General features: G+C 39.7%; 1 protein-coding gene across 1 annotated transcript; it reads left to right on the plus strand.

Annotated features, from left to right (window-relative positions):
* Window positions 1-12415: 12415 nt before the first annotated feature.
* On the plus strand, window positions 12416-49833 carry SHCBP1 (SHC binding and spindle associated 1). Its single transcript, XM_068527700.1, has 13 exons — window positions 12416-12546; window positions 16206-16373; window positions 16549-16664; window positions 18087-18295; window positions 22692-22784; window positions 26419-26652; window positions 26744-26912; window positions 27225-27345; window positions 31713-31844; window positions 32518-32636; window positions 47281-47367; window positions 47733-47874; window positions 49436-49833. The coding sequence occupies exons 1-13, from the start codon at window positions 12438-12440 to the stop codon at window positions 49759-49761; spliced, it is 2025 nt and encodes a 674-aa protein (XP_068383801.1). The 5' UTR covers window positions 12416-12437; the 3' UTR covers window positions 49762-49833.
* The last annotated feature ends 22256 nt before the right edge of the window (window positions 49834-72089 follow it).

The raw sequence follows: 72089 nt of genomic DNA on the forward strand, positions 1-72089 counted from the left end.
ACTTCATGGCAGGGAGGGATCCCGGAGGCTGGAGTAGCTAGAGTGGGCTTCTTGGAGGGGGTGGTGCTGGGCCTGGAAGGATGGGTAAGGCAGGGATAGCCAGGAAATGTAGAGTGGTCAGCAGATCAGTCTGGTCAGACTCATCTCCGTCTTTCTCCAGCTTGGTTGTGTCACAAGTCCAACTATGTTCCCTGAACCCAGACTCATCACTTTTGGCAATGGCTACTCCAGGATACCTGCACTAGAGTGTTGAGCCAAAGGCCCTGTGACTGGAATCTTCTTTCAAATTAGGGCTTGACTAATTCTTCTAAAATCAGTCCTGTGCCTGGAGCTGAAAATCATGGTCAAAATGACGACAGCGGGCCATTATTGAATGCTCACTCTGTGTCAGGCCCCCATGAGGTAGGTGCAATGTGCTTCATGTCACTCAATGAGTGTGGGGTTAAGTGAAGAGCAGCAACAACAAAATTGGCACGTACACACTGCTTACTACATGCCAGGCTCTTTTCTAAAGGACCTGGTATGTTAATTCACTTCTCCCTCCTGACAGTCCCATGATGCAGGTACTCTTGTTATCCCTACAGGTGATAATACAGGTGAGGAAACAGGGCACAGACTGGTTAACACCTGCCCAAGTCCACATGACTAGGAAGTAGCAGACATGGGATTTGAATCCAGGTATGTTTTGAATGCAGTGGAGGATTGAAGAAAGCTCTGCCTCTGTCTTAGACTGTTTGGGCTGATATCCCAGAATGCCACAGACTGGGCGGCTTATAGACAACAGAAATGTTGTCACTCACAGTCACTGTCACTCACAGTCTGCAGGCTGGAAGCCCAAGATCAGGGCACTGGCAGATTCAGTGTCTGGTGAGGACCCACCTCCCGGTTCATGGATGGCTGTCTTCTGGCTGTGGCCCCACCTGGCAGGAGGAGTGAGGATGCTCTCTGGTGTCTTTTTAAAAAGGGCACTAATCCTAGAACATGAGGTTTCTATTCTCATGACCTAATCACCTCTCAAAGGCCCCACCTCCTAACATCATCACATTGGTTGTTAAGTTTCAGCATGTGAATTCTGGGGGAACATTCAGATTCAGTCTATAGCAGCCTCTCTCAGTCCACCTTGCAGTCCAACATATAGCAGCAATGGTCCTGGTGGCCCTAGTATCATTGCTTTGGGCCTGGCTGGGGGCCCAAGCTGGCTGGGCCCCAAGCTTTCTTTTCATCTGACAACTCCTACTCCCAGTAATGCTGTCTGGTGGGCAGCTGGAGTCTCCCATCCACTATAAAGAGGGCTCTTTGCTGGTCTGATTAACCACAGGCCCTACTTGTAAATGCTTTCCAGTTGGTAGGCAGAAGGGTGCGGCAACCACCTGATGGCCACTCCTCCAGCCACTCCAGGCCCCCCAGTTCAGCTGACAGGAGAGTCAAAAGTAGGAGAGTGTAAGCAGAGATTCTTAACCTCTTCTGTGCCATGGTCCCACTGGGTGGAGCTTCCAGACTCCTTTACAGAATAATATTTTTAGGAACACAAGTAAAATACATAGGATTACAAATGAAGCCAATTATAATGAAATGCAGTTATCAAATTGTTTAAAGATTGTGATATAGTAATATATGTGCTATTTTCTTAACTCATCAAATAAGATCTAGAGGTAGTTTTAATGACTACAAAAAGTTCAGAGGAGAGCAGGCAAAGGAGGATCCCTGGAGGATATGGGCTTGCCCTGTACCTTAAAGGATGGGTACGATTTGTAAAGACAAAGAGAATGGCTCATAAATACTGAGTGGAAGAGATGGGGTCAGTGTCAGAGAGGAGGTGACTCTGAGCTCAGGAGGACAGGACAGGACACAGAAACCTGGGGTATGTGAGTCACTTCAATCGGGGCCATTAAATTAATATTTTAACTGCTTTATTTTACTATCAATGCCCCTCAGTTACAAGTACCTGAAATAATGAAAAGACATTCAATTAAAAATACTTCTGTCTCCAAATCAGATGCTTCATGAGAGTCTGCCCTGCTTTGGGATCATCAGATTGCATATGACACATGGTGCTGCTCTGTATATGTTAGGCTTGGGCCAGTGCAGTGGGATTTCTTGGGGCTGAGCTAAAGGAAGGTGAAATAATGCCATATATATCTGAGAACCAGAGAGCTGATAGTATAGATTCTGAGAATCAGGAGTGCCGAGAGCGGGAGAAGATCAGTATTCCAGCCCAGCACTCAGACAGAGGTTACTGCCACATTCTCTTCCCTTCCTCCACCTTCCTTCCTCCAAATCCTCCTTTCCTACTCCTTTTTGTTCTATTCAGGCCCTCAGTGGGTTGGATGATGGTACCCACTTTGGGGAAGGCAATCCTCTTTACTCTTGTGATTCAAATGTTAATTCTGGAAACATCCTCACAGACACATCCTGAAATAATGTTTAACCAGATATCTGAGCATATAAAACTGACACATAAAATTAACTATATCACAACTCCACCATTTTTCAATTAGGCACCCATACACAACTTCTGAAACCATACTTAATCTCCAAATAAAGGTAATAACAAGGTCATAATTTCATCTAACATGATACAACTATCTTGTGTACAACTGATAACACACTAATCCCTTCCCCAGAAGAGGAGGTAAAGTCATTGAGTGATGTTTACTCTTCTTGCTATCCCATAACTTAAATACTATGATGTGAAAATAACAATATTTAAATACTATGATGTAAAGTCGATATATCTTATGTTACATGCTAGGGAATAGAAGAGGAAAGAAAACCATTTCTATATCTATATATCTATCTCTATATATGCACACACACGTGTATTTATAACAAAATAAGGAGGAAGTACTCATGATAATTACAGTCCTTGTTTCTGTAACTGGTCACATGGTCATTGCTGTTATTTATAATTACCTTCTTTCACTCTTCATGCCATATTCCTTTTGCCCTAAACAAACACTTCAGCTGGTTGTACTTCTTTACCTGGTGGGGTGACCCAAACGTTCATTCCTGAAGGATCTGGGTCAGTAGTAGTCCTGCCTAGATTGAGTTGTAGTTTTCCATTGACCCTAATCACAGGGCATGGTAAAAACTAAGAGACACCCAAGGGATCTCCTATATTCCAGACATACTCTTTTTTTTAAAATTGAAATATAGTTGATTTACAATATGAACTTTCGGTGTTCAGGAAAGTGATTCAGATAAATAGATGATAGATAGATAGATAGATAGATACAGATAGAGATATACTCTTTCTTACTTCCATGGAGTAATAATGGAAGTAATCTCCATGGTGATCAGGATCAATCACCCCAGCCAGCACCGTAACTCCTTCTTTGCCTGTTGATTCAGAAGAATGAGGAGCCAGAAGTGCGTAGGTGGCAGCCTCAACTTCCAGTTCAATGGAATCATTGTTGTGTCTCCTGGTGGAAATATTCCTCCCTTTGGAACTAAGACCTCTAGGCCAGCAGAGAATAACATCATGGGAACAGGAAGCAGCAGAAGTTTTGCTAAGGGGTTGCTAGGTGTAATAGTGAGTGGTGCCACTGTCATGTCTACTCTTTCATTCCTGGACCCATGAATGCTGGCTATGGGAGAAATAGGACCATATATCAGATGCTGATTCAGAGCATATACAGCCTTCTGGAAACTTTGCCCCAGCCCTGCAAGGTATTGTGCTAGCACCTATCTTGTGCTGTAGTTGAGTCTTCATAAGGCCATTTTCTGTCAAACCAGCTGCTTCCAGATCATGCGGAACATGGTAAGAATTCCATGAGCATGGGCCTATTGCTGCATTTCTTTTGATGTGGAATGAATTCCTCGATTAGAAGCAATGCCATGTGGACTACCATGATGGTGGATAAGGCATTCTGTAAGTCCATGGATAGTGGTTTTGGCAGAAGCATTGCATGCTGGGAAGGCAAATCTGTATCCAGGATAAGTGTCTATTCCTGTAAGAACGAAATGCTGCCCCTTTCATGACATAAGCGGGCCAGTGTAATCAACCTGCCACTAGGTAGCTGGCTGATCACTGTGGGAAATGGTGCCATATCAGGGGCTCAGTGTTAGTCTCTGCTGCTGACAGATTGGACACCAAGCAGTGGCTGTAGCCAGGTCAGCCTTGGTGAGCAGAAGCCTATGTTGCTGAGCCCATGGGTAACCCCCATCCCTGCCACCACAGCCACTTTGTTCATGAGTGCATTGGGTGTTCACATGAGTGGCTGGATGAAAAGGCTGACTGGTATCACAGAATGGGTCACCCTATTCGCTTGATTATAAAAATCCTCCTCTGCTGAGATCACCCTTTGGTGAACATTCACATGAGACACAAATATCTTCACATGTTTTGCCCATTCAGAGTGGTCTATTCATAGACCTCTTCCCCAAATTTCCTTGTCACCAATTTTCCAATCACATTTCTTCCAAGCCCCTGACTATCCAGCCAAACTGTTGGCCATAGCCCATGAATCCGTACACAATCACAAAGTGAACCACAATGTGCACTGCTTGAAGTCCTGCCTGCTGAGAGGGTTTCCCTTTACCACTGTCCTTCAGGGATGTCTGAGAGAGGGGCTGTTGTGTGGTGCCTGCATATCATGCAGAGCCATCTGTGAACCAGCCTCATGTCTTCTCTTCCATTGATAGTAGGGAGCTCCTCATGAAGCCATAGGTACAGGCTGGGAGAGAGAAGGCAGCTTAGCAGAAGTGGGGACCATGGGTATTTGGGCCACTTCTTCATGTAAATTATTTGTGCTTTCAGGGCCTGTGCAGGGCCAATCTGGTATATCCTATTTCCTACTGATGATGTAGTGCTGCTGTGCACATCCAACTTTGTAGCTTGGTAGGTCAGATAAAAGTCAGTTCATGACGGGCAGCTCAGGTTGCATAGTAACTTGGGGGCCAATGGATAAGCATTCAGTCGCTACTAAGGCCTAGAAGTAGGCCAAGAGTTGTTTCTCAATAGGAGAGCAGTTATCTGCAGAGAATGGCAGGGCTCTGCTCAAAAATCCTGAGGGCCTGTGCTGCGATTCACTTATAGGGGCTGTGAAAGGCTCCAAACAGCATCTCTATCAGTCGCTGACACTTCAAGCACCATTGGATCTGCTGGATCCTGAGGCCCAAGTGGCACAGCAGCCTGCATAAACAGCCTTACCTATTGCATAGTCATCTCCTGTTCTGGGCTCCATATAAAACTAACAGCTTTTCTGGTCACTTGGTAAATGGGCCCAGGTAACACACTCAGGGATATGTTGCCTCCAAAATCCAAAGAGGTCCACTATGCATTGCGCCTCCTTTTTGGTTGTGGGGAGGAGCCAGATGCAACAACTTATCCTTCACCTTAGACGGAATATCTTGATATGCCCTACACTATTGGACCCCTAGAGATTTCACTAAAGTAGAAGTTCCTTGAATTTTTTTATTGAAATAAAGTTTATGTACAATATTATATAAGCTACAGGTGTACAACATAAGTACTATATAGTGATTCACAATTTTTAAGGGTTACACTCCAATTATAGTTATTATAAAAATTGGCTGTATTCTCTGCTTTGTACAATATATCCTTGTAGCTTATTTTATATGTAATAGTTTATATCTCTTAATTCCCTATCCCTATATTGCCCCTCCCCCTTCTCTCTCCCCACTGCTGGTAACCACTAGTTTGTCCTCTATATCTGTGAATCTGCTTCTTTTTTGTTATATTCACTAGTTTGTTGTATTTTTTTAGATTGTACATATAAGTGATATACAGTATTTGTCTTTGTCTGACTTATTTCACTTAGCATAATATCCTCCCAGTCCATCCATGTTGCTGCAAATGGCAAAATTTCATTCTATTTTTATGGCTGAGTAGTATTCCATTGCATATATATATATATATACACACACACACCACATTTTATTTATCCATTCATCTGCTGATGAACACTTAAGTTGCTTTCATATCTTGGCAATTGTAAATAATGCTGCTATGAACATTGTAGTGTATGTATCTTTTTGAATTAGTATTTTTGGTGGGTTTTTTTTTTTTTTTTTGGCTGCACTGGGTCTTCTTGCTGCGTGCCAGCTTTCTTTAGTTGTGGTGAGCGGGGGCTAGTCTTTGTTGCGGTGCTCGGGCTTCTCACTATGGTGGCTTCTCTTGTTGCGGAGCACAGGCTCTAGGTGCACAGGCTTCAGTAGTTGTGGCACGTGGGCTCAGTAGTTGTGGCTCACGGGCTTAGTTGCTCCTTGGCATGTGGGATCTTCCCGGACCAGGGATCGAACCCATGTCCCCTGAATCGGCAGGCAGATTCTTAACCACTGTGCCACCAGGCAAGTCCTGGAATGTTATCTAAATTTTAAGGAGTTGTCTTGTTGATTATAGGAGAATGTTGCTCTTTATGGTTGAGCAGGTATTTCTGCCAAGGGGGGAGGTTTGGTCAATGCATAATGCAGATAACACAATGCGCAGTAGGAGGGAGTGAGGAGGCCAAAGGGCAGGGAAAAATTTTTATGTGTATATTTTTTCTTGTCTCGCTATAAGATATGAATTTTATTTCACAATACTCATGTCCTGATTTACTTATTGATGAATGCTACAAACATTTATTGTGCACTGATTATGTGCCAGATACTGAGCAAGGCACTAGGAGTTAGTGATAAGAAAGCAAACATGTTTCTTGCCCTCATGGAGCTACTGTTTAAAAGGGAGAAAGGAATACAGAGGAGTGTAAATTGTGATAAATCTTATATAGGAAAAATGCAGGAGACTATAAAGTCAGTATTACTTTGATATCAAAACCAGACAAAGGCATCACAAGAAAAGAAAACTACAGAAAATGTCTTATAAATATGGATGCAAAGATCCTCAACAAAATACTAGCAAATTGAATCCAGCAATACATAACACGGATAACACCTTGGCCGAGTGAGATTTATCCTAGGGATACAAGATTGGTTTAATATTTAAAAATCATTAACGTAATACACCACTTCAATAGAATAAAGGACAAAGGCCACATGATCATCTCAAGAGACATAGGAAAAGCATTTGATAAAGTTCAACACCCCTTCATGATAAACACTCAGTAAAATAGGAATAGAAGGCAACTTCCTCAGCCTGATAAAGTCAGGAAAAATCCACAGGTAAGATTATACTTAACGGTAGAAGAATGGATGCTTTCTCCCTAAGATCAGGAACAAGACATAGATGTTAGCTCTTGCCATTTCTATTCAACATTGTACTGGAGGTTCTTCTAGCCAGGGCAATTAGGCAAGAAAAAGAAATAAAAGACATTCAGAATGAAAAGGAAGAAGTAAAACGACTTCTATTTGCAGATGACATGATCTTATCAAGGAAATGCAAATTTAAGGCATAATGAGATAGCACTATATACCTACTAAAGTGACCAATTTAAAAAGCAAAAAACAAAAAACACATGCTGGTGAGGGTGTGAAACAACTGGAACCCTCATTTATTGCTGGTAGTAATGGAAAATGGTATAGCCACTTGTAATAGAGTTCTCTATTAATTGAAATATATATATACACATATATATGTATGTATCTTTGTGTATATATACATATATATGTATTTGTATATATGAATATATATACATACATATATATATGTATGTATGTATATGTGTATATATATATATATATATATATACACACACACACACACAGGTCCTAAGATCTGCAGAGTGAGTCAGCAAGCTGGAGACCTAGGAGAGCACATGGTAGCTCCACAGTCCAATTCCAGAGGCCTGAGAACCAGGAGAGCTGATGGTATAGTTTCAGCCCAAAGGCCAGCAGGCTTGAGATCAAGGAAGAGCCAATGTTTCAGTTCTGTCTTATCGTGAAGGTTTTAACCCAATACCTCTGCAAAGAGGGCCCTGCCTAGGATTCCCTCTAATTGGTGGCATTTATCCCAAGTCTGACTACACTCACTGGGTATTCTCTTGTTTAATATGCCTCTCCCCTGCTGGACCATGAGCTCCGTGAGGTAAGAGTTAGGTTTATTTGTTCCCTTCTAATCCCTGGAGCCTCGCAACAAGGCCCAGAGGCTCTAGAGGAAACTGGCTGGAAGGACTTCTCAATGCTTTACCAAGTGCTAAAGATTTATTTTGAAAGTTTAAGCTGCCCTCTAGTGGAAAATACAAGCCAAAATTCGGGCCTAGCTTTTATTCTTTGTTTTTGTCAATGGGAGCCCCAGACTCTCAGACCAGAGAAGCAGAGACCTAGCATCTCTTCTCTCCCTGCAGTGGAGTAGACATCGTGGGCTACCTGCCCACCCTGGGCCCACGTGGAGCTCCCCACAACTGCAGATGGAGGGACAGGCCTCCCCCAGTGGGACCCCTCCCAGGATCTGGGGGCTCTCCCCACCCTTCTCTGATGTGCAGAATTTGCACTGTCTGTCTTTGTCCTTGTCTGTGCTCAGAAACCCATTCATATGGATGTGGGAACACATTCTAAAGTGGGGCAATGGGGGCCATGCTGGGCTTCTGTCCCCCAGCGGTCAAAGTCCTGAGCTGCACACTTTAGAGAGTGCTTCTGTCCTTGGGGAGCTGGTGGGCTGGTTTGAGGGCAGAGGACCCCCAATACAGGCAGCATTTCCTGACCCTGACTTAGGTAATGGTAGTAATGTTGAATCTCTGGTTCTGGGTAGGGGGTCTCTGGGCAGCAGCAGCAGAAATGGCCCAGATCTGGCCATTTGACTCTGAACCTGAGCCTTTGGCTAATGGCATCATAATATTACACTATAAATAAAAGGAGCGGTATTAATTTAGATTGTCCCTTTACTAAGTGAAGTTTAGTAGTAGTTACCAGCAGTACAAAGACGAATATGACATGGTACTTGTCTTCAAAGAACCACAGCCTCTGACGCAATGTCACAAAGTAGACTAGTCTTCAGAAGTTGCAAACTGGTGGTCTACAGATATGTTTTATTTGGCTGGCACAGTGTTTAAGTTGTTAAAAATTGGTTGCCAATCTTTTTTTTTCTTAATTAACTTTTTTAAAAAAATTTATTTATTTATTTTTGGCTGCACTAGGTCTTCGTTGCTGCATGTGGGTTTCTCATTGCCGTGGCTTCTCTTGTTGTGGAGCACGGGCTCTAGGCGCGTGGGCTTCAGTAGTTGTGGCACGTGGGCTCAGTAGTTGTGGCTCGGGCTTTAGAGCGCAGGCTCATTAGTTGTGGCGCACGGGCTTAGTTGCTCCGTGGCATGTGAGATGCCCCTGGACCAGGGCTCGAACCTGTGTCCCCTACATTGGCAAGCGGATTCTTAACCACTGCGCCACCAGAGAAGACCCGGTTGCCAATCTTTATTTATTTATTTATTTATTTATTTATTTATTTATTTATTTATTTATGGCTGTGTTGGGTCTTCGTTTCTGTGCGAGGGCTTTCTCTAGTTGCGGCAAGCGGGGGCCACTCTTCATCGCGGTGCGCGGGCCTCTCATTATCGCGGCCTCTCTTTTTGCGGAGCACGGGCTCCAGACGCGCAGGCTCAGTAGCTGTGGCTCACGGGACTAGTTGCTCCGCGGCATGTGGGATCTTCCCAGACCAGGGCTCGAACCCGTGTCCCCTGCATTGGCAGGCAGACTCTCAACCACTGCGCCACCAGGGAAGCCCTCCTTGCCAATCTTTTAATATGGGAAATTTCTTATAGAAATCTAGACTTCTGGCTTCAATTGGAAAACCAACATGGCAACACGGGGTCCATACCCATCACTTCTCATGGAACTGGCACCACTGCCCACTTCTCTCCTTCTGTCACCCGCCTGGCCATTCCGGGCACTGCGTTGAGACCCCTGTGCTAGGAGTAGTGAGAGGGGAGCAATTAATTCTGGAAGCGGGTGAGAGAGTGGGTGAGTCCTCTCAGGTGCGGTGACTTCCCAGGTGCCATCTCGACAGCCTGCATGGCAGATGGTGGTGGACACAGGGGCTGTGGCAGGGAGGGTGGGATGAGATGAGAGCCTTATGAGCTGGAGGATGGGCTGCACTTGGCTTTGCAGCATTAATGAACGTGAATCATGAATGAGAGTTCCAGGTCAAGTGTTCCAGCAGGAGATGAAACTGAAATAGCTGCAGGAGAGAACTCAGGTCTGAAGACCTTTGTATCAAACATGAATTATGTTACTTGAGGACTGGGGATCTTGTTGAAATGCAGATTCCAGTCCAGCAGATCTGGGGGTAGGGGAGGGACTCTGCATTTCTAACAAGCTCCTGGTCCCTGGACTGTACTTTGAGCGGCTGGGGCTTAGAACAGAGGTTCCAATCTAGTGGGCTGTGGGCCAAATTTGGCCTAGGAAATAAGGTTTTTTTTCTGGGTTGCATAGTGTTTACATTAAAAAAAAAATAGTTGCTAACAGCTTAAAATCAGGCATTTTCACATAAAAGTCTGAATCTGTCTTCCCCACTCATCATTCTCTATCACATCACTGAATTTTATTTTATTTTATTATTTTTCATAATTGAATCTTGCTTGCTAATTGATTTTTTACTTGTTCATTGTGCATCTCCATTGGGCTGTGAATTCTGTGAGGGCAGGACCTTGTCTGCTTGTTTGCCCCTGCTTCCCTTGAGCCTAGAACAATGTCTGGCACACAGTCTATACTCTCTGTATTTATTATTTGTCAAGTGAATTAGCACATCTGCTTTCCTGTGTGCTCACAGTGAGTGCCACTGTCCACACTTGGCCTTCTTCACTCACTTCTGTTACCTCCTGAGGAAGGCGGACTCAGGATAATGCCCTCAGGAGTCCCCTAGGTTTAGGGGATCTGAGAAGGAGGAAGAGGAATGAAGGCAGGAAGGAGAACCAGAAGAGTGAAGGCCCGGAGGCCAGGGGAGGAAGGACTACGGAAGGGGATGCTGGGCTGTCAGTGCTGCAGCGGGCAGAGGGTGATGGGAGAGAGGGAGGCCAGGCCTCTGGAAGAAGCTACTGGCCGTTGAGAAAGCAGGAGAGGAAAGGCACTACCCCAGAGCAATTTGGTGCTATCCAGAAAGAAAGTGTGGAGGCAGTATCTCAAGATTGCAGTTGGGCTTTGGGAAGTTTTTAGGGGAGGGCAGTAAATTTCGAGCCCCTGTGTAGACAGAGTATAAGGACCTAGTGGTGAGAAAGAGAGTGAAGATATAAAAAAGACTGGGAATAATGGGTGCCACCCCACCTAAGGCAGGTGGAAGGCTGCGATGGGCTGCAGATGGAGGGATTGGAAAGGAAGAATTAAAAAACCCTTTCCTTAGGATAAGGGGGAGGGGGCAGGAAAAGCAAACTCCCAAGAAATGTGTGCTCCTAAAAGGTCTCCACTTAGGGGAAAACTCTAAAAACTTTCCATATAATCCATGCAAGCATAGGTTTGGAAAGGTATCCAGTTTAATAAGTGATTTGTCCTTAATTTCATTTCAGCTGTGAGGGATCTGAGAGACTTTAGCCCAAGGTTTTCCTTTAAGGCAGTAAGTGGAAATGTCTTCCCTGTGATAACACTGTCATGACCAGGCTCTTGTCCTTCTGTGGGACTCATCTTCCTGGTGTTCTGGTAACCTCTGCTGTTGCCGGCCATCTCGGGTCTGACTAGTCATGGCCTGGCAGAGCCATTAAAGCGTGGATTCAGGAATTTGGCTGGTTTTTAATACTGGCACTGCTGGGTTAAATTGGGCATTTCTTAATTTCTTGGTGACTCCACGTCGTCATCTGTAAAATGGGAATAATAATAATATTTCCTGTCTCATAGGATGGTTTTTGAAGATTGAATAAGATACTGCAGATAAAATATGCAGGGGCGTCTTGCACACAGTACTCAACAAATGTTAGCTATATCCCTGGAGGTTATAGTTGTTGACTAATAAATGTAGGTAAAACGTACTTTTACATTCTAAATATTATTTGACATTCTTTGAAAATATCCTCTGTGTGTAGGTAGTGAATGAAAGAGGGGGAGAGAGAGAAAAAGCGAGAGAGCAACTGATGTTTTGGTGGTGAAAAGTTTGGAGCCATCTAGGCCAATATACTATTAGAACTGAAGATGCTCTTCTGAGAGGTGAAGTGACTTGCCCAAGGTAATACCAGTGGTAATGGAAGAAACAAGTCTACATACTATGTTTTTTGACTCTCAAGCCAGTGTCTTTTCCGCTCTACCTCACTGCCAGGTATGGCTTGTTAGTTTTTCGGAACTCATCCCAAATTATGTCCCAATTCAACTTTGTCCAAGTTCGTCCCAGTAAACAAAAAGAGCAAGAGCTGGGACGAGAAGAGCAGTCCTTCCGGCCAGTAGATGGCGCCCAGGCACTGCCACCGGGGTGGGTGGAGGCTGAAGGGGCGGGGCTCGTACGGAACCGGGGGGGGGGGCCACGCAAACTTTCCTTTAATTGGTCGAAGAGCCTCGGCCCACTATCCAATCAGAAGCGGCTGCTTCATCGCGTTACGCGGCCGGGCGGCCGCCCGCGGAAATTTGAAATGGCTGACGGGTTGCTGGCCGGTGTTGGGTTGGGGTCGGAGGCGATGGCGCGGGACCACGAGCGCACCGGCTGGGCTGTGGAAGAGGAGCTGGCGCCCTTCGGGAAAGGTGAGCACCCGTTGTGACGGGCCGGAGGAGCCGCCGCCTGCGACAGACCGTGTCGGCAGCGCGGGGGGCGTCGGGACTCTCCGAGGCCGCCTCAGGCGCAGGCCTTCCGGACCTTGCTGGCCTGGGTGGCGGCGGTGGCTGGGCGATGCCCCGACGTCGAAGTCGGGAGGTACCCAGGGCAACTCCCCCCGCCCAGTCTGGCCTCAGCTTGCTCGAGACTGGAGGGGACTGGGCCGGCCCGGGAATTCCTACTTTTGCTGTCTGGATGGGGCCCCCGGGCTGTGTGCACGCGTTTGTGAGTCGAGAGTGGGCGCATTTTTAAAATGTGCATCTCAAAGGAGATCACGTACCACACTTCCCTTTCCCGAAAGAGAAGAAACTTGAACGCTTGGCCTAGTTGGCTGCATCTAGGCCAGCACTGAGCGTTGAGGGCAGGTGACATGCCCAAAGGTAGGGGAGCCAGTTTGGGACAGAGTCTAAAAGTAGAACCCAGGTCTAATTCTCAGTCCTTTCTACCTCTTCATGGAGACTCCGTTTCTTCCCCCTGATATTTTAAGGTGGTTTCACTTTAACATTTTCAGTTGTATTGTGTAGTGGAAAGAGTCCTGGAGAAGTGAGAGAACATAGGTGTGACTTAACTCCTCTACCAACCACTCTTGTGAACTGGCAACAGTCGCTTGGCTTCAGTTTGCCCATCTGGAAAACAGGTAGTGGTGTTACGGAGTGGTGAAGGTGAAGTGAAATAAGGTGTGAAAAGAAATACTTCCAAATTGGATCTAAAGAATTGTGCTGAAGTAAGGTATTCTTTTCAATTGTAAGACACACGTAACAAAATTTACCATCTTGACCGTTTTTAAGTGTACAGTTCAGTGGTGTTAAACACATTCACATTGTTGTGAGGCCATCACCACCCTCTGTTACCATGATTCTTTTCATCTTGTAAACTGAAACTCTATACCTGTTGAATAATAAACCCCCAGTCACCCCTCCCCCCAGCTCCTGGCAACCACCATTATACTTTGTCTTTATGATATAATTTTGACTACTCTAAGTACCTCATATCAGTGGAATTGCACAGTATTTGTCTTTCTGTGACTGGCTTATTTCACTCAGTATAATGTTCATCCAGCACTTGTCGTAATTTCCTTCCTTTTTAAAGCTAAATAATTTTAGCTATTGTGAATAATGCTGCTATGAACATGAGTGTACAAATATCTCTTGGAGACCCTGCTTTCAATTCTCTTGGAAATTGCTGGGTCATATGGTAACTCTATTTAAAAAATTTTGAGGAATCACCATACTGTTTTCCGCAGTGGCTGTACTGTTTTACATGCCTACCAACAGTGCACAAGGGTTCCTGTTTCCCCATATCCTCGCCAACACTTGTTTTCTTGATAGTTTTTCTTGTTGTTTTTTGGATAATAGTCACCTAATATGTGTGAGATATCTATGTTATGTGGTGGGTACTGTTGTAAGTGATTAACATATAGTTTATTCTCTTAATTTAATTGAAGTTGGCATACTGTTTTCATCTTCCTTTAGGTACAGAGAGATTGTTACACAGCAGGTGAGGTATTGTGTTCTCTGAGGCTCAGGTGCATTGATGTTCTGTAAGCAGGAAGCCCTTCAGTACACCTTGGTCATCTTGTTGCCATGTCCAAACTTGTACTGCTCGCTGCACGACAGGCCAATAAATTGAGAGACGAGTTGTTGGGGCAAGGAATAGACTTTATTTGGAAAGCCAGCTGACTGAGAAGATGGTGGAATAGAGTCCCAAAGAACCATCTTGCCAAAGTTAGAATTCAGGCTTCCTTTATACTAAAAGGGGAGAGGTTGTGGCTGGTTGTTGCAAACTTCTTGGTGTCAGAATCCTTTGTTCTTGCATCTATCCAGGTAGGTCAGGTCAGGATGTTCCTGTAAACCTCCAACAAGACAAACGTTATTCACTGTTTAGCAACTTTTTATCTCTGTACGAGTGGAAAAGTGTTATACCTTTAAAGGTCAGAGCTTTGAGAAGGGGCTATCCTGTGTATTTCAGGCTATAGGCAACATTCTTGTATCAAAAGCAATAGGATACAAAGGGTAAAGTACAAGAAACAGATCCAATATGGAGTCAGATTTGTTCTTCCCTATTACAGTCTGTGGGGGTCACATAATTCTGGTGGCCTGAACAGGGGCAGAGAAGTGGAAGGAGGGAGAAAAGGAAGGAGAAATATAAGAGGTGAGGGAAGAGAAAGACTGCTGCTAGTAATTGTCTCAGATACCCTTCCTGAAACCACAGGAAAGAACTTTGCCAGTCTAAATGCTACCCTCAGCATTTATTTAGTAGTCGTTTTGTCTATTAAAAACATCGTATTGCACAGAATTAGATATGTCACTGGCCCAATCACGCCTTGTGAAACATAATTACATACAGCCCAAACCTAATGCGATTGGCATTTTCTAATCCTTTCCTTAGACACAGGCGTTGAAATTAGTCAGGAGGAACCTAGAAGCTTTGGTGAAGTAAACCTTATGCATTATTAAGAATCTCTCATCCCTGTTTATTGAGGGGCATTGACAAGCTGATATTGTAGAAATTAGAGGGAGGTTTCAATTTGTTTGAGATGGAGTATAGGAAATCAGCTCAGTATTTAATGCAGCTTTATGGAATTGTTTTGGAAAAAAATGACTGTAAGCTATGTGACCATTATAACTTGCTAGCTCTAGTAATAATCATAGCTGTGTCCTCTGAAGGAGAACTTGGGTGATTCCCACTTAATTAAAAACAACCCTCTTCCTCACAGAAGAGCAACAAAAACCTAACCCGTGGGCTTCCCTGGTGGCGCAGTGGTTGAGAATCCGCCTGCCAATGCAGGGGACACGGGTTCGAGCCCTGGTCTGGGAAGATCCCACATGCCGCGGAGCGACTGGGCCCGTGAGCCACAACTACTGAGCCTGCGCGTCTGGAGCCTGTGCGCGTATGTAGCCTGTGCTCCACAACAAGAGAGGCCGCGATAGTGAGAGGCCCGCGCACCGCGATGAAGAGGGGCCCCCACTTGCCGCAATTAGAGAAAGCCCTCGCACAGAAACGAAGACCCAACACAGCCATAAATAAATAAACAAATAAACCCCCCCCCCCAAAAAAAGAATCTGCCTGCCAATTCAGGGGACACGGGTTCGATCCCTGGTCTGGGAAGATCCCACATGCCGCGGAGCAACTAGGCCGGTGAGCCACAATTACTGAGCCTGCGCGTCTGGAGCCTGTGCTCCGCAACAAGAGGGGCCGCGACGGTGAGAGGCCCGCGCACCGCGATGAAGAGTGGCCCCCGCTCGCCGCAACTGGAGAAAGCCCTTGCATAGAAACGAAGACCCAACACAGCCAAAAAAATAAATAAATAAATAAATAAATAAGTCAGGAGCGCTTTAAAAAAAAAACAAAACCTAACCCATGAAGGATTTTAAGTCCTTATTGTTTTGAAGTAGAACTTGGATTTTGAGATATTTTTAAATTTAGAAAACTGTTTTTTTCTGACAATGATAGAGGTAAGTAAAGCATTATAGCCAAATCCTTGTTTTTATTTGTTTGGAATTTCTAAGCAAGTATATGATAATAGAAGCAGTTTATAAGCACTGGAAGTGTCTGGGATAGTTGAGCCTGCCTATTTTTGTTCTCTTAGGTTTGTTTGAAGATGAAGATTCATACAGTGATTGTAGCAATTATGACAAACCAGGTACTAGTTTACAAAGTTTTGTGCCAGAAGGAAAAACTAATTTCCCAGAAATGTTCCAGACAAGTCACCTTTTGTTCTATGAGCGATTCAGAGCGTATCAAGATTACATTTTAGGTGAGTAGGTCCGTTTTTTTGCTTCTTTTGTCTTTTAATTTATATGTGTTCAATAGATGGTCTCCGTTCCTCAGACTGCCGTCTGTTGGTTCTGAGAAAGTAGATTTAAGTGGATTTATTAACTTCTCTCTCCTTTATGCAGCCCCAATTCTTATTGCCTTTAATTTGTTTGTAGCTGACTGTAAGGCCTCTGAGGTAAAAGAATTCACAGCTGAGTTCTTAGAGAAGGTCCTGGAACCATCTGGATGGCGGGCAGCCTGGCACACTAATGTGTTCAAGGTGCTGGTCGAGGTAAATTTAATTCTGTTGTTAAGACATTTATCTCTAGCTAAAAACACTTTCCCTCAGACTGTTGTAGCCACAGTGCTTATTTTTAATTAAGGTTTATGAGCTGATTGAAAATAGCGTGTTTTTCACATCTAACTGCCACGGTGTATGAAGTGTTCCACAAATTTTAAAGGCAACGGAGGAGGGGCTACCAGGGAATTGAGGTGGTTTAAGTTTCAGTGTCCTTTAAAAAGGGGAAATGGATTAGAAACCTATGAAGTGAGGGAGGTATTTGAGACGGTTTAAAAAACAAAGAGGCCTAATTATAAAGTCAGTGGGGTTTGAATTGATTTTTTACCTTCTTAAGTTGTAGCCCATTAAAGTAGCTCAAACCAAGCAGGCATTTTAAAACTAGCCTATTTTTTGCCTAACAAATCTGTAGGTATGTGGTTAACCTCTTGATGTTCCATTGCAGAAAGTAAAAACAATCTTATTTTTCAACGGACTGGGCCTTTTACATTAAATTTGCACTCTAATTACAGCTGTGAATTTTTCTCAGTGTTTGTTAACCGGACCACAAAACCCCCGTTAAACTAAAATGGTAAACCAGGGAGTGTGAATGAATACAAGTTGTGTCTGCAGCCCCTTCAGAAAATGACATCACATGCTGCAGTGACTATATATGAGGCAATGGTTTGCAAGCAGCTGTTCCTCGTGGATTTTTAAATTTTGGGTTATGCTAATGTCTTTGGTTGCAGTTCAGGCCTATTAATTTGATTATGATAGTAGCTCCCTTCCCCCAACACACCTCAATTCTCTAAAAGCAGTCAAAGTCATTGTTTTAAAAGAGAAATGTGCCATTCCTCTGCTTAAAAACCTCTAATGCATTGCATTTACCAAAGGCCTGTGTTGGCTCTGTGGCTTCTCATTGTGCTAGATAACATGTAAGAGCCAAGCTCCTTCCAATGCCCTTCCTGTCCTGATCTTCTTGCCTCTCTCTCACCTCACCTCCTGCTGCCCGTACCTCATTTCCTTCCTGTGGTTCCAGCAAGAAACACTGCTTCTCTGCTTTTCCAGCTGCCAAGCTTGTCTCTGCCCCAGGGCCTTTTGCATCTTTCCTGCTCTTCACACGGCTGCTTCCTTTTCATCCTTTTCATCGCAGTTCAGAAGTGACTTCCCCTACCCTCCCAGTAAAACCAGACCACCACCCCTGCTACTTATTCTCTGTCACATACTTGTTGCCATCTTGTTTGTTTATTTGTCCTCTCAATTACAGTGTCAGCTCCATGTGGGTACAAGCCAGGCCCATCTTGTTTATCCTTTATGTTATGGAAGAAGGCTCCCCACTCCCATTCCATGCTTGAAAAAAATCAGGTTGTAAGTAGTGTTTTAGATGTATCTTAATTTTGATTTGCATATGTTAAGTCATGTTATTTTAAATTTCAGGTCACAGATGTGGACTTTGCAGCCTTGAAGGCAGTGGTGAGGCTTGCTGACCCATACCTCTGTGAATCTCAAGTCAGCACTTTTACTTTGGAGTGTATGAAAGAGCTCCTTGATCTGAAGGAACACCAGTTGCCCCTGCAGGAGCTGTGGGTGGTATTTGATGATTCTGGAGTGTTTGACCAGACAGCACTTGCAATTGAGCACATCAGGTAGGAAAAAAGGTTGATAAAAGTAATCTTGTGGCCAAAAACTTTGGATGAAATGCAGTAATTCTGGTCTGTATTATACCTAGATTTAAAACTCAAACTGTAAACTTGGTCACTGCAATCTTTTAAAATATTCAAAGACAGGGGAAACTTTTTAAAATTAAAAAAATGTTTTCAATGTTTAAAATTTTCATTTTGAGGTAATTTCAGACTTACAGAAAAGTTGAGAAAAGTAGTACTAGGGATTCCTGTATAGCCTTCTCTCAGTGTCCCCAAATGTTAACAAAAGATAGGGGATTTTTAAATTTTGTTTGTATATATTTAGAAACTGTCTTAAAAGTTCTGGATGCTAAGGCTATAGTTGATGCACTTGAGTATAAGAGGAAAGGAAAGAAGGTAAATAAGGTGGTATACCATCACTTGTGCACTGATAAGACTGACGTACAGTGTGTTCAAGGATATGTCTGGCCAAAGAAGGTGTTTTGTCAGGCCACTTCCAGGATCCTTAGCGGGTATGTGCATGCCTTTCAGCCTTTTTTGGCTTAGTCGGTTTCCCCTTGCACAGGTGCATGCCTTGTCCCTTAAGTGAGAAGGAAAGCCCATACCTGCATTAATAGGTATGCATTTTTAAATTTTTCAGATAACTTTTTTGTCGGATAGTTCCTGTTACAGATAGTTCTTTTGAATGTTCTTTTTATAAGTATATTTATTAAGGAAGGCTTATTTTTGGCTATTTAAAAATGGACTTATATTCCTCCATGAACTGGAAGACTGGATAGTATAAAGGTCATGTTAATAATGTTGCTTGGTGTTTTGTAGTTCAAAAAGTACTTTCCGGTTTCTATACCGTTAGTGAGTTAGCCTGGTTTTGCTGAGCTTAATTTGATACTCTACAAAGAAGTAGAGCGTCTTGGGTCCTGCTTCTGACATTTCATAGAAAATTTCTAATTGTATGCAAGGACATTGGACTTGCATACAGTGCAAGGACTGTAGGTATTCAATATTAGGCCAAACAATATAAATCTAAAGAACTGGCTTATATCTAGAACCAAAATAACTCTCTTATGTTTCTCTCACTTAAAAAAATCTGTCAGTTGAGGCATATGAAGGTAAAGGGATAATTGATGAGTTTAGGAAATTAGGAATCAGGGAGCTAATCTCTTATGGGTATAGAAGTTGATAGAAAGACAAGTATCTGGAATTAGTAATAGTATTATTTGAAGGTGAGCCTGGCTAAATTATTCTTTATTTTGAGGTGAGGGCTCAGATTCTGGTCAGTGTCCAGAAAAGGTCAAATTATGAGGGTTTTCATTTGTTCATTTTATTCAGTAAGTATTTCAGTGCCAGGTCCTGAGTTGAGGGTGAGATTTGACTGGTGCACAAAACAGACACAATCACCATCACCAGGGAGACGTCAGTCTAAAGGTGGGAGATGAACCTTGATGAAATAATCACATAAAGATATGTGTACGATTGGAAACTGCAGTGAGTGCTGTGAGGGATTACAGAGTGTTCTAAGACTAGGTCAGGTTGCTGTAATATGGTTATTTCCTGAGGAAATGGTATTTGAACTTGGGTCTGAAGGGTTGGCTAGGTGAAAGTGGTTGTGGCAGTTTAAGGGAGGGAACAGGTTCAGGAAGTCAGTGAGTTTAAGGAGCCGGAGGGCCAACGTGGTTAGAACATAGACAGTAATGGAAGAGACTTAGGAAACCAGCTTAGAGGTTGTCAGGGGTCAGAAGATGCAGGGATTTGTCAGCCAATGAATCATTTTTGTCTGTAAGAGCAGTGGGAAACCGCTGAAGGGTTTTCAATCAAGGATGAATATGATCAGCTTTGTGTTTTAAAAGGTTCGTTCTGGCTGCTGTGTGGAAAGTAAATGGAGGGGGAAGGGGTAGAGAGATCAGTTAAGAGACAGAGTGGACTAGGGTGGAGATATGGAGAGTACAGATTAGGCTTATTGAGAAAGTAGGATGGCTAAGACTCGGTGGTAGAATGGATATGGGAGAAGTCAAGGCTGACTCCCAAGTTTCTGTCTTGAGAGAATAAACACTGGAGGAGGTGCAGATGTGAATGAAATGTGAATGCCCAGTACTGAACTGGTGAGGATATTTGAGCTGGGTCATGAAGTGTAAATATAAGCTTACCAGGTGGAAAAGGTGGAAGGCAGCCTGACCAGCATGTCGCAGCAGGTTTGAAAGAGCTTGTGAAGTTGGTAGTTTGCACACAGGGTCTCTGAGGCAAGAGAGGTGCTCTAGAGGTGGGCTGTGAGTCCGCATAATATCACCAGGCTCAGGAATTTGGACTTTGTTCTGAGGACAGCAAGGAGCCAGCAGAGTTCTTTGGTTGAGTAAAGGCATGCTCAGGTTTGTTTTATTTTGTTTTTTTTTTGTTTTTAAGAGATGCACTCTAGAGGGTGAAGAGAATGACAGTCTAATCTATAAGAATTAAGAGATGGCTTCATTTTCACTGCTCCTTCCTTTTCAACTTTTTGACAAGTTATATCGTCTGTACTTCCTGGCATTCCACTAATGCTTCTACTCCTACAGTACCATTGAAATTGTGCTTAAGGTCACCCACATTCTCGTATCCAGTCGTCACTCCTCTGATCTCATCTTACCTTGACCTCTTGGTCACATTCTAATTATTTGATCATTCCCATCTTCTTAACATACTCTACTGTCTTCCGAGTTTCTGGGACACCGCTTTATGATAGTGTGTCACGGGCTTGCTTTCTTAGTAATCTTGGCCAGCTCTTCCTCTCATGCTCAAACTTTAGAATGTTGAAGTTACCCAGGGCTCAGGCCTAGGCTCTCTACACTTCTCTCTCTCTAATCAGCTTTGAAAGCACATTAGAATCTCCTGGAAATTTTCTTTATAGGAGTATTCCAACTACTACATGAGGAAAGAATGATAAGATGAGAATATCGGTATTCTGCAACCCATAATAAAATAGAGGTTTCAGGCAATGATCCTCAATGGCTGCTACAGCCATTGGTGAAAAACTGATGGGGAACTTTGTGGCAGATAAATCAGGCTGACAATATCTGAATCCATTGATCATTCGTAAGCTCATCATCAAAAGAGATGACCAGGTATCATGTGCTTCGTGATGAGGCTACCTTATACCTCCCTTGAAGTATTCTTGCCAAAAAGTCTTTCCTAAAGACGATCAAGTCTCTCGTCCTTCCTATCAGTTTACTAGAAATAAAGGAAACAGAAGGACATGTTAAATGACCCCATGGGGATGCAATCAGTAAAATTCAGAGTGTGGGAAACTATTAAATAAATTGCAAGGTGAAAAAGAGGGATGGATAATCTATAGAGTAAAAGCGATTTAATTAAATTCAATGGCTGACCCTTGTTTGGACCCTGATGAGCAAGCCAACTGTAAAACAACAACAGCAACAACAAAAGAGATAATTAGGGAAAACTGAACACTGACTGGATACTTGGTTATTAAGGAATTAAAACTTTTTTTGTATAAAGATTTATTTTAGAGGCACATACATACTCAAAATTTATGAGAGCTATGATATGTCAGAAATTTGCTTTAAAATGATCCAGTGTCAGGATGGTGGGGGTAGGAGAGCAGAGAAGTAAGTGGGTGGAGTAGAGGTGAAATAAGATTACCTGTGAGTTGATAATTGTTGAAGCTGGTGATGGATACATGGTATTCATGTTTTCATGTTTGCTCTTGTATATGTTTGAAATTTTCCATGATGAAAAATTTGTCAAATCACTTTGGGGAGCTTTAAAAAAAATGGATCCTGCACCCTCCCTCCCCCATCCCCCACCCAAGAGATTCCGGTTTATTGGTCTGGAATAGGATTGAAAATCAATTTTTAAAAGCTTCCCAGGGGACTCTAACGGGCAGCCAGGGTTGAGAACTACTGCTTTATTTTATGTCCCTGGATGATCTCATCTATTGCTCTAATGCCATCAATATGCTGACAGCTTCCAGATTTATGTCTCTAGCCCTGACCTTTTCCTTGAGCTCTGGTCTCGTATATTTATCTGCACTCTTGACATCATCCATTTGGAGTTCAAATAGGCATCTCAACCTGAACATGGTGAGAACAGAACTCTTTATTTTCAACCCTAAACTTGTTTCTCTCCCAGTCTTTTCTATCTTAACAAATGGCACTAATTTCCACCAAGTTACAGATGGTCAATAAATAGTTCTTCTGATAAAAAGAAGGTCCTAATAGAATCAATGTTGTAGAAAACTTCTTTAGCCAATCCAAAGAAGTTCATGTGTGACTCATGACTATCAAATCTAGCAAATATTCAGTCTTCTCTACTGTACTTGATAGACTTGTTTTGATTTACTCTTATTCCTCCAAAACCCTAACATTTTAAGCCAGTGATTGAATTTGAGTGATACTAATTTCCTTTTCAGGTTTTTCTATCAGAACATTTGGAGGAGTTGGGATGAAGAAGAAGAGGATGAGTATGATTATTTTGTTAGATGTGTTGAACCTCGATTGAGATTGTAAGTATTTATTAGTGGCCTTGTACATGTTGGAAAAAATAGCTATTTGTGATTAAATTTCACCTGTGTTTTGTATATACTGTATATATACTCCAGGGGCCTACAGATAGAAACAGACTGATATACAAATAGTATAACCCACTGACAAGTTATTAAATAAAAATTGTACAGGTGCAGAGAAACCTACTTTTAGTGTTTATAAACCTACTTGTAGTGTTTTTAGAATCTAAAGACAGAGAATTCAAGAACATGCAAGTTAACAGCTCACTCTTGTAAATTTGAATAAAACTTAATTGAGCTAATGTGTTAAAAAGAAACAACCCGTTACTAAACTCAATAAAAACAATTGAAGAACAGTGAAATTAATTGAATTATGGAAGACTTTTTTTTTTTAGAGTACTTTTAAAGACATGGCTTTACTCTTTAAGTTCTTACAGTAAAACATAGTAGGCTAAACAGACTTACCTCAGGACGTTTTGTCAAGTTCTTTTCCTTAAATCTTATTTGATAAATAGATGAAAATACTAAATAGTTAATATTGATGGTGAATAAAAATTTCCAAAATACCTAAATACATTCTACTGATTTATCACATTTTGGTAGGGAAAAACCCTTCCATTATAAAAATACCCCAAATTAACCGTGCAACCCAAATAGTTGTCCTGCACTGACTTTTTTAAATGTGGCTTCCACTAGATGGTGCTATAAGACCAGGTAACTTTTTGGTACTTGTGCATGGTAATTTAATACGGAGTGCTGCAGTAAGAATAAAATTAGACCTTGCAGGCCAAAACAAAGAAAAAAAAATTGTAGACGGTAATTTTGTCCCTGTGTGAAAGATGATTTGGTTACATAAGATAAGGCAGTAACTCTTTACATTTCTGTGTAACCAATTTGATTTAGTAAGTTTCTCTTCATTTAAACAGTAAATCATAAGTAAAAAATACGTGAGAAGTCTGGTTAAGGTTGGTTCTACCTGGTTTAGAATTATGTATGTCTGATTTCAGCTTTTCATAAATTGGCTGTGATTTCTATTTAGCCTTTCCAATTTTTCCATTATGCATTTCCTGTTTTCTCATAGTGTATTCAATAAAATGCCAGAGTTTCAATAAGCTTGCATATTTTCTAGTTTTGATATACTTGCTTTTAAAGAGCAATGGTTGGTTTTGATTGAAGGGAAGTGTAATGGTGGATGAATATCATGTATCTGGCAAATTTGATCTTTACTTGGAAAATAACTGTATTCCGATTTGACAGTCTTACATGTTCGAACAACAAGAAATGATTTACATACATATCTTATACGTCACTGGCAGATGGGAAAGCATAAGGGAGGAATTGTTCTCAGTTATGGAGAAGAAACTATGGTACTTGATTGGGAAACTGGAATGTTATCAAATATAGGCAGACTCTTTAACAGGTCCCTAGGCTAAGACAGGAGTAGAGCTATTCACAGGCAAGAGTTAAAGGGAATCAAACCATATTGTCTTGATTTTGTACTGTGAAGTAAATATTTTTCCTTTCTAATTCAAAACACGCTGCTTCAGAGCTTATGGGTCTGAGACACAGATGTTGGTTCATTACTTTCAGACTATGAAGTATCACTATAATGAGAAGAAATAAGCTGATTGGCATGGATATTGGAAATGCTAAGAAACTAATTTTAAAATTTGAGTCTTAATCTTTGTAACTTAATAGATCTGATCAAGCAGTCAGTGGTTGGGTCCCCAATTTCTTGTTTGCAAAGTGGATTTCCAGAATATCTTTAAATGAGTATGGATTAACCAAAGCAGACAAAATCCTTGCTTTTCAAGCTTCACCTAATTCATTTACTTGAAAAGTGGAAAAAATATTTTCTATTCATCTTAAATACTATTTAAATGTTCACTGTAACTTGATGTAAATTTGTTTAGGATATGGTTCTGTTTTTTTGTCCCTGTACCTTACTTAGAGCGTGACGAAGTTAAGAAGACATTATCTAAGGCAATCGTACTCTACCTTGGCTGCACATTAGAATCCCCAGGGAACTTTAAAAAATACCCCTCTACTTCTAGAGACTAATTTAATTGGTCTGGATGGGGACCTGATCATCTGTATTTTTAAACGTTCCCCAGTGATTCTAATAAGCAGCCAAGGTTAAGAAGCTCTGGCCTAAGTCAGTGTGCTTTTAACTGAGAAATAAAGCAATTATTTTAAAACGACAGGTAATGACAGTAATATTGCAGTTTACTTTCAAATCCATTAATTTCGTATCCATTAACTTGATTGTACATTCATAAATTATTGTATCTAGAAGTACTTTTTGTTCTGTCTATATATTTGAGAAGGTTTATAAATTAATAATAAACTTAAGTGCCAACAAAGTTGTCCAATACAAGGTTATTTGGTTTTAATCACTCTCTAGTTTAGTAATAACACCTTTATTTTTTTTCTCAGAATCACAAAGGCTTATGTTTTTGAAATACTCTAATAATCTTCCTGAGGGAATATTCAGCAAATTCTGCTCCATAGTGCTTTATTTATTTATTTAATATTTTATTTATTTATTTGGCTGCACTGGGTCTTAGTTGCGGCATGTGGGATCTTTAGCTGCAGCATGCGAACTCTTAGTTGCGGCATGTGGGGTCTAGTTCCCTGACCAGGGATCAAACCCGGGCCCCCTGCATTGGGAGTGCGGAGTCTTAACCACTGGACCACCAGGGAAGTCCCCTCCATAGTGCTTTAAATGCAAGGAAGGGGGACTTCCCTGGTAGTCCAGTGGTTAAGAATCTGCCTTTCAATTCAGGGGACGTGGGTTCAATCCCTGGTCGGGGAACTAAGATCCCACATGCCGTGGGGCAACTAGGCCAGTGCCGCAACTACCACGCCCATGCGCCACAGCTAGAGAGCCCGCGTGCCACAACTACTGAGCCCGTGTGCTCTGGAGCCCATGAGCCACAAGTAGAGAGCCCATGTGCTGCAACTACTGAGCCCGTGCACTCTAGAGCCCCTGCGCCACAACTAGAGAGAAGCCTGCGCACCACAACGAAGGGCCCATGCACCGCAATGAAAGGTCCCACATACCGCAACGAAGATCCCATGTGCCTCAACTAAGACCTGATGCAGCCAAATAAATTTAAAAAATAAAAAATAAACTAAATTGAAAATAAATAAATAAGTATAGGGAAGGACTAGATGATTTGAATCATTTAAAATTTTTGTTCCTATAAATGTGGTAATCTTAAACATTGTTATGAAACTACTTGGGATACTACCCTCACCACCCCTACCTCCAGGTTGCCCTCTGCCACCCACTTACTAAGATTTTGAATCTAATATATGAGAAAATAATATCTTGTTCAGTAATGATTACAAATTGTACAACATGAACTCTCAGTGTTTCAAAAACACAAATGTTTGGATCTAAGGGAAAAAAAAAATAGCAACTCCTCAAAAGAGAAAAGTTAGTGACCTTAATGAAGTGGTCCTTAAAGCTTTCAATAGCTTTCACCTACTCAGTAAGACTTAACATGTTCCTGAGTTACATACTATGAAACACTTTTCTTATGGGGTCTTTGAGGACTAAATGGGTGTCTTGATGATGGGACAATGTGTCTGAAAGGCAGTGGGTTTCAATTTGCTTTTAAACTTTCAGGCATTATGACATTCTTGAAGACCGAGTTCCTTCAGGACTTATTGTTGACTATCAAAATCTGCTGACTCAATGTGAGGAGAGTTACAGGAAATTTTTAAATCTGAGGAGCAGTTTGTCAAATTGTAACTCTGATTCTGAGCAGGAAAACATCTCCATGGTGGAAGGGTTAAAATTGTATTCAGAGATTGAACAGTTGAAACAAAAGCTAAAACTCATTGAGAATCCTTTGTTGAGGTATGTGTATCTTTGTTCTTCTCAACTAGTTGGCATCTTTTCTAACCAGCTATCTTACTGAGAACTGACAGGTCTGTTTGGTTTCTTTAAGATATGTGTTTGGTTATCAGAAGAATTCTAATATACAAGCAAAAGGCATCCGTCCAAATGGCCAGAAGGTCACCCATGTGGTCTCCTCCACCATGACGACTGGTCTGCTGCAGTCCCTGCTCAGGGATAAGCTTTGTCCAGAGCCTTGTAAGGAAGAAATAGAAATTCAGGTAAAAGGAGAGTTTCTTGCTCCAGGTGGCTTTTTTTTCTTCAGATTCACCCCAGGCTTTCCTGAATTCTACAAAAAGTTTTTAGGAGTTTCCCAGAGCTGGTTTTCTGTGAAATGGAAAGCAGTGAGAGCACTGCCTTTCTGCAGTATTAGTCACTTATCAACCATGCACTGAGCTCAGTGCAGTAGCAAAGGAGATACCTACATACGCAGTTTTGGCTCCCTTTTCAAAATGAAACATGAAGGCACCTGGAGTAATACTCAGGTTGCATTTGAGGGGTATATATTTGCAATATGTTGTTTTGTTTTCTAGTTCCATAGTGATCCGTTGTCTGCTATAAATACCTGCTATGAGGGCGACACTGTTGTTGTTTGTCCTGGCCATTACGTGGTACATGGTACATTCTGCATTGCTGACTCCATTGAGTTAGAAGGTGAGTATGGAAGGTCATACAGCCAAACTCTCGTGCATGATACGCTTAAGATAACAGTAAGTCACTGATCTTGTTGAAGCTCTGAGAATTTGATTTAAACCCATTTGATTTCAAATGAGTTTCCTTGAAACATTAAGGGTTTTTGGAGTGTACAGGTTATTGACTCAGTGTTTGAGCAACGTGAGGTGTGATTCTTTGTGGCATTATAAATGTTGGGAAGACAAAAACAGAGAGAAAAAAGACCATTAGGAAGAGGTATAATTCCAGATTATAGGTGGTTGGTGAAAAGGAAATTCATTATTAGAATTAAAAAAACATTCCAAGCAATATTTTTTAATTTGTTGCTTCCTCTTACTTCATATATGTTGTGGACATATTGGTGCTTTTTTTTTTTTTTTTTAAAGTTAGCTTACTTTTGTGAAAGGTATAGGTCCAACTTGAAATTAGTTGCAAAATCTCCATCTTAATTCTTTAAAAGCTTGTTGAATCTCGCAAATTCTAAAGTGTACTTTTGAGAACATTAATGCTGAAAGAGTCTTTTAAAAATAACTTTATTTATTTATTTAATTTTTGCTTGCGTTGGGTCTTCGTTGCTGTGCGCGGGCTTTCTCTAGTTGCGGTGAGCGGGGGCTACTCTTCGTTGCCGTGTGAGGGCTTCTCATTGCAGTGGCTTCTCTTGTTGTGCAGCACGGACTCTAGGCGCGTGGGCTTCAGTCGTTGTGGTAGGTGGGCTCAGTAGTTGTGGCTCGCGAGCTCCAGAGCGCAGCCTCAGTAGTTGTGGTGCCCGGGCTTAATTGCTCCGTGGCACGTGGGATCTTCCCGGACCAGGGATCAAACCCATGTCCCCTGCATTGGCAGGCGGATTCTTAACCACTGCACCACCAGGGAAGTCCTAAAAATAACTTTTTAGGAGTTAAAATCTTATTGTACATTTAGAGTGATTCCTAAATTTAGGTTACTTTACAGTAGTTCACCTTGGTCCTTTGTATTTCCATAGCGTGTCAAATTTAGATGCACCTGTTCAACTATTTACCAAAAGAGCTTCAAGTTAGCAATAAAGCTTGTCATGCAAAAAATCATATATCATTTTGGGACTGGTGCAGCTGTTCACAAACTGCTTAAGCTATGTTCTTTAATTTTATCTTGTCAAGAGTTCTTAACGGAAGCAAGGCTGGGAATTTAATTTCCTGCTGTTCACTAGTACACCACCTCATCCCCTTTTTTGTTTTATGTGTGTAATTTTTGTTCTTTTTCCTCTCCAAAATTTGATATATAATAGATGTGTGTTTATAAATAACACGTCTGCAGGATAAAGCACTGCAATAAAAACACTATTTTTTTGGCATAGTGCAAACAGCATTGCTATTACAGATTGTATGGTGGATAAGCATTCTTCCTAGATTGGTGAGGAAATTATAATGTAATTGCCAACATGTCATAAATAACCATATAGAATTCTGATAGTTAAGTGTAAGAATGACTGTCAATTTATGAACAGAGGGCATTTCTGAGAATTTGGGGAATCAGGTGATATCTCTAGTGTGAATATATGGAGTACTTGTTCACGAGTAAGATTAAAGCTTATCTGATAGCTTATCTGATCTATAGCTGACACTTACAACAAGAGATATATATTGAGTACCTGCTATTTGCAGGGTATTAACAGTACTTATAATAGGATTTTTCTTTCTGTCTTTTTTAAATTTATATTTATTTATTTATTTATTTATTTATTTATTTATTTATTTTTGGCTGTGTTGGGTCTTCGTTTCTGTGAGGGCTTTCTCTAGTTGCGGCAAGCGGGGGCCACTCTTCATCGCCGTGCGCGGGCCTCTCACTATCGCGGCCTCTCTTGTTGCGGAGCACAGGCTCCAGACGCGCAGGCTCAGTAGTTGTGGCTCACGGACCTAGATGCTCCGTGGCATGTGGAAATCTTCCCAGACCAGGGCTTGAACCCGTGTCCCCTGCATTAGCAGGCAGATTCTCAACCACTGCACCACCAGGGAAGCCCTGATTTTTCTTTCTTGTTTAGAAAATCCATTCAGTTAGGCGAGGGCTTTGTGTTTTAAACTGCTAAGATTATGTAACTTGTTTATGTAATAACTTGTTTATATAATGTAATACGGCCATTCTTTTTATATTTTTAATTTTTCACATGATAGAAAGCCATAGCTATTATAAAAATGTGCAAAGTACAGGTAGACACATAAAAAGAATCAGGGAAGGACTTCCCTGGTGGTGCAGTGGTTAAGAATCCACTTGCCAATGCAGGGGAAATGGGTTCGATCCCTGGTCTGGGAAGATCCCACATGTCATGGAGCAACTAAGCCCATGCACCACAACTACTGAACCTGCGCTCTAGGGCCTGCGAGCCACAACTACTGAGCCCGTGTGCCGCAACTACTGAAGCCCACGCACCTAGAGCCCGTGCTCTGCAACAAGAGAGGCCACTGCAGTGAGAAGCCCGTGCACCACAATGAAGAGTCGACCCCACTCGCCGCAACTAGAGAAAGCCCATGCGCAGCAACGAAGACCCAATGCAGCCAAAAATAAATATATAAATAAATAAATTAAAAAAAAAAAAAGAATCGGGAGAGAAATTTACTCACAATCTAATCATCCAGAATCCACCACTGGTAGCATTCCCGTGTGTGGAGTCCTCTTGCATTCTCTAGAGTCCCCAAAGGCTTGTCTGTGCTCTTCAAGTGTAGAAGACTTTAGTGACTTTGCCTGTTTAATGTTGTCACTGCTTTCATTTACTCAAGCAAAGACTCAACTTTAGACAGTGAGAGTTATTTCTTAAAGCTTTGTCTATGTGATTCTGTTTTATGATAAAAGTCAGGCAAAGTTTTCTAGTTTTCTGATACTGCAGTTTTTCATAAGCCCATTCAGAGGTCTGGCCTGTATTATTAGTTTGATTAAGATTTGTAGAGAACAATGTTTTTTATTGGTTAACAAGGTAGACCTATTTTTCCAATAGCTAAAATTGTTCTAAGTCAGTTTGTCGGATTTTAAGTCAATCTGTTTAAGAGAATGTAAAATTCAGAAAATCTTGAGAAATGCCTAGGCTTTTTCAAACCTAATTACGATAGAATAATAGAATCTTAGAGTTGGGAAATAAAAAACTTGTAGGGCTAAACGCTTTAAAGCCCTCTGACCCAGCTGTGAGTACTTAAGATGATTACTATTTTTTTAAACTTATTTACTTATTATTATTTTTTAACATCTTTATTGGAGTATAATCGCTCTACAATGGTGTGTTAGTTTCTGCTTTATAACAAAGTGACTCAGCTATATGTATACATATATCCCCATATCTCCTCCCTCTTGCATCTCCCTCCTACCATCCCTAACCCACCCCTCTAGGTGGTCACAAAGCACAGAGCTGATCTCCCTGTGCTATGCAGCTGCTTCCCACTAGCTATCGATTTTACATTTGGTAGTGTATATATGTCCATGCTGCTCTCTCACTTGGTCCCAGCTTAGCCTTCCCCCTCCCCGTGTCCTCAAGTCCATTCTCCATGTTTGCGTCTTTATTCCTGTCCTGCCCCTGGGTTCTTCAGAAGCTTTTTTTTTTTTTTTTTTTTTTTAGATTCCATAAATATGCGTTAGCATACAGTATTTGTTTTTCTCTTTCTGACTTACTTCACTCTGTTTGACAGACTCTAGGTTCATCCACCTCACTACAAATAACTCAATTTCGTTTCTTTTTATGGCTGAGTAATATTCCACTGTATATATGTGCCACATCTTCTATATCCATTCATCTGTCGATGGACACTTAGGTTGCTTCCATGTCCTGGCTATTGTAAATAGTGCTGCAATGAACATTGTGGTACATGACTCTTTTTGAACTATGGTTTTCTCAGGGTATATGCCCAGTAGTGGGATTGCTGGGTCATATGGTAGTTCTATTTTTAGTTTTTTAAGGAACCTCCATACTGTTCTCCATAGTGGCTGTATCAATTTACATTCCCACCAGCAGTGCAAGAGGGTTCTCTTTTCTCCACACCCTCTCCAGCATTTATTGTTTGTAGATTTTTTTGATGATGGCCATTCTGTTACTATTTTTTTTAATAGCAGTTTTGTAAGTGACTTTAGTGCTGAAACTGGTATGAGATGGTTGATAGGGGGTAGTCTTCCTGATATGCAGGCAAATTGAGGAGTTGTTATTATTAAAAATTGTATACCTTGGTAAAAATTAAGTAAGATATGTGGAGAGATAATTAGATTTTATTTAAATGTAACTGGGTTACCTGGTCTCAGATATCATTTGGAGTCATTTGAAATAGAGGAATCTATCATATAAATTTTGTGTTTAGACATTTCCCCTCACCTATCTTAAATGTTCTTGCTCTCTTCCTTAGGATATGGTCTAACAGATGATATTGTGATAGAAAAGAGAGGCAAAGGAGACACTTTTGTGGATTGTACGGGTGCGGATATTAAAATCTCAAGCATAAAATTTGTTCAGCATGGTGCCGTGGAAGGAATCTTAAGTAAATATCTGAATATTTCATTTATTATTTGTTCCAGACTTTGTAGGAAAACGGTACTTTCCCTGGAAGATAGAATTTAATAAAATACCACTCGAGTAATATGCAAGGCTGATTAATTATTTGTGTACATAACTTGACAACTGAGAAAGCTTACTCTAAAGTGAAAAATAGTTCAATGTATTCTTGAAAATTTGTTAGTTTAATATTTGTTTCTGTGTGATCATTTTTTTTCTTTTAAAACATTCCAGTATTGTGGTCTGTGTTCTTTGTATTTGATTTAGCCCTGGACTCAAACCAACTATCTTCACATTGTGATAGTATTTATTTCCTGGGATTTGTATCCCTTATTTTGAATTGGGCCTCCTTTTCTTCTCTCTTCTAAGATAGTCATGAAAGTTACTTTCTGATATTTTTTTTGTAATGAGAAGTGCTTTTTAACTTGATTTTGCATTTCTGAGGGCAAGTCATTCTTTTTTAAGAATGCTGCTTTTAGATTTTATCAATAGAAAATAACTCAAAATAGTCATTGTTTTATAAATTATGAATTCATAATTCCAGTAACAGAGTTTAAATGAGAAATATTTAGACTATCTAATATCAGCTCTAGGCCATTTGTAATATTGGAAAAGACACATTACTTCTTAAAGTATTTGATTGCATGTTTTCATCATAGTTATTCACCGTGGCAAGACTACATTGGAAAACTGTGTATTGCAGTGTGAAACTACAGGAGTCACTGTACGAACATCAGCAGAATTTTTAATGAAGAACTCAGATTTATATGGTGCCAAGGTATGATAATCTCTTATGGGAAGTAGTTTAGGTTTAAGTTCTAAATAAGTAAATAAAATGTCCTGGGACAAGATGTAAATGCATACTCCTGTTCTCTTTCTTCAAAGAAGTTCAGATACTTACATGTACTAAGTCAACCAGACTCAATTGTATAAGGTTCTTCTTATTTTGCATTTTCAAAACAGAGATTAGGAAGAAAATAATAAATCTCACAGTTTCTCTGTCATACCTTTAAAAGAGGTTAGACCCTTTAAGTTGTAACTTTGTAAATGATGTAGCAACTGCGGCTGGGTTGATTTTTTTAAATTAAATTTTAATTTTGAGATTGTAGATTCACATTCTGTTGTAAGAAGTAATACAGAGGTAGTCTGTACGTGTATCCTTTACCAGTTTCCTCTAATTGTAACATCTTCCAAAACTATAGTACAGTATCACAACCAGGATAAGATTGATTCAGTCAAGTTGAATATTTCTATCACTACAAGGATCCTCCATGTTGCCCTTTAAAGCCATATCTAGGTGCCTCTCCTTTTGACCTTCTCATTAATCACAGGCAAACGCTAATCTGTTCTCCATTTCTGTTATTTCATCATTTCAAGAATGTTATATAAATAGAATCATACAATATACAACCTTTTGGAATTGGCTTTTTTTCACTCAGCACAGTTCTCTGGAGTAGTATTCCGTGTATGGTGGTTCCACAGTTTAACTGTTCACTTGTTGAAGGACATCTGGGTTGTTTCCAGTTTTTGGCTTTTGTAAATAAAGCTGCTATAAACATTGGTGTACAGGTTTTTGTGCAAACATCGTTTTCATTTCTCTGGGGTGAATGCCTAGGAGTGCAGTTGCAGAGCATGTGGTTAGTTGCATGCTTACTTTCTTTAAGAAACTGCCAAACTTTTCCAGAGTAGTTGCACCAGTTTACGTTCCCACTAGCAATGTTTGAGTGATCCAGTTTCTCCATATCCTAAGCAGCACTTGGTATTTTCACTACTTTTTAATTTTAGCCATGCTGATAGGTGTGTGGTTTTAATTTGCATTTCCCTAGTGGTTAATGATGTTGAACATTTTTCGTACGTTTATTTGCCATCCTTATCTTCAGTGAAATGTGTATTACGACTTTTGTCCTTTTTTTTCTTTTTTATGGAGATGGACACTCTTTTTAAAATGTATTTATTTAATTTATTTATTTATTGGCTGTGTTGGGTCTTCGTTTCTGTGCGAGGGCTTTCTCTAGTTGCGGCAAGCGGGGGCCACTCTTCACCGCGGTGTGCGGGCCTCTCACTATCGCGGCCTCTCTTGTTGCGGAGCACAGGCTCCAGACGCGCAGGCTCAGTAGTTGTGGCTCACGGGCCCAGTCGCTCCGTGGCATGTGGGATCTTCCCAGACCAGGGCTCGAACCCGTGTCCCCTGCATTGGCAGGCAGATTCTCAACCACTGCGCCACCAGGGAAGCCCTGTCCATTTTCTAATTGGATTGTTTGTTCTTTTTTACTGTAGAGTTTTAAGAGTTCTTTATAAATTCTAGATATGAATCCCCAGTTGGGTATGTCATTTACAGATATCTTATGCTAGCTTGTAGCTTGTTTTTTCATCATTTTCACATGGGCTTTTACAGAGCAAAGTTTTAAAATTTGATGAAGCCCAATTTATTAATTTTTACTTTTATGTGTAAGAACTCTTTGTCTAGCCCTAGGGTGCAAAAATTTTCTCCTTTTTTTTTTTTTTTCAATTTTACAGTTTTCATTTTACATTTAAGGTCATGAACCATTTCTGAGTTAATTTTGGTATAAGGTGAGTTTTAGGTCAAAGTTCATTTATTTGCTTATGGATGTCCAGTGGTGACTGCGCCATTTCTTGAAAAGTCTATCCTTAAATAAATTGGTTTTGTATTTTTATCAAAAATAATTTGAGTATGTTTTGGTGGGCCAATTTCTGGGTTTTCTGGTAGAATAATTCCTCCCACTCTCACTTGTCTTTTTTTTTTTTAATTGTTTCAGCTATTCTAGTTCCTTTGCCTTTCAATATAAATTCTAGAAATATCTTGTTTGTATCTACAAAAAGTCTTGCTAAGATTTTAATAGGACTTTCAATAAACCTATATATCAATTTGGGGAGAATGGACATCTTTTTTTACATTGAGTCTTCCAATCTGTGAACGTGATATGTCTCTCCATTTATTTAGATCTTTGATTTCTTTCATCAGCATTGTGTAGTTACAACACCAGTCTTGTATGTGTTTTTATAGATTTGTACCTAAACATTTCATTGTAAGTGATATTGTATTTTTAATTTATTGTGCTTATGGCTAGTATATTGAGATACAATTGATTTTTGTATGTTTGTTTATATCCTGTGACCTTGCTGAAACTTCTTATTAGTTCTAGGAGTGTTTTCATAGATTTCATGGGATTTTTCTATGTAGACAGTCATGTCATCTACAAATAGAGACAATTTATTTCTTCCTTTCCAGTCTGCCTTTGGTTTCCTTTTCTTGCCTTATGGCACTGACAAGAACTTCCAGCATTACGTTGAATAAGAGTGGTGAGAGTAGATATCCTTACCTTGGTCTTGATATTGGGGGACTGTATTCAGTATTGTACTGTTAAGTATAAGGTGTTTTTTGCTTTTTTTTTTTTTTTTAAATTTTTATTTATTTATTTATTTATGGCTGTGTTGGGTCTTCGTTTCTGTGCGAGGGCTTTCTCTAGTTGCGGCGAGCGGGGGCCACTCCTCATCGCGGTGCGCGGGCCTCTCACTATCGCGGCCTCTCTTGTTGCGGAGCACAGGCTCCAGATGCGCAGTCTCAGTAGTTGTGGCGCACGGGCTTAGTGCTTTTTTTTTTTTTTTTTTTTAAAGATTTATTTATTGATTGATTGATTACTATGTTGGGTCTTCGTTTCTGTGCTAGGGCTTCCTGTAGTTGTGGCAAGCGGGGGCCACTCTTCGTCGCGGTGCGCGGACCTCTCACTATTGTGGCCTCTTTTGTTGCGGAGCACAGGCTCCAGACGCGCAGGCTCAGTAGTTGTGGCTCACGGGCCCACTTGCTCCGTGGCATGTGGGATCTTCCCAGACCAGGGCGCGAACCCGTGTCCCCTGCATTAGCAGGCAGATTCCCAACCACTGCGCCACCAGGGAAGCCCCTTAGTGCTTTTTTAAGAATTAAAAAAAATCCTTTTTCAGCTTTATTGAGGTGTAATTGACAGAAATTTTATATATTTAAGGTGTCCAATGTGATGGTTTCATATAAATATACCTTATGAAATGATCGTCACAGTCAAGCATTCATTACCTCACATCATTACCTTTTTTTTAATTCCCCATCCGCTCTTCCCTTTGGCAACCACCTGTTTGTTCTCTGCATATATATGACTTTGTTTCTGTTTTGTTTGTTTGTTTGTTTTGTTTTTTAGATTCCACATATAAGTGAAATCACACACTATTTGTCTTTCTCTGTCTAAGTTATTTCACTTTGCATAATACTGTCTAGGTCCATCTTAGTCATCGCAAATGGCAAGATTTCGTTCTTTTTTTATGGCTGAGTAATATTCCATTTGTGTGTGTGCATATGTGTGTGTGTGTGTGTGTGACACTACATCTTCTTTATCCATTCATCTGTTGTTAGGCACTTAGGTTGCTTCCATATCTTGGCTATTGTAAATAATGCTGCAACGAACATACATCTTTTTGAGGTATGTATATTTTTTTGAATCAGTGTTTTCGTATTCTCATATAAATACCCAGGTGTGGAATTGCTGGATTGTATGGTAGGTCTGTTTTTAATTTATAGAGGACTCTCCTTACTGTTTTCCATAGAGGCTGCACCAATTTACATTCCTACCGACAGTGTACTACGATTTCCTTTTCTCCACATCCTTGCAACACTTACTGCTTATTGTCTTTTTGATAATAGCCATTCTAACAGGTGTGAGGTGATATCTCATTGTGATTTTGATTTGCATTTCCCTGATGATTAGTTATCAGGGCACCTTTTCACGTGCATGTTGACCATCTCTATGTCTTCTTTGGTAAAATGTCTATTAGGATCCATTTTTTAATTTGGTTGTTTTGTTTTGTTTTTATGTTGAGCTGTATGAGTTCTTTGTATATTTTGGATATTAACCCCTTATCTGATATATTGTTAGCAAATATCTTCTCCCATTCAGTAGGCAGCCTTTTTGTTTTCTTGATAATTTCCTTTGCTATGCAAAAGCTTTTTAGTTTGATGTAGTCCCATTTCTTTATTTTTGCTTCTGTTTCCCTTGCCTAAGGAGACATATCTAAAAAATATTGCTCAGACCAATGTAAAAGAGGGCACTGGCATTGTTTTCTTCCAGAAGTAGTCTAGTTTGATTCTTTTGTGTGTAGCTGTCCAGTTTACCCAACACCATCTGTTAAAGAGGCTGTCTTTTCTCCATTGTATATTCTTGCCTCTTTTTATTGTAGATTAATTGTCAAGATGGTGGGGTTCATTTATGGTCTCTCTATTTGTACCATTGATCTATGTGTCTGTTGTGCCAGTACCATACTGTTATGATTACTGTAGCTTTGTAGTATAGTTTGAGGTCAGGGAGCATGATACCTCTTGTTTTGTTGTTCTTTCTCAAGATTGTTTTGGCTATTTGGGGTCCTTTGTTTTTCCATACAAATTTTAGAATTATTCTAGTTCTGTGGAAAATGCCATTGGTATTTTGATAGGAATTGCTTTGAATCTGTAGAGTGCCTTGAGTAGCATGATCATTTTAACAGTATTCTTCCAATCCATGAGCACAGTATATCTTTCCATCTGTTTGTGTCATCTTCAATTTCTTTTATCAGTTTTTTAAGTTTTCTAAGTATAGGTCTTTTCTTTTTTTTTTTGGCTGCACCATGCATCATGCAGGATCTTAGTTCCCTGACCAGGGATTGAATCCATGCCCCCTGCAGTGGAAGCACGGAGTCTTGACCACTGGACCGCCAGGGAAGTCCCATAAATATAGGTCTTTTACCTCCTTAGTTAGATTTATTCCTAGGTATTCTTTTTGATGTGATTGTAAATGGGATAGTTTTCTTAATTTCTCTTTCTGATAGTTATTATTGTATGGAAATGTAACAGATTTCTGTATGTTAATTTTGTATCCTGCAATTTTACCAAATTCATTGATGAGTTCTAATAGTTTTTTGGTGGCATCTTTAGGATTTTCTATGGATAGTATCATGTCATCTGAAAACAGTGATGGTTTTACTTCTTTTCCAATTTGGATTTCTTTTATTTCTTTTCTGATTGCTGGGGCTAAGACTTTCAATACTACAATGAATAAAAATGGCAAGAGTGGGCATCCTTGTCATGTTTTCCTGATCTTAGAGAAAACGCTTTCAGCTTTTCACCACTGAGTATGGTGTTAGCTGTGGGCTTGCCATTTATGTCATTCATTATATTAAGATATATTCCACCAATGGACACTTTGTTGAGAGTTTTTGTCATAAATGGATATTGAATTTTGTCCAAAATTTTCTCTACATCAACTGAGATGATCAAATGATTTTTTATTCTTTCATTTGTTAATGTGTTGTATCACATTGATTAATTTGTGGATATTGAACCATCCTTGTATCCCTGAGATTAATCCCACTTAATCATGGTGTATGATCCTTTTAATGTATCATTGGATTCTGTTTGCTAATATTTTGTTGAGGATTTTTGCATCTATGACTGTCAAGAATATTGGCCTGTAATTTTTTTTGTTTGTTTTTTCGTGGTATCTTTTTCTGATTCTGATATCAAGGTGATGCTGGTCTCATAGAATGAGTTTCTGAGTGTGCCTCTTCAATTTTTTGGGATAGTTTAGGAAGGATAGGTGTTAACTGTTCTTTAAATGTTTGGGAGAATTCACCTGTGAAGCTGTCTGGTCCTGGACTTTCGTTTGTTGGGAGCTCTTTTATTACTGATTCAATTTCATTACTGGTAATTGATCTATTCATATTTTCTATTTATTCCTGTTTTGGTCTTGGGAGATTGTACATTTCTAGGGATTTATCCGTTTCTTCTAGGTTAGAGGATAGGTAGGTCTATAAGATAGGTAGGTCTATCTTATTGCCATATAATTGTTCCTTGTAGTCTTATGTGGTCCTTTGTATTTCTGTGGTGTCAGTTGTAACTTGTCCTCTTTCATTTCTGATTTTATTTGGGCTTTCTTTTTTCTTTGTGAGTCTGGCTAAAGGTTCGTCAATTTTGTTTATCTTTTCAACGAACTAGCTCTTAATTTCATTGATCTTTTCTATTGCTTTTTAGTCTCTATTTCATTTATTTGTGCTCTGATCTTTATTATTTATTTCCTTGTCCTACCTTTGAATTTTGTTTGTTCTTTTTCTAGTTCCTTTAGGTTTAACGTTATTGTTTATTTGAGATTTTTTCTTGTTTTCTGAGGTAGGTTTGTATCACTATAAACTTCCCTCTTGGAATTGTTTTTGCTGCATCCCATAGATTTTGGATCATTGTGTTTCTATTTTCATCTGTCTCCAGGTATTTTTTTATTTCTTTGATTTCTTCAGTGATTCATTGTTTGTTTAGTAGCATATTGTTTAGCCTCTACATGTTTGTGTGTTTTGCATTTTTTTTCTTGTAGTTGATTTCTAGTCTCATACCATTGTGATCAGAAAAGATGCTTGATAGGATTTCAGTCTTCTAAATTTTTGAGATTTGTTTTGTGGCCTGTAGAATTGTCCATGTGCAGTTGAAAAGAATGTGTTTTCTGCTGCTTTTGGATGGAATGTTCTCTATGTATCTATTACGTCCATCTGACCAGTGTTTCCTTATTGATTTTCTGTCTGGATGATGTATCCATTGATGGAGTGTTAAGTACCCTACTATTATTGTGTTTCTGTCAATTTCTTACTTTATATTCTCCAAATGTGTCAGTGCATACATATTTTCAATTGAAATATCTCCTTGTTGGATCTATCCCTTTATCTTTATATAATGTCCTTTGTTGTCTCTTGTTACAGTTTTTGTTTTAAAGTCTATTTTGTCTGATATAAGTATTGCTATCCCAGCTTTCTTTTCATTTACATTTGCATGGAGTACCTTTTTTCATTCCCTCACTTTCAGTCTGTGTGTCTTTAGATCTGAACTGAGTTTCTTATAGGCAGTATATATACGGGTCTTGTTTTTGTATCCATTCAACCACTCTATGTCTTTTAATTGGAATGTTTAGTCCATTTACATTTAAAGTAGTTATTGATAGATATGTACTTATTGTCATTTTGTTAGTTGTTTGGGGGTTGTTTTTGCAGTTCTTTATTGTTCCTTTCTTTTCTTTTGTTCTCTTCCCTTGTGATTTGATGACTGTCTTTAGCGTTATGTTTGGATTCCTTTCTCTTTTTTGTGTGTGTATCTATTATAGATTTTTGATTTGTGGTTACCATGAGATTTACGTATAGCAATCTTTATGTATATGTGATTATTTTAAGTTGCTGATCTCCGAATTTCAAACACATTTTAACAACCTTGCAGTTTTACTCCCCTCCCCCTACAGTTACTGTTTTTTTGACATCATATTTTACATCTTTTTGTTTTGTATATCCCTTAACTACTTATTGCAGATATAGATGATTTTACTACTTTTTTCTTTTAATCTTCTCCTAGCTTTGTACATGGTTGATTTACTACCTTTACTGTATAATTAATTGCCTTTATCAGTGAGCTTTTTCCTTTCATAATTTTCATGTTTCTAGTTGTGGCCTTTTCTTTTTTGCTTAGAGAATTCCCTTCGACATTTCTTGCAAAGCTGGCTTGGTGGTGCTGAATGCTTTTAGCTTTTGCTGTCTATAAAACTTTTGATCTCTCCATCAAATCTGAATGAAAGCCTTGCCGGATAAAGTATTCTTTTTTTTTTTTTTTTTCCAACATATTGTATAAGTCATTTTATGTGAAATGTCCAGGACAGCCACATCTATATGGATAGAAAGTAGAGTAGTGATTGCCTAGGGCTGGGAGGAAGGTGGGGAAGAGGGGATTGGGGTAATAACTGAAGGATACAGGGTCTCTTTCTAAGGTGATGAAAATGTTTTAACATTGAGTGTGGTAATGGTTGCACAACTCTGTGAATATACCAAAAACCATTGAATGGTACATTAAACTTAAGTGGGTGAATTGCATGGTATGTGAGTTGTATCTCAGTAAGAAGGGAATGATGTAGCCAAGATGGTGGGAAACATCCTTTGGGCTCCAGCTTTCTCCTTGACCCTCTCTAACCTCACTGTCCCTACAGGGTGTCTTCCTTCCCACCACGTTCCAGTCCAGGAGTGTCTTGATCTGTCCCTGGCCATCCCTGTTGGGTTTCTCTTCTTTTGGGTGGACCATGAAGTATGCTGGCCTTTCATTAGCTGGTGTCTGATATCAGGATTTCTTCTTTTTTGATTATTGATGTATAGTTGATATATGATATCTTTTTAGTTTCAGCTGTACAGCAAAATGATTCAGTTTTATATCTGTATATTTTTTCAGATTATTTTGCATGGGTGGAGTATTCTTGAGTTTAGGTTTTTCCCTTTTATCCCTTTAATGTATTGTACCCTTTGGCTTTCAGAGTTTCTGCTGAAAAGTCAGCTGATAGCCTTATGGGAGTTCCCTTGTACATAACTTGATGCTTTTCCCTTGCTGTTTTTAATATTCCCTTTATCTTTAACTTTTGCCATTTTAATTACAATGTGTCTTGATATGGTCCCTCTTTGGTTTGATCCTATTTGGGACTCTCTCTGCTTCCTGGACCTGGATTTCTGTTTCCCAGGTTAGGGAAGTTTTCAGCTTTTATGTCTTCAAGTATGTTCTCTACCCCTTTCTCTCTGTGTTCTCCTTCTGGGATTCTTATAATGTGAATGTTGTCCCACAGGCCACTTAAACTGTCCTTATTTCTTTTTATTCTTTTTCTGTGTTCAGCTTCAGTGATTTCTACCTCTCTGTCTTCCATCTAGCTGATTTGTTCCTCTGTATCATTTAATCTACTATTGATTTCTTCTAGTGTATTTTTCATTTCAGTTATTGTATTTCGTCTCTGTTTGGTTCTTCTTTATATTTTCTAAGTCTTTGTTACACTTCTCTTTATGTTCATCCAGGTTTCTCCAGAGTTCTTTGATCATCTTTTGAGCATTACCTTGAACTCTTTATCAGGTGGATTGTCTATCTCCACTTCACTTAGTTCTTGTGGGGTTTTTATCTTGTTCCTTCTATTGGAACATGTTCCTCTGTCACCTCATTTTGCCTAATTCCTGTTTTTGGGTTGCCTACCCTGGGGGTGTAGGTCTTGACTGTACTGGGTCTCTGCTGCAGTTCCTTCCTTATAACTATAATTGTGGGAAATATTTTCTGCTAGTCATCAGGTTGTTCTCATTGATAGTCACTCTGGTAAATAGTTTAATTTTGGTGTGCCTGTTGGGGGAGGTTCTCAGGGTCTTCCTACTTCACCATATTTGCCACCAGTATAAGGTTAACTGTAGGTTTTTTGTAAATATTCTTTTTCAAATTAAGGAAGTTCTCCTTTATTTCTGTTTTCTGAGAATTTTTATAATAAATTTGTTTTGGCTTTTGTCAAATGCTTTTTTCCTGCATCAATTTTTGGTGGATTACAAGTGATTGATTTTCAAATTTTGAACCATCCTTGCATCCCTGGAGTAAGCCTCACTTGGTCATAGTATATAATTCTTTATATATTGCTGAATTGTATTTGCTAATATTTTCTTCAGAATTTATATGTCTATATCCATGAGAGATATTGGTCTGAAGTTTTCCTTATTTGTATTGTCTTTGTCTGGTTTTGTTATCAGAGTAATGCTAGCTTCATGAAATGAATTTGGAAGTATTCCCTCTTCTGTTTTCTGGAAGTGATTGTACAGAATTGGTGTTAATTCTTCTTTAAGCGTTTGGTAGATTTCTCCAGTGAAATCATCTGGGCATGGAGATTTCTTTTTTGGGAGTTTAAAAATTATGGATTAAATTTCCTTAATAATTATAGGGCTATTCAATGACTTATTTCATGCTGGGTGAGTTAATGGATGCACTCATAGGGTATAGAGCCCCTGTGACCAGGACCCAGTCGGTGGTGAAGGGCTTTCCTATTTGACAGCGATGGCAGCAGGCTGCTGGCACACCTGCTACATGCACCATGTTGCATGCAGGGGTGTTGCTTGCACACCCTGCCCCCCATCCTTTTAGGCCTCACACCAGCCTGGGGATTCAGGTGGACCATTTCTTCTTCTAAGTTGTCAAATGTATAGAGTTGTTTGTGGTGTTCCCTGATTCTTTAGATGTTTGCAGGGCCTGTGGTAATATCCTCTGTTTCATTCTTGATATTAATAGTTTGTGTAGTCTCTCTCTCTTTTTTTCCTTTTTTCTTTGTGAATCTTGCTGGAGGTTTGTCAATTTCATTGAATTTTTTTCAAAGTGCCAACTCTGTTTCATTGATTTTCACTATTCTGTTTTCAATTTTATTTATTTTTGCTCTTGTCTTTATTATTTCCTTCCTTCTGTTTACACTGGGTTTATTTTGCTCTTTTTCTAGGTTCTTTGGGTGAGAGCTTAGATTGTTGATTTGAGACTTTTCTCTTTTCGGATGTATGCTTTTAATGCTATAAATTTCCCTCTTGGCACTGATTTAGCAAATTTTGATAGGTTGTATTTTCATTTTTGACCCATGCAGTATTTAGAAGTGTGCTATTTTGTTTCCAAGTATTTGGAGTTTTACTGTTATCTTTTGTTGTTGATTTCTAGTTTGATTCCATTGTGGTCAGAAAACACACTGCATGACTTCAATTTTTAAAATTTTGTTGAGGTTTGTTTTGATGGCCCAGGATATGGTCTGTCTTGGTATATGTTCCATAGGCCTTTGAAAGGAAATGTGTATTTTGCTGTTATTGAGTATAAATGTCAACTAGATCGGGTTGGTTGATAATGTTTTTGAGTTCTTCTGTATTCTTTCTGATTTTCTGTCTAGTTGTTTCAATTTTTGAGAGATGGATTGTTAAAGTCTCTTACTATAATTGAGGATTTGTCTTTCTCCTTTCAGTCCTATTAGTTTTTGCTACACATATTTTGTAGTTCTGTTATTTGGTGCATACCCAGTTAGGATTGCTTTTTTTTTTTTGGTGAACCAACCTATTTATCATTATATAATGTTACTGTCTATCTTTGGTAATTTTTTTTGCTTTGAATTCTACTTTATCTGATATTAATAGAGCCACACCTGCTTTCCTTTGATTAAAATTTGCATGGTATATCTTTTTTTTTTCTCAAGATATTTTTGATGTGGATCGTTTTTTAAGTCTTTATTGAATTTTTTACAATATTGCTTCTATTTTATGTTTTGGTTTTTTGGCCGTGAGGCATGTGGGATCTTAGCTCCCCGACCAGGGATCGAACCCGCACCCCCTGCATTGGAAGGTGAAGTCTTACCCACTGGACCAGCAGGAAAGTCCCTGCATGGTATATCTTTTTCCATACTTTTATTTTCATCCTGTCTTTATTGTTCTGTTTGAAGTGAATTGTAGACAACATATAGTTGGATCTTATTTTTTAATCCACTTTGCCAGTCTTTGTCATTTAATTGGTGTATTTAGACCACTTACATTTAGTGTAATTATTGATGTTAAGTCTTTATTCTGCCATTTTATTTTTTGTTTTCTATTCTGTTTTTCATTTTAATATTTTTACCATCCTGTGGGTTACCTGAACATTTTTTAGAATTCCATTTGTTTTTGAGTATATCTCTTTGTATGGTTTTTTAAGTGGTTGCTCTAGGTATTGCATTATATGTACATAACTTACCACAGTTTACTGATGTTATTTCACCAGTTTGAGTGAAGTTTAGAAACTTTACCTCCCTTAACGTCTCTTTACCATCCCCTGTCTGTAATATAATTATCTTCAATATTTCCTTTTCAAACTTCTAGACACATTAGACCACATTAGACAGTGTTATGTTTAATTATGATGTATCTTGAAATGGATTTCTTTGAGCTTATCCCATTTGGGGTTTTCTCAGCTTCTTGAATCTGTAGGCTTAATGTCTCTTGCCAAATTTGGGAATTTTTAGCTATTTCTTCTTTGAATTTTTTTTTAGCTTCACCCTTCCTCTCTTCTTCTAGGAATCTGATGACACAAATTTTGGATCTTTTGTTATTGTCCCATAGGTCCCTGAGGTTCTGTTCACTTTTCTTTTTCAGACTGTTTTCTCTCTGTTGTTCAGACTAGATAATTTTTATTGTTCTGTCTTCCGTTTCACTGATTCTTTCCTCTGTTCTGACCTTTCTGCTGTTTCTGTTATTTCTGCTGAGCTTTTTATTTCAGTTACGGTATTTCTCAGTTCTGAAATTTCCATTTGGTTCTTTTATCTCTTTGATGAGACTTTCTATTTTGTTGTTCAGCCTGCTATTGATATTTTTCATTTAAGTATATTCATAATTGCTCATTAAAGCAATTGGCTGCTTTAAAATCCTTGTTAGCTAATTCCATCATCTCTGACATCTTGGTTTTGGTTTTTACTGATTATCTTATTAAGTTTGACATCTTCTTGGCACTTGGTATGAGAAGTGATTTTTCCACTGAAACCTGGATGGTTTATATTATACTATGAGAATCTGCATCTTCTGTTTTAGCTGGGTTTCTCTTACCCTTGTTACTGCCAGGTGGAGGTAGAAGTCCAAGTTCCCCATTTGGCTTCCATTGACATCCAAGTTGAGTAGGGAAGCTCCTTCTTACTGCTGGGTGGGGGTGAGAATTCCAGCTTCTTACATGTCTCCACTGATGCTCTGGCACATCTCAGTGGTCTTGTTACCACTGGCAGTGGTGAAAGTCTTAGACCCTCCACTGGGCCTGCTCTGACACCACTCCAGTAGGAAAGGGGTGTGGCACCTTGTTATTATCAGTTGGGGATACAAGCGCAGGTCCCATATGTAGTCTCCACAAGTGGGAGGGCCTTGTTACTAGCTGGTGGGGATGAAAATCCTTGGCCTTAACTGAAAATCCCAGTGTGGGTGTTGGGGTGCCTAGTCATAGCCTCAAGAGGGTGGAAGTCTAGGCTCCCCTTGGCACTTGCCAGCATGGGTGAGGGTTGGCCAGTTTTTTTCCTATCGTGTTTGGATAGAATAGAGCTGTTATTGTTTCAAAGTTTTCTGTCCTTCTAGGCTTGCCTGGTCCTTTGGCTAAAGAGAGCAGGCTTTTAGGGAGGCATTTCTGGTCTGTTCGGCCCTTATGGATTGCCAGCTTCTTTAGCTTCATGTCTGGGAATATAAGGCAAAAAGAATACCCAGGAAATGCACCAGTGTGTTGGTGTCATTCCTCAGGTGTTGAGGTGTCTAGCTGGTCTGCCTTTTCAATCATCTTATGTTTGTTTTATATATGATGTCCATGGTTTTTACTTGTACCATCATCTTAGAAGTGGCAGCCTCTTCAGTTTCTTTTTAGTTACTGAATATCTGTTCAGCTTCATAGCATATTTTGAACATGATTGTCCCATTTACTAAGTGGCTGTGGCTTAAGTTATTCTTCTCTTTAAGTTTCACATGATTCCTGATAATTTGATATTTAATTTTAACTGTTTCATTGTGTATGTATTTTTAACGTTATTGCCCCTAAATCTTACTTTGTATATAGCTATAAACTGAAAATCTTAGCTGAAGGCCTATTTCCCAGCTCTTTTGACCTCTCTACAGAGAGTTAGGTTTGTGTGTAGTGACCATCCCACTACATATAATTTTTAGTAATCCCTAAAGGGGAAAGTAATAATAAATGTTTTCTCATGGCACACTCCCATTCCTAGGAAAACAACTCAACATACATGCAATAGATGTGTCATAAATGGTTAATAGCAACTCTTCTTCATCTAGGATATTGTGTATGAAATTATTCCAAAAATGAATTTTTAAATAATCATAGAGGTTTGAGCCGAACCATTTTTACTTACTAAAGTGCCTAGCATAGCATCAGGAAATCATTCCTATTATTGTTACTTTTTTTGTTGGTACCATGTGGTACCAAGGGACAATGTGAGAGCATTGGGCCATGCATGAATTGTTCTAGTTACTCTGTAGGTATAAACAGGACACTTGAATTGGTTACTAACTTAACATGTGTGTAGTAGTGGGGACCATTAATTATTTTAATTCCTGGAAGTGATTTTCAGGTTAGGTTGGGATATTTTTAAACTGGTCTGCTTTTAAAAATATAGGGCCGTATTTCTATCTACAACTTAACAATATTTTACTAGAGTTGAACACTGTTCTCCAACTAACTGAGTATTTCTGAGAGAATGGTCATTTTTAATAAGTGTATCTTTCAACATAATTGTTAACTGTTTTTTGGCAGAATCAGAAAACTGATTTGTCCCAGGTGAAAGAGAGTGAAATAGTAATCAAGTGTTGAAACTCTTAGCCATTGTTTTGTGTGTGTGTGTGTGTGTGTGTGTGTGTGTGTTTGTTTGGTATTTGAAAGTAATAAATGATAGACAACTTGCTGGAAATGAAGCAAATGGAAATGTTGATTAGAAATACCTAATAAAACTTTCTATAAAATACTTTATATTTGCACTGCATTAAAGTCTAAGAAGTGACAAACCTTCTTTTATAGTCTTGCCTATTATAAACTGATTGTCATTACCTTAAAATGTAACTTGTAGGGTGCAGGTATAGAAATATATCCTGGGAGTAAGTGCACCCTGAGTGACAATGGGATCCATCACTGCAAGGAAGGGATCCTCATTAAGGTGAGTACCTGCTGAGACACCCTCTTTCCAAAGGTTAGAATGGTTTTACCTAAGAAATAATTATGTTTTGTTAAATTCCCATGTTGTTCCTGTTGTTTTCTGGTTTTGAAAAGCGTAAACGGTATGTAAATTTTAATAATATCAATAGTTGGTGGTTGGAAGTCTCTTGTGAGAATACTTTGTTATCTATAGATCTTCAGAAATGACAAAGGAATGCTGTGTCACTCAGCTCAGATTGTGCTACCACGTACTAATAAGCATAACTTTCTATTTTATTTTTAGAATAGCCTGAAAAAAGTGAGATTTTTAAAGCAGGCAGTGTTGAATGTGACAGTTCCTTAAAATATTTGTTTTCAATGTCACAGGACTTCTTAGATGAACATTATGACATTCCCAAAATATCCATGGTGAGTAATGTCATACATAATAATGAAGGTTATGGTGTTGTCTTGGTGAAACCTACAATTTTCTCTGACCTGCAAGAAAATGCCCAAGATGAAACTGAAGGTATGGTATATTTAGTAATTTTCAAAATAAAAACCAGACCTAATTTATTGTATTTCAGCATTAAACTCTGATTAAAGATCTTAATCTTCTTCTCCTCTTTAAAAAAGATAACTAGCATATGCTTAGGCATGGAGATAGAGAAGCTTGATAAAGCTATAACATTATGGAATCTTGGAGTGAAAGAAACTTTCAAGGTCAACTAGTCAACTGGTCAAAGCCTTGATGTGTGGTTTCTGTGGTCCTGCAGTATAACCTTCTTACCATGCTTGGCTTTCTGTAAATTTATAGAATAAGGATGGGCATATGATAGCAATGGTGGCTCCTGCTGGCATTTGTTAAGGATGGAGGCAGAAAAATGAATGTGCCAGGTTGAAGGCTGCATTTGACTGGAGGGGATCATGGAGTTCACCTCTAGTTTTTATTTGTAAAATTAAATACCTCCTTGTCAGCTGTCTTTCTTGGCAGCAAAGCTGATCTAACACAGTGGGAAGTTCATGAGTTTCAAGCCATGACCCAGATTACTATGAAATCTCAGTCATGGAGAAGGATTGTGCATTGGCATAGGTGAGGAAAGTTTAAAGGATGATGAGTAGTCCTTGTCATCCTTCAGGATCCATTCCAGCTATCTGGTAGTTCTTTTTCTCCTCACAGTTCTGTAGGTCAGAAGTTAAGGTGAGCTTGGCTGGGTTATCTGCTTAGGGTCTCACGGAGTGAAAGAGGTATCAGCTGGGTGGGGCCCTTATTTGAAAGCTCTGGGGCGAGAATCTGCTTCCAAGTTCCTTTATGTTGTTGGCAGAATCAATTTCCTTGAGGTCATAAGACAGAGGTCTCTACTTTTTTTGCTGGCTGTTGGCTGAGGATTGCTCTCAGCTCGTAGGGACCACTCTTGGGTCCTTGCCCCATAACCCCCTCCATTTCAGCAACAGAAGACCTCCCTCAAAGCAAACCTCTCATGCTTCAAATCTTTTTCATGCTTTGAATCTCTTTATGCTTTTCTCGTCTTCATCCAGCCAGGGAAAACATTGCTATTAAAGGGTTCATATGATTAGGTTACGTATACCTGAGTTATCAACTGATTAGTAACCTTAATTACATCTGCAAGGTCCTTTTGCCATTTAACAGTTATGAAAATAACACCAAGTGGCAGATGACCCTGCATCATGGGGCCATCTAGAATTCTGCCATCACAGGCAGTCACTTATAAAGCTGCTAGATTGGGAGTTCCTTTAGGGAAAATAGCAGTTTTATTTATCTTTGCATCTAGCTTCTAATACAGTGCTTAGTAAATATCCAGGAGAGGTCTGTTGAGTAAATGAGATCTAGGATAAAAAGAGAAAATTCAAAATTGGTAATCTTGTATTAGAGTCAGGAGACCTTGAAGACTAAGACACCTGCTTGTTGAGATACTTATGGCAGAGAGTTTGTGAAGTCCAGTCAGATGACAGCTGGAATCCTTAACAGAAAAAAACTTGAAAGCTCTGATAGACTGTAGAAATACATGTTTTAGTTGGGTTAGTTTGTATATTTAACTCTATTTGTTATAATTTGTTTGTTTCTTCAGAAAATAAAGCACTTAAAGTTCAGACAAGTGGAGAAGCAGATGTAGCTGAAAGAGTGTATCTAGAAGAGCTGATTGAATGTGCAACTGGTAAAATGGAGCTTTATGCGAGAGCTGACCTTTCTGAGCAAGTCGAAGGCAATTGTGAAATTGTAAATGAACTAGTTGCTGCCTCCACACAAAAAGGCCAGTTGAAGAAGAAAAGGTTGAGTGAACTGGGGATCACACTTGCTGATGACAACTTAATGTCACAGGAGATGTTTGTTTCAATTGTGGGGAACCAGTTCAAGTGGAATGGGAAAGGGAGTTTCGGCACATTTCTCTTCTGACCACTGTGATGTAAATAGCAAAATATTGGATTTTGCACATGCTGCCCCCAAGAATCACTGCTGCTATCATTACTTTGCTTCATGTCTATATTTTGTATCTGATATATTCAATTGGGTTTGAGTGAAACGTAGATATATTTCTGTCTGCAGGTGTTGCACATAAAACACTCTCTTTATAAAGAAGGTCATAAAAACATAAAATAGAAAATATTTGGAGATTTCTTATCTAGAAAGTCTTGCTCTTTCAAACACATAGTTCTCATATTAAGTCTATTAATAACTTTCAAGTATAAATACACTTTAGCACTTCAAAGAGGAGGAACGAAGGCAGGGAATGCAAGATGAGCGCACAAAAACGCAATAGGCATCAATGTGCAGTATTCTTATAGTTGTCTTTTTAATCCCAGTTATAGTGAGTCTGATATCCATGCTTTATGTGCATAATACTTGTCTTAAAAGCTTTTATGATTGGGAGGTTATCTCCCTTATCAGGCTTATTATTGAGAATCTTAGTGGGAATGCCTTTTTATGTTGAACTATGTAATCATCAAAACAGTAATAGCATAGCAGGTTTGAAACAGAAATGAAACGTGTTATTCAGAGCCAATGCATATATAGAGCATTTTCACTGTTGCTGAATATGAATGATTAAAAAGAAGGTGCTTTTCTTTCACCAACAGTATTCTGATCAAATTTCTTACATAGTCAAAATGATTACCTGTACAACCTGTATCAGCTCTGTGTTCTTGATATCATATTGTAAAATACAGCTTTTAAAAGTATTTATATTTTTAAAAAGTGTACGTGACATTAAAATTCCTACTGATTAAAATTATAATGATGAAGTAATAAATTGAATCTTGGTATATTTTTCCAATTGCATTAGGGGCCATAGTGCCTGTGTAGCATGTGTGATCCTTTGAAATACATACAATATTTTGGTATCTTTTTAGTGTTTCAGAGAGAGTATTAAAATTTTTCCTCAGTGAAGTCGTTCCTTAAATTTGAATAAGTTATAATTTTATTTTTCAGATGCTACTAAATGTGGAAGGATTTATGTTCGATTTTTTTGTTTGACCATTGAAAGACATTTTTCTTTTACTCTTGAAATCCTGTTGCAAAAGTAATGCTAATTAATTCTGCATCAACTTGAGCCAAATACTTACTTAAAAACCATTTATTCAACTTAAAAAAATCAAATTGGTTTTCCAATTAAATTTCCTTTCTATCTTAGAGTTTAGACTTTGTATATTTTCTTGTAACTTGCTGGAGTGTCAAGAGAATGACAAGTAACTAGGTAAGTTACTTGTTGTTCCTTATTATAGGATGATGGTTTTTCACATTTCATTTCTATCTTAGTTTAAATCTAATCTTACATTAATTTTTATTCAAATTATAAACTATTAGTGAATAGGCCTAGTGTATTCTTATTTAAGTCATGTAGAGTACTTTTGCTTATTGGGGAGAGTTGAGCATCTCAGATGACTTAGTCCAGGGAGTATAGAGAGAGCCCTGGACGGATGTGGATTTGACAGTTGAAGTGAAAACACTGACATGGAAAAAGTATTTACTTGAGTTTTAAGTATTAACGTATAGTCAAATCTGCTCTTCTGGGTCTTGTGACTTGTGTACATAGGGCTTGTCTATTACAAGATTATAAAAATATTTTATATTATCTTCTAGTACAAGTAGGCTTGTTTAAATTCACATTTCTAATCCATCTGTAATTTGGTTTTATGTGTGATATGGTGTAGAACTCTTTTTCTCTAAATGGTTATCAAGTTCTCTTGATATTGTCTATTGATTAGTTCATTTTTTCCCCACTTAATTGGAATCATGCTGAATTCCCGTGTTTGCCTACAGTTGACCCTCTGGCTTAAAAACTCCTGTCTGATCATCTCCAGCTAAATGTATATTCTGTTACTAGGATCCAGCTCACTAGCACTCAATCACATTTGACTAGAAAAAATGTTTTCTAGCCATCCTGCATTGTAGCAAGTTGTTTTTCCTCCTAGTGACTTGAGGAAAATGTAGCCTCACTTCCATTCCATTCTTATTTTTCAAAACGTTCTTGGCTATTGAGCTGCGTTTTTTTTTTTTTTTTTTTGTTAGCATTTATCAGCTTTTTTGATATAATAAAAAATCATCGATTTTAAGTCTACAATTCTGAGTCTTGACAAATATATATAGTTGTGTAACTACTACCATAAACACAATATTGAAAATTTCTGTCATCTTTAAAAGGTCTCATTTTTCTTTGCAGTCAATCCCCCCCCTCCCCAACCATGGACCCTGGCAACCTCTGATCTGCTTTCAGTCACCATAGTTTTGCCTTTTCTAGAATTACATATAAAAAGAATGATGACTCATTATATAGTCTTTTGTGTCCATCTTCTTAAGCTTAGTATAATGCTCTTAAAATACATCTATGTTGTTTCCTGTGTCAGTAGTTTGTTTGTTTTTATTGCTGAGTAGTTTTCCATTGTGTGGATATTGAGTGTTGTGTATTCATTCACCCGTTGATGGGCCACATGGGTTGTTCGTAGTATTTGATTATTATGAATAAAGTTGCTAAGAATATTTGGGTAAAGGTTTTTGTCTGAACATATTGTTTTTATTTCTCTGGTGGTAAATACCTGTGAGTGGGATTGCTGAGCTGTATAGTAAGTGCACATTTTACTTTATTAGAAAGTTCCAAATTGTTTTCCAAAGTGGCTATCCCATTTTGCTTTCCTACCAGCAGTGTATGAGAATTCTAGTTGCTCTGTATCCTTGCTGACACTTGATATTGTCATTCTTTTAAATTTTAAGTATTCTAATGGATGTGCAGTGATAGCTCACTGTGTTTTTAATTTGCATTTCCCATATGATTAATGATGTTTAGCATCTTTTCATGTGCTTATTTGCCATTTCTATATCTTTGGTGAAGTGTCTATTCAAATCTTTAGCCTATTTTAGTCCCCCCAAATCAGGTTGTTGTATTGAGTTGTAAGGTTTGTGTGTATTTTTTTTTTAATCCTGGGTGCGAGTTTTTAATCAAATATATGTTTTGCAAATATTTCCTTTCTGCCTGTGGCTTGGGTTTTAATTTCTTAACAGTACCATTTAAGCAGCAGAAGTTTAAATTTTGATCAAGTCCAATTTATCAATTTTTTTTTTTATGGTTTGTGCTTTTTATGTCTTATCTGAAAATCTTGTTTTCTCTTTTCCTACCTTCTTTTGGATTGAGGGTTTTAATTTTTTTTAAATGGATCCATTTTACCTCTACCCTTGGCTTATTATATATACATATATATATAGAATATATATTATATATATTATATATTTTATAGTTTTGCTTCAGGGCAGTAGTTCTCAACCAGAAGCAAGTTTGGCCCCCTACCCCCATCCCAAAAGGACATTTGCCAAAGTCTGGAGACATTTTTGGTTGTCACAACTGTGAGTGAGGTGCTAATGGTATTTATTAGGTAGAGACCAGGGTTGCCACTAAACATCTTACAATGCACAGGACTACCCTCACATCATGGAATGACATTTTGGGCAAAAATGTCAGTTGTGCCAAGATTGGCTCCTGCTCCAGGTCAGGGCTTGGCAACTTTTTCTGTGAAGAATCAGAGAGTAAATATTTTATGCTTTCTATGACATACATGGTCTCATATTTCCTTCTACCCACCCTGTTCCAAAATGTAAAAAACATTCCTAGCTTCTGAACTGTACAAAAATAAGTAGCAAGATGGATTTGGCCTATGGCCTGAATTTGCTGACCCCTGCTCTAGAGTTTACAATAGACACAAACTACCTTCAAATATTTTATCACTTTATATGTAAGGTCCATTTTCCCTTCTATCCTTTGTGCTATTGTTGTCAAACATGTTACTCTTACGTATGTTATAAGCCCCTCAATATTTTGCGTCATTTTTGCCTTAAACTATTAGCCTTCAGAAGGATTTTAAAATGGATCTTTTATATTTATTAACGTATGGACCATTTCTGGTACTCTTCATTCTTCATTGTATAGATCCAAATTTCTATTTGGTATCATATTCCACCTGAATAACTTTCTTTATCATTTCTTTTGGTATAGGTCTGCTGACAATGAATTCTTCTATATTTCGTTAGTCTGAAAATGCCTTTATTTTGTCTTCAATTTTGAAAGATGACTTTTTGCTGCTTAGAGAATTCTAAATTGACGGTGTATCTCAGTATTTAAAGATGTTGTTCCACTGTCATTTTGCTTACATAGTTTCTGGCAAGCAGACTGTTTTTAAGATTTTATCTCTGGTTATCAGCAATTTCATTATCCTGTATATTTGTGTGGATTTCTTTGTTTATTCTGCATGGAGTTCATTGTACTTCTTCATTGTGTGAGTTTATTTTTTCAGATGATTTTTCTGTTCTACTCTCTCTCATCTCTCTTTCCTTAACTCTAATTACATGCATGTTACTCTGGGTGTTTTTTTTGTCCCTAAGGTCACTGATGCATTATTCATTTTTCAGGTTTTTTTTTTTTATGTGTTTCACTTTGGATAGTTTCTATTGCTATGTCTTCAAGTTTACTAAAATTTTCTTCCACACAGTTTAAACTGCTGTTAATCTCACCCAATGAATTGTTCATTTCAGATATTACATTTTTTAAATCCCAAGATGGTTTTTTGGGGGGACTCTTTATAACAGCTTTCCTTTCTCTCATCAACATGATTGTATTTACTTCTACTTCCTTGATCATATAGGACATATTTGTAATACCTATTGTAGTATCCTTATTTGATAGCTTTATCATCTCTGTTGCTTCTGTGTCTGTTTCTATTGATTGATTTTTCTCTTGGTTGTGGGTCATATTTTCCTGTTTCTTTGCTGGCTGCTTATTTCTGATTGGATGCTAGTCATCATGAATTTTATGTTATTGCTGTAATTTGTTTTAGTCCTTTAAAGTGTTGGCTTTTTTTTTTTTTTCTTGGAATGCAGTTACTTGGAATCAGTTGAATACACCTCCCTTCCCCTTTCTAGAAATCTATCTGGTGCCCCATGTATTATGAGGTCTTTTCACTCTGGCTGGTAGGAGTGAAGTTTTTCCTGCTCATTCTTTTCTGGTGACCCTTTCCCCAGCCTTGCGTAGTTTCTTCTCACACATATGCAGGTTGGTACTCAACCAGTACTCAAGGAGACCAACTGCAGGTTTCTGAAGCTCTCTTTCTGTGCATCTCCCTTCTCTAGTACTCTGCCTTGCAAATTCTGGGTGCCTTGGCCTCTAAACTCTAATTTCTGTTTCCTTACCTTAGTGAATCAACTGTGCTCTGTTCCCCCTCCCTGTACAGAGGCCTGGAAACTGCCTCCAGGAAGTAAGCTGCTATAATTTTGTTTCCCTTATCAGGTGTCACAGTCCTGTGTTATCTGTTATCTGATGTCTGGAAAACCATTGTCTCATATGTTTTGTCTAGTTTTCTAGTTATTTAAGGCAGGAGGGTAAATCTGAAACTTGTTACTCAGTCTTGACTAGAAGTGAAACTCTTCTTGAATCCTCCAGGTTGGAACCATTTCCAAAGGAAATGGAGGACTCTATGTTAGAACCAGTTGGTAACCAGGTCAAATTTCTGAGTTTCTCTAGCTTATTTCTGTTGAAATCTTTACTAGACTGGTTGGTATTTGACCATAAAGACATTTTTGGCACATTTAAATAAAGGGGAGTGTGGGTGGGGTGGTGTCACAGGCCATTAACTTTTTCAGTTGAACACATTCACATTCTAGAATCTTAGCCAACCCTAATTTGGTTTGCTCACATCCAAAATTAGGAGGTTTCTGCATTCAGACTTATTTGTGTGGGTGAGGTCAAGGCTGATTGGTAAATACAGTCCTGTCTTATTAAGAAGCATGTGTGAGCTTACCATGCATGCATGCATGCTTTTGGAGTTCAGCTTTTACTGCCTTCAGGCCAGGTGGGCTGACAACTTTCTCACTGAAATGATCTTGGTGTATAGCTCTTTAAAGGCCATTTTGAATAAAATTGGACCAATTTAGCAAGCAATTAAAAACTAATTAGAATCTTTACACTATTTTCATGTGAAGCACAATGCATTGCAGTTACTTGTGAATGTTCTTGAAAAATCAAGTATCCCTAATTTATAGTTGGTCCTTGAGCTAGAGGCAACTCTCCTAGGTGATAGCTGTTGATATTTTCCATCAAGACTTTTAGGAATTCACATACTGTTTTATTTTAGATTGCTCAAAAACTTTCTGAAGGTGTTAGGCATATTAACATTAATGTGGCTTTTGGTACATTAATAAAATGCTCCTGCACTTAGCTTTTCTTCAGTGCTTACAAGGTACCAAATGAGCTGTAAGAAAGATGAGCAGACAGTTTAACAGTTTCTAAAGTAATATTAAGCTTTATAGCACTAGAAATCTATTTAATTCCCTTTCATTGCTTCTAAAATGCATTCCAAATCTGTTGTCATTGGTAAAATGCTCAGAGACATTGGAGAATTATTTTTGACTTGATGTTTATATCTAAAATTTGCTAGTGAGACAAATCCTCTCCAGTGCTGGAGAAAATTAACATTTTGGCTTTCCAACGTAGTTATCGATTAGGTTAGAGTTTACAGTTCCCTGGAGGCTTTCAATTTTATGGGTTTAGAAAGGCTAACAGATTTCATACTCCTTGGTTTTGGAAAGTCACATTGTCTTGGTCACAGAGTTTTCCTCTAAACCCAATTTTCTGTTCTTTTAAATAACCATTTTGTTAAGCCAAGTCTCTGTAATTCCGTATTACGTAGATGTTGTCCCTTAATTTGAAAAGCAGAATCAATGGCTATAATTCTCTTTTTAATCAGTGAAAAACGCATTTGTCTAGGCTGTAATTGACTATTCAGCAGTTGTTAAGGGAGGGTTCTGGCTCTGTGGAATGTAATACCTAATTTGCTGATGGCATTATGCTGGGATGAGTGGAGAGAGCAAATGTGCGCTGCAGAACACTACCACCTAAACGCTTTTCTGGAGGGGAGGCTGATATGTACTAGTAATGTTAGATAAGTGCTTACACTATGAAATCAACTGCATAATGTCACATGGAAAGATCTGAGAATATTAAAGCAAATATTGACAGTAGTAAAGCCAAGTCATTTTTCCCAAGACAGAAATGTTGGTCTACAGGTATTTTTCTGTAACATGTGTTAGGGCATCTAGGTGCTTGAGGAAAGAGATTGGGTCTTTTCCGCATCCAGTTTTTGAAGATGTTAAGGATGTAGAAAATGGCAGGAGTATAGGAGGCTCTCAGAAGATACTATTTTAGAGATCATGGAAATGTATGAATATCTCATGTTTATCCAGCACTTTTGCTTCTAGAGAGTCTAAGGGTAATTTCCACAGGACATGGGGGTGGAATTATTTCAAGTTCAGCACTCATGGTGTTGGTTGTGAATGCATGTGAGTCTGAGTCTTCCGGTATTGCCCAGCCATTTCTAGAGACCAAGCACGTAGGGTCATCATTTCAACCCCTTTATGTTTCTTTTTCCATGCCGGTTCTGTAAGATAACAAGGCTAGAGTACTCGAGGATGATTCTCAGCACTTAGCTGCACATTAGAGTCACTTGGTGCACTTAAAAAAAAAAACCAAAACCTTATGGGGGACTTCCCTGGTGGCGCAGTGGTTAAGAATCTGCCTGCCAATGCAGGGGACACGGGTTCGATCCCTGGTCCAGGAAGATCCCACATGCCACAATGCATCTAAGCCCGTGTGCCACAACTAATGAGCCTGCGCTCTGGAGCCCGTGAGCCACAACTACTGAGCCCCCGTGCCACAACCACTGAAGCCCACGCGCCTAGAGCCTGTGCTCCACAACAAGAGAAGCCACCGCAATGAGAAGACCTCTCACTGCATCGGAGAGTAGCCCCCGCTCGCCGCAACTAGAGAAAGCCCAGGTACAGCAACGAAGACCCAACACAGCCAAAAATAATAAAAATAAAGAATTAATTAAAAAAAAAACCCAAACACCTTATGCATAGGCACCCCCACCCTCTCAAGATTCTGAAATAACTGGTCTAAATCAGTTCTGGCATAGATAATTTAAAAGAAAACATATGTTACATTACTGCCTGGTGGTCATGTATGCAAGAAAGCCCAGAACTCTGAATGTCTAGAATCGTGTGAAAATTCCTTTTTCTTGACTTCTGCCACCAACTACCCATACAATTGTGTACCAGGGCCAGACCAGGGCTCGAACCCGTGTCCCCTGCATTGGCAGGCAGACTCTCAACCACTGTGCCACCAGGGAAGCCCCTATTTTTAGTTTTTTAAGGAATCTCCACGCTGTTCTCCATAGTGGCTGTATCAATTGACATTCCCACCAACAGTGCAAGAGGGTTCCCTTTTCTCCATACCCTCTCTAGCATTTGTTGTCTGTAGATTTTCTGATGATGCCCATTCTAACTGGTGTGAGGTGATATCTCATTGTAGTTTTGATTTGCATTTCTCTAATAATTATTGATGTTGAGCAGCTTTTCATGTGCCTCTTGGCCATCTGTATGTCTTCTTTGGAGAAATGTCTGTGTTTAGGTCTCCTGCCCATTTTTTAATTGGGTTGTTTGTTTTTTTAATATTGAGCTGCATGAGCTGTTTATATATTTTGGAGATTAATCCTTTGTCCTTTGATTCATTTGCAAATATCTTCTCCCATTCTGAGGGTTGTCTTTTCATCTTGTTTATAGTTTTCTTTGCTGTGTAAAAGCTTTTAAGTTTCATTAGGTCCCATTTGTTTAATTTTGTTTTTATTTCCATTACTCTAGGAGGTGGGTCAAAAAAGATCTTGCTGTGATTTATGTCAAAGAGTGTTCTTCCTAGGGGATTCCCTGGTGGTACAGTGGTTAAGAATCTGCCTGCCAATGCAGGGGACACGGGTTCGGGTCTGGGAAGATCCCACATGCCGCGGAGCAATGAAGCCCGTGCACCACAACTACTGAGCCTGCGCTCTAGAGCCCGCGAGCCACAACTACTGAACCCACGTGCAACAACTACTGAAGCCTGCGCACCTAGTGCCCGTGCTCTGCAACAAGAGAAGCCACCTCAATGAGAAGCCCGCACACCACAATGAAGAGTAGCCCCCGGTCTCCGCAACTAGAGAAAGCCCGCACACAGCAACGAAGACTGAACACAACCCAAACTAAAAATAAATAAAATAAATAAATTTATTAAAAAAAAAAAAAGAGTGTTCTTCTTATGTTTTCCTCTAAGAGTTTCATAGTGTCCTGTCCTACATTTAGGTCTTTAATCCATTTTGAGTTTATTTTTGTGTATGGTGTTAGGAAGTGTTCTAATTTCATTCTTTTACATGTAGTTGTCTAGTTTTCCCAGCACCACTTATTGAAGAGACTGTCCTTTCTCCATTGTATATCCTTGCCTCCTTTGTCATAGATTAGTTGACCATAGGTGCGTGGGTTTATCTCTGGGCTTTCTATCCTGTTCCATTGATCTATATTTCTGTTTTTGTACCAGTACCATATTGTCTTGATTACTGTAACTCTGTAGTATAATCTGAAGTCAGGGAGTCTGATTCCTGCAGCTCCGTTTTTTTCCCTCAAGATTGCTTTGGCTATTCAGGGTCTTTTGTGTCTCCATACAAAATTTTAAGATTTTTTATTCTAGCTCTGTAAAAAATGCCATTGGTAATTTGATAGGGATTGCATTGAATCTGTAGATTGCTTTGGGTAGTATAGTCATTTTCACAATATTGATTCTTCCAATCCAAGAATATGATATATCTCTCCATCTGTTTGTGTCATCTTTGTTTTCTTTCCTCAGTGTCTTATAGTTTTCTGAGTACAGGTCTTTTACCACCTTAGGTACGTCTATTCCTAGGTATTTTATTCTTTTTGTTGCAATGGTGAATGGGATTGTTTCCTTAATTTCTCTTTCTGATCTTTCGTTGTTAGTGTATAGGGATGCAAGTGATTTCTGTGCATTAATTTTGTATCCTGCAACTTTACCACATTCATTGATTAGCATTAGTGCTTTTCTGGTGGCATCTTTAGGATTATCTATGTATAGTATCACGTCATCTGCAAATAGTGACAGTTTTACTTCTTCTTTTCCAATTTCTATTCCTTTTATTTCTTCTTCTTCTCTGATTGCCTTGGCTAGGACTTCCAAAACTATGTTGTATAATAGTGGTGAGAGTGGACATCCTTGATTTTAGACAAAATGCTTTCAGTTTTTCATCATTGAGAATGATGTTTGCTGTGGGTTTGTCATATGTGGCCTCTATTATGTTGAGGTATGTTCCCTCTATGCCCACTTTCTGAGGGGTTTTATCATAAATGTGTGTTGAATTTTGTTGAAAGCTTTTTCTGTATCTATTGAGATGATCGTATGGTTTTCATTCTTCAGTTTGTTAATACAGTGTTTCACATTGATTGATTTACGTATATTGAAGAATCCTTGCATCCCTGGGATAAATCCCACTTGATTGTGGTGTATGATCCTTTTAATGTGTTACTGGATTCTGTTTGCTAGCATTTTGTTGAGTATTTTTGCATCTATATTCCTCAGTGATATTGGTCTGTAATTTTCTATTTTTGTAGTATCTTTGTCTGGTTTTGGTATCAGGGTGATGGTGGCCTCGTAGAATGAGTTTGGGAGTGATCCTTCCTCTGCAATTTTTTGGAAGAGTTTGAGAAGGATAGGTGTTAATTCTTCTCTAAATGTTTGACAGAATTCACCTGTGAAGCCATCTGGTTCTGGACTTTTGTTTGCTGGGAGTTTTTTAACCACAATTTCAATTTCATTACTTGTGATTGGTCTGTTCATATTTTCTATTTCTTCCTGGTTCAGTCTTAGAAGTTTCTAAGAATTTGTCCATTTCTTCCATGTTGTCCATTTTATTGGCATAGAGTTGCTTGTAGTAGTCTCTTATGATGCTTTGTATTTCTGCGGTGTCCGTTGTAACTTCTTTTTCATTTCTAATTTTATTGATTTGAGTCCTCTCCCTCTTTTTCTTGATGAGTCTGGCTAAGATGAGAAGACTCATCTTCTCAAAGAACCAGCTTTTAGTTTTATTGATCTTTGCTATTGTTTTCTTTGTTTCTATTTCATTTATTTCTGCTCTGATCTTTATGATTTCTTTCCTTCTACTAACTTTGGGTTTTGTTTGTTCTTCTTTCTCTAGCTCCTTTAGGTGTAAGGTTAAATTGTTTATTTGAGATATTTCTTGTTTCTTGACGTAAGATTGTATTGCTATAAACTTCCGTCTTAGAACTGCTTTTGCTGCATCCCATAGGTTTTGGATCGTCGTGTTTTCATTGTCATTTGTCTCTAGGTATTTTTTGATTTCCTCTTTGATTTCTTCAGTGATCTCTTGGTTATTTAGTAACGTATTGTTTAGCCTCCATGTGCTTCTGTTTTTTACAGCTTTTTTCCCTGTAATTGATTTCTAATCTCATAGTGTTGTGGTTGGAAAAGATGCCTGATATGATTTCAATTTTCTTAAATTTACTGAGGCTTGATTTATGACCCAAGATGTGATCTTTCCTGGAGAATGTTCCATGTGCCCTTGAGAAGAAAGTGTAATCTGCTGTTTTCAGATGCAATGTCCTATATATAGCAATTAAATCTATCTGGTCTATTGTGTCATTTAAAGCTTGTGTTTCCTTATTAATTTTCTGCCTGGTTGATCTGTCCGTTGGTGTAAGTGAGGTGTTAAAGTCCCCCACTGTTATTGTGCTACTGTCAATTTCCTCTTTTATAGATGTTAGCAGTTGCTTTATGTATTGTGGTGCTCCTATGTTGGGTACATATATATTTATAATTGTTATATCTTCTTCTTGGATTGACCCCTTGATCATTAAGTAGTGTCCTTCTTTGTCTCTTGTAATAGTCTTTATTTTAAAGTCTATTTTATCTGATATGAGTATTGCTTCTCCAGTTTTCTTTTTTTTAAAGTTTCCATTTCTTTTTTATTTTTTAATTAATTAATTAATTTATTTTTATTTTTGGCTGTGTTGGGTCTTCGTTTCTGTGCGAGGGCCTTCTCCAGTTGCGGCAAGTGGGGGCCACTCTTCATCGCAGTGCGCGGGCCTCTCATTATCGCGGCCTCTCTTGTTGCGGAGCACAGGCTCCAGACGCGCAGGCTCAGTAGTTGTGGCTCACGGGCCTAGTTGCTTCGGGGCATGTGGGATCTTCCCAGACCAGGGCTCGAACCCGTGTCCCCTGCACCGGCAGGCAGACCCTCAACCACTGCGCCACCAGGGAAGCCCCTCCAGTTTTCTTTTGATTTCCATTTGCGTGGAATATCTTTTTCGATCCCCTCACTTTCAGTCTGTATGTGTCCCTAGGTCTGAAGTGGGTCTCTTGTAGACAGCATATATATGGGTCTTGTTTTTGTATCCATTCAGCAAGCCTGTGTCTTTTTGGTTGCAGCATTTAATCCATTCACAGTTAAGGTAATTATCGATATGTATGTTCCTATTATCATTTTCTAAATTGTTTTGGGTTTGTTTTTGTAGGTCTTTTTCTTCTCTTGTGTTTCCCACTTAGAGGAGTTCCTTTAGCATTTCTTGTAGAGCTGGTTTGGTGGTGCTGAATTCTGTTAGCTTTTGTTTGTCTTTAAAGCTTTTGATTTCCCCATCAAATGTGAATGAGATCCCTGCTGGGTAGAGTAATCTTGGTTGTAGGTTCTTCCCTTTCATCACTTTAAATATATCGTGCCACTCCCTTCTGGCTTGTAGAGTTTCTGCTGAGAAACCAGCTGTTAACCTTATGGGAGTTCCCTTGTATATTATTTGTCGTTTTTCCCTTGTTGCTTTTAATAATTTTTCTTTGTCTTTACTTTTTGTCAATTTGATTACTATGTGTCTCGGCGTGTTTCTCCTTGGGTTTATCCTGCCTGGGACTCTCTGCGCTTCCTGGACTTGGGCGGCTATTTCCTTTCCCGTGTTAGGGAAGTTTTCGACTATAATCTCTTCAAATATTTTCTCGGGTCCTTTCTCTCTCTCTTCTCCTTGTACAACCCCTATAATGTGAATGTTGGTGTGTTTAATGTTGTCCCAGAGGTCTCTTAGGCTGCCTTCATTTCTTCTCATTCTTTTTTCTTTATTCTCTTCTGCAGCATGAATTCTACCATTCTGTCTTCCAGGTCACTTATCCGTTGTTCTGCCTGTTATTCTGCTATTGATTCCTTCTAGTGTATTTTTCATTTGCGTTATTGTATTGTTCATCTCTGTTTGTTTGTTCTTTAATTTTTCTAGGTGTTTTTTCTTTAATTCTTCTAGGTCTTTGTTAAACATTTCTTGCATCTTCTCGATATTTGCCTCCATTCTTTTTCCGAGGTCCTGGGTCATCTTTACTCTCATTATTCTGAATTCTTTCTCTGTAAGGTTGCCTATCTCCACTTCATTTAGTTGTTTTTCTGGGGTTTTATTTTGTTCCTTCATCTGGTACATAGTCCTCTGCCTTTTGATTTTGTCTATCTGTGAATGTGGTTCTTGTTCCCCAGGCCGCAGGACTGTAGTTCTTGCTTCTGCTGTCTGCCCTCTGGTGGATGAGGCTATCTAAGAGGCTTGTGCAAGCTTCCTGATAGGAGGGACTGGTGGTGAGCAGAGCTCAGTAAAACTTTAATCCGCTTGTCTGCTGATGGGTGGGGCTGAGTTCCCTCCCTGTTGGTTATTTATCCTGAGGTGACCCAGCACAGAGCCCAGAGTCTCCTTGGTGGGGCTAATGGCAGACTCCAGGAGGGCTCAAGCCAAGGAATACTTCCTAGAACTTCTGCTGCCAGTGTCCTTGTCCCCGCAGTGAACCACAGCTGCCCCCCGCCTCTGCAGAAGACCCTCCAACACTAGCAGGTAGGTCTGGTTCAGTCTCCTCTGGGGTCACTGCTCCTTCCCCCTGGGTTCTGATGTGCTTACGACTTTGTGTGTGCCCTCCAAGAGTGGAGTCTCTGTTTCCCCCAGTCCTGTCAAAGTCCTGCAATCAAATCCCTTGAGCCTTCAAAATCTGATTGTCTGGGGATTCCTCCTCCAATTGCTGGACCCCCAGGTTGGAAAGCCTGAGGTGGGGCTCAGAACCTTCACTCCAGTGGGTGGACTTCTGTGGTATAAGTGTTCTCCAGTTTGTGAGTCACCCACCCAGTGGTTATGGGATTTGATTTTACTGTGATTGTGCCCCTCCTACTGTCTCATTGAGGCTTCTCCTTTGTCTCTGGATGTGGGGTATCTTTTTTGGTGAGTTCCAGTGCCTTCCTGTCGATGATTGTTCAGCAGTTAGTTGTGATTCTGGTGCTCTCGCAAGAGGGAGTGAATGAACGTCCCTCTACTACGCCATCTTGAACCAACTCTGAAAAAAATTTTTTTAATAGTACAACTTATTGAGCACTGCCTATGTGCCTGCAGTGTGTTAAGCATTATAATCCTCACAGGAATCCTGCATGGTGTGAGTATTGGGCACTTTAAGCATTCGACCCAGAAATGGTAAGGGGATTTCTCTTAACCACTAAGAAAATATTTCTCAAAGGGTGTTTCAAGAAATAGCAGTTCTGCAGGTGTTGTCTGCAAAAAGAGCTTGTGGTGAAGTAAGTTTGGAGGGTGTTTAAACGGGTTCTGTGTAACCCTTTACTGCAGGATTAGTATGCCAGTGTGCACTGTGAACTCCCAAACGGTGGAAGTAAGGGAAGGGGATAGAGTAGGCAAAATTTCCCAAACTTACTTGATCACAGATATTTTGGGGGGAGGAGAAGAATGTTACAGGAGCTTTGGAAACCCTTCCTTCTGCCATTTAAGCAAGGGCCCTTCCTGGGAGAGTTTTCTGGCTGCAGTGCTAGGCTGTGCAGGGAAGCAGCAAGACAGAAAGCCAACAGTTAACTTGGGGTGGGCTATTGAGGGCTTTGAACCCCAGGCAAAAGATGATGAACACAGGACACTGACGTTGAAAGTACTCTGAGACTTATGGACACAATGACTTGGAGGGGAGAGGTAGGGCTTTAATTAGGAAGCTTCACTGTGGTCTCGGGGTGAGTCAAAAAGGCCCCAAGCTGGAGACTATATCATAGTGAGGGCATAATCTATAGCATTTGAGCTGGAGAGTCTAAGATATCAAGTCAATAATCACTTTCTAAGAAATGTTTCACTTTTAATTTCAAAAGTCACGCAGGTCCTGTTATATCTTAAGTTACTACGTTGGTGATTTTTTATTTTGAGGCTTGACTGTTTTCATTACCATTTAACCTATTCTCAAAGTCACCAGTTTTCTTACAAAATGGGCCCATGAGCTTGCTGCAGAGCTCCCATCCCCTGGGCAGGGATGGTGGTTTTAAACGTAGTAGGGCAGATAGAAAAGGTGTCAGGAGGATTTGGGGCAAATCTTGCCTCATTGCCCACACTGAAGAACAAGGGCGTTTGGGGGCCAGGATGAGGGGCACCTGTGCAGGTTCCTTTGGCTTTTCCCGAGGTGACTCTTAATTAGCAAACTCACCTTCCGAGCTGCTGGGTTACAAAGTTGGCCCTCTGGGAAGGTTATGAAGAATAGAACTCATGGTTTGTAGTGGGAAACAATTTAGCCTGGTGGGAGGAATGGAGGATTTGGGGGCAGAAGATCTGGACCTCAGACCTGGATTTTCTGCTTCCTGACCATGTGGCCTTGGGCAAATCTTTTCACATTTCCCAGTTTCTCCCACCTGTGAAATGGGAATAATGGCTCCTGTCCTGCCTCTTTTACACATTCACTAGAATAAAATGAGGCAACATCTGTGCCAGGGCTCTCTCCTTTTCTATGTTACAGTTAACCTCTTGATTGATTCTAAACCTTTTCTTTCTCCCTCTTTTCTTTTGGGCAGTTAAGTGCCCGTAAGTTAGTTACTAATGATGATGGTATTCAGTCCTCAATAAATGTTGGCTGGCATTAATTATGTTCTAGGAGCTGAGGGAAGAACTACCATGTTGGCTAGTGGGACAATTGTTAGTTTCTTCATCTGTGAGTCTGGGCCAGTGAATCTCGGGGATGTTAGGCTGCCTGCCATGGGTCACACAAGTGAAAGTCAAGCCCAGAGCGGGCTGACTCCAGAGACTGAACTTTTAACCCTTTTATTGGCTTTATTGTGCCAGACCTGACTGTATGAAGGCAACTTGGGGTATGAGAAGGAGCTAGAGCAATGACCCCATACCCCACCTAGGGGCCAAGTGGACAAGCCAACTGGGACTCCTCTTTTTTTTTTTTTTTTCTATTTTTTTCCTTTTTTAAAAAATGATGGTATAGTTGATTTACAACATTATTTAAGTTTCAGGTGTACAACATAGTGATTCACAATTCTTAAAGGTTATGCTCCATTTATAATTATTATAAAGTATTGGCTATATTCTCTGTGTTGTACAATATATTCTTATAGCTTTATTTAAACATAGTAGTTTGAACCTCCTAATTACTTACCCCTAAATTGCCCCTCCCCCTTCCCTCTCCCCAGTGGTAACCACTAATTTGTTCTCCATATCTGTGAGTCTGTTTGTTTTTGTTATATTCACTAATTTATTTTCTTTTTTAGATTCCACATATAAGTGATATCACACAGTATTTGTCTTTCTCTGTCTGACTTATTTCACTTAGTATAATATCCTCCAAGTCCATCCATGTTGTTGCAAATGGCAAGGTTTCATTCTTTTTTATGGCTGAGTAGTATTCCATTGCATATATATATATACCACATCTTCTTTATCCATTCATTTGTTGATGGACACTTACGTTGTCCCAATACCTTGGGTATTGTAAATAGTGCTGCTATGGACATTGGGGTACATATATCTTTTTGAATTAATGTTTTCGTTTTCCTCAGATATATACCCTAGAGTGAGATTGCTGGATCATATGGTAGTTCTATTTTTAGTTTTTTTGAGGCAGCGCCATACTATTTTCCACAGTGGCTGCACCAACTTACATTCCCGCCAACAGTGTAAGAGGGTTCCCTTTTCTCCACATCCTTGCCAACATCTGTTATTTGTGGTCTTTTTGATGATGGCCAGTCTGATAGGTGTGAGGTGACATCTCATTGTGATTTTGATTTGCATTTCTCTGATGATTAGCGATGTTGAGCATCTTTTCATGTGCCCATTGGCCATCTGTATGTCTTCTTTGGTAAAATGTCTATTCAGGTCTTCTGCCTATTTTTTTTTTAACATCTTTATTGGAGTATAATTGCTTTACAATGGTGTGGTAGTTTCTGCTTTATAACAAAGTGAATCAGTTATACATATACATATGTTCCCATATCTCTTCCCTCTTGCGTCTCCCTCCCTCCCACCCTCCCTATCCCACCCCTCTAGGGGGTCACAAAGCACAGAGCTGATCTCCCTGTGCTATGCGGTTGCTTCCCACTAGCTATCTATTTTACGTTTGGTAGTGTATATATGTCCATGACACTCTCTTACCCTGTCACATCTCACCCCACCCCCTCCCCATATCCTCAAGTCCATTCTCTAGTAGGTCTGTGTCTTTATTCCCGTCTTGCCACTAGGTTCTTCATGACCTTTTTTTTTTTTTTTCCCTTAGATTCCATATATATGTGTCAGCATACTGTATTTGTTTTTCTCTTTCTGACTTACTTCACTCTGTATGACAGACTCTAACTCCATCCACCTCACTACAAATAACTCCATTTCATTTCCTTTTATGGCTGAGTAATATTCCATTGTATATATGTGCCACATCTTCTTTATCCATTCATCCGATGATGGACATTTAGGTTGCTTCCATGTCCTGGCTATTGTAAATAGAGCTGCAATGAACATTTTGGTACATGACTCTTTTTGAATTATGGTTTTCTCAGGGTATATGCCCAGTAGTGGGATTGCTGGGTCGTATGGTAGTTCTATTTTTAGTTTTTTAAGGAACCTCCATACTGTTCTCCATAGTGGCTGTATCAATTTACATTCCCACCAACAGTGCAAGAGGGTTCCCTTTTCTCCACACCCTCTCCATCATTTATTGTTTGTAGATTTTTTGATGATGGCCATTCTGACCGGTGTGAGATGATATCTCATTGTAGTTTTGATTTGCATTTCTCTAATGATTAGTGATGTTGAGCATTCTTTCATGTGTTTGTTGGCCATCTGTATATCTTCTTTGGAGAAATGTCTATTTAGGTCTTCTGCCCATTTTTGGATTGGGTTGTTTGTTTTTTTGTTATTGAGCTGCATGAGCTGCTTGTAATTCTGCCTATTTTTTAATTGGGTTGTTTGTTTTTGAGCTGTTTATGTATTTTAGATATTAATCCCTTATCACTCACATCATTTGCAGATATTTTCTACCACTCAGTAGGTTGTCTTTTTGTCTTGTTAATGGTTCCCTTTGCTGTGCAAAAGCTTTTAAGTTTATTTGGGTCCCATTTGTTCATTTTTGCTTTTGTTTCCTTTGCCTTAGGAGACAGATCCCCCAAAAATATTGCTACGATTTATGCAATTGGGACTCCTCTTTACCACACCATTCTCTGTTCCAAGTCCTGTCACCAGCTTATTCTTAGGAAAGTCACATGTGGGCAGGCCTAAGTCTGAGTTTTCTGCTAAGTGTGAAAGCTCAGAAGACCAAGGCATAGGGGGCTGAAAATGCTGCTTTGCTGCTTTTCACCTTTAGGAAAAGTTTCTAGGGGTCTGTTTTTGAAACCATTGGAAAACCCTGCAATCCCCGGTGAGGTGGAGCAGGGCTCTGCACCTGGCATGGAGGTTTAGAAGGACAGAAATGGGACAACGGATTGGAAGTTGCTGAGTCCAGCTGGCAGCTCTAAGGCTTCTTTTTGCCCAAAAAACAGTACAAGAGATAGTCCAGAGGGGGCCTGGAGCTTACCTCTGCCAGTTAGGGCCTTGTATTGGGGTGACTCTGTCTTGCTCCCATATATTAAAAAATTCCTTCTTGGGGAGAAGCACTTTCCTAATTTAGATTTTTTTTTAACATCTTTATTGGAGTATAATTGCTTTACATTGTTGTGTTAGTTTCTGCTGTATAACAAAGTGAATCATCTATATGTATATATATATATCCCCATATCCCCTCCCTCTTGTGTCCTAATTTAGATTTTGTAATAATAAGGAAAGCTCTCAGTTGGGGCTGCAGATATTAGGAGAGTGAACAGACTGACCCAGTTTATTTCTTAAAAAGGTTGCAAGGATGAAATTGATGGAATGAACAGCCCAACTGTCTCAGTCCAATTTCCAAGTTTTTGTTTTTTATTAAAAAACGAGAGAGGAGAAATGTGGTTAGATATTAAAACACAAAAACAAAAACAAAACTGAAGCCCTAAATTGACTAAGTCGAAAATCAAAATAGAAGATAAATGAACAATGGCCTCCAGCCTGGAATGATCCCACCTAGGTGGAGGGAGAAGTGAGCCACAGAGGAGGTCAGTGTCCAAATTGTGAGCTGGGCTCACCCCTCCTGCCACCTGCTGTGTGAGGTCCCTTGTGCCTGGGGGAATGTGGGAGGTAGTATTTTATATGGGGGGAGAGGAGGAGGAGCTGAGAATGTGCTAGTTCAGCATTTCTCAGTTTGATCTTCATAATATTCCACTATCCTGCTGTTTACAGGTATTCTTTGTAGCAAAAAATAGGTAAGTAAATTTAAACATGCCTTTCAGATGTTAATGACTCTGAGAGGTCCCACAGAAAAGTGCTTGTAAAACTCCCAGAGAAGGATGTATGCAGCGTTTCCACTAGCTCTTTTTCAGAATTCCTGTCAACACGTTCCAGCACATCAGTGTCACTAACAGCAGAAGAAAGCATGAAATCACTGGCCAGCATTTACTGAACACTTACTATGTGCCTGGTACTGTGCTAAGCATTTTCCTCTCTTTTCTCACTACGCCTTTGCGATAATGTGAGGATTGTTTCCTTACAAACCAGAGGTAACAATGGTACCTACCTGCAGGATTGTTAAGAAAATTTCCCCAAGATTACACAGCTGATGAGGTCCCAAGATCTGAACTCAGAAAATAGTGCCTGGCATTTGGCCGTGCCTCACGTCCCCAGCTATCAGACTCTAAACCCTCATTTCCTGAGGTCACTTGGGCAAGAGTCCCTTCCTTACAGCCTGACAGAGCAGCTAACTTTCTGCATGTGGTCATTATTCCCTGGGGGGATATTATGGCCGAGGGCCCTTGGGACCAGTAGCCACACACAGGTCTTCACTGAACCCGAGCCCTGTTCTACTCTAGCCCTGATGGTGTTGCTGTGGGTTGGCAAGAGAGGAAATGTTGAGAGAGGCTGGGATCTGGGACCCTTTGCTGCAGTGCTGCAGTGCTTGCACCTGGAAAAATGTCTCCTCGAGCAAAAAAATACAAAGAAAGTATAAAGGACTAAAAGTAACTGCATGCATTCACAGTTGGGGCAAATTTTGGACAAGGTACAAAAATACCAAAAAAAAACCAAACCCCAAAAAACAAAAAAATCCAATCCAACTGCCACTTCTGAAGAGCCGGGAGCAAAAACTGGGTGTCAGGAGCAAAAGCAGGGTACTGCGCATGCCCCCTGCACACAGCACCAGCAAAGGGGTGGGCAAAACACCTAAGCCACCCCTTGGGCCTGACCCCTGGACACGCTCCTACCCTCACCCCATATAAGGAACCAGCTCGCATCCCGTCGAGGAGCAAGCAAAGAAACCTGTTATTTGTTTTGGCTCCCCGCTGCTGCAGCAGGGGCCTCAATAAAGCCTTGCCTGAATTCCTTATCTGGCCTCTAATCAATTTCTATTGATTGGGAAGACCAAGAACCCTGGTCGGTATCAATGTGGCTCTAAATTCAACCATCTTTAGTAACAAGGAGCCCTTTTCTGGCTTGCAGAAGACATCCAAGATGGGTGGGAAGTTTGCTGGTCTAGCTACGGAGTTCCCTAGAAGAGTTCTTGTTGCCAAGCCCCTCCCAAGGTCAGAGACCCACTTCACAAGGGCTGTTTGGGGTAAGCCAGGGGGAAAATAACAACACCTTTGAAGAGTGCTGAACTTGGCTCTAATTGAGCTCTTCCTGTTGATCAGAATCTATTTGCCTTCATTTTCCAGCAGAAGGAAAATGCTTCTCTGCTTCCTCAGATGGCACAGAGCATGAGAGGAGGGCTGCACGTGCTGCTGAGGATGTCGTTTGGGCAAAATTAGCCAAGGTACATTAGGCAAAGGAAGAAAGGACCCGAGACCTTGGGAGGCTCATAGGTCCTCTCCTCTTGGAGGCAGTGGTCTTGGTGGGGTTGGTTAGGACTAGCAGGGTGGAGTGGGTAGGATGAGAGAGACTATTTGGGAAGATGAAAGGCTGCTTTGTAGTGGTACATCTGCTCCCATCAAAGTGCTCAGAAAGCTTTTGAAAACATTAACTCACTAAGTCTCCCTGTCTTGGTCTCCTTGACTGGAAAGCCACTCTCCCAGGCCCCATTAGGCAGCCCATCTCGAGGTGGTGGTCATTCTTTATTACTGTGGGCCGTGGCTATGGTGCCACGGGTCTGGCAGGGTTCTGACTCCAGAGATTTTTTGAAATCCCTCATTCCCAAGGGATGTATTTTTAAATTCTCCAAGAGTGTTTTTGAGTTCAAGGTTGGTTGTTTGCTTGTTTAGTTGGCCATCACTAATGAGTTGCTTGAACATTGCACTGAACCTTGAGCATGGCTCCAAACCCATCCTCTAAGTGTTTTCTCTACCTTCGATCTCCCCATTGTCTCTGCGTGGATTTGAGAAGGAGATGGGAAGGAGAAGACAGTCTTTACTCTGTGTCATCACCTGCTGAGACTGCTTTCTTGAATGAGTGGTCACGCATGAGCTCCTGGGCGGTACCCTGCCCCAGAATCAGCATGGTTGTCTCCACATGTGTGTTAAGATCACATGGTAAAATGCCCTGATTTTGCTAAGGGGAAGTATCCCTCCCTCTCACATTGGATGCTGCCTTGGATGGTCATTGTTGGTTTCCTGGTCTTTTCTGGCCAAGAGGTAGACTGGTGATGCAAGCTCAGGTAATAAAACACAACCTGGACTTTTTTTCTGAGAGTTTTTCAAACGTTGTTATTATCATGTTAAAGATAAGCTATATTCCAAAATGTGTAGCTACATTCCAAATCATGTCAAGGATTTTACTTTGTTAATTTGGATGAGATCATGGGTTGGGGGCATAATTCAAAGTGTCTGGACTTCTAGGACCAAACGTGGTCTGAGATTGACGTATACAAGGACATCGGAAACAAAAAATTAAATTGCAACAAAAGAAATGAAGATGCAAAGTAATGAGTGTTTTACTGTGTGAAAAGGCATATATGCATAAAACAGTCACAGTGCTTCCTCTGCGGAGGGCTCAGCCCTATTAAACAGAGTCCATTGTTGGCCTGTGGAAACGTCCCCAGAGTC

The sequence above is a fragment of the Eschrichtius robustus genome, chromosome 19 (genome assembly GCF_028021215.1).
Source record: "Eschrichtius robustus isolate mEscRob2 chromosome 19, mEscRob2.pri, whole genome shotgun sequence".
Classification (NCBI taxonomy): domain Eukaryota; kingdom Metazoa; phylum Chordata; class Mammalia; order Artiodactyla; family Eschrichtiidae; genus Eschrichtius; species Eschrichtius robustus.

Bases quoted from the DNA above. Each gene is read 5' to 3' on its own strand.
- SHCBP1 (XM_068527700.1), top strand. From the start codon at position 12,438: ATGGCTGACGGGTTGCTGGCCGGTGTTGGGTTGGGGTCGGAGGCGATG. The intron at 26,653-26,743 runs GTATGTGTATCT...GGTTTCTTTAAG, and splicing joins ATTGAGAATCCTTTGTTGAG to ATATGTGTTTGGTTATCAGA. The intron at 31,845-32,517 runs GTAAATATCTGA...TTTTCATCATAG, and splicing joins TGCCGTGGAAGGAATCTTAA to TTATTCACCGTGGCAAGACT.